Source organism: Callospermophilus lateralis, chromosome 8, assembly GCF_048772815.1.
Source record: "Callospermophilus lateralis isolate mCalLat2 chromosome 8, mCalLat2.hap1, whole genome shotgun sequence".
In the NCBI taxonomy this organism is placed as follows: Eukaryota; Metazoa; Chordata; class Mammalia; order Rodentia; family Sciuridae; genus Callospermophilus; species Callospermophilus lateralis.
In genome coordinates, this window is record NC_135312.1 from 90,708,234 (window position 1) to 90,780,322 (window position 72,089).

Genomic DNA, 72,089 nt, shown 5'->3' on the forward strand with positions numbered 1-72,089 from the left:
AGTATACTCTAATATACATATATTATTGAAATGCATTTAAAGGACCAGGCAGGGAGGTACACACCTGGAATCTCAGCAACTCTGGAGGCTGAGATATGAGGATCACAACTTGGAGACCCGCCTCAGCAACTTAGCAAGGCCCTAAGTAACTTAATGAGACCCCTTGTCTCAAAATAAAAAATAAAAACTGGGGATGTGTCTCAGTGGTTAAGCACCCATGGGTTCAATCACCCAGTGCCAAAAGAAAAAAAAAATGCACTTAAAGGCTTTCTTCTTTCACTTTCAACTCTAGAATCAGATTTACTACTTTAATCTGTCTTACCTGCTTAGTGTTTCTTGACTTGAGTACTCAAAGAGTCAAAAGGTCTCAACAAATTTCACTTCAGGTATATGACAAAAGAATTTTAGTAACCTCTATTTTCATCAGTACTTCCAAAACTAGATACTCTACTTTTTTGTTCTGTGATTTATATCAGTAATCTATAGTAATTCCTATAAAGTTATAACTAGATACTCTGTGATTTCAGATTCTATGCAGTATTTAGGTTTATGATCTTGTTGGCAGCACATAATAGTACTTTGTCTTGGGAAAATGAGAATAGATAAAAAATATTCTGGGTAGAATTTCTGCCATGTGAAAGCCAAATGACATCAAAGAATGAAAAAGGTGTCCTAATGGTTCTGGCTAAGAAAAGTGGTGGGACAATTGCCATATGGAACATAGCAATTAGTATAGATGTGACAAATTTAAAATAACTTAAATTTAGGTAGTTTGCCTGTATTTGTTTCAAGAAGCAATTTAATTTGCAAAAAATTAAAATCATATAGTACATAGATATTTTATTAGCTTACATTGTTCTATGTCTAATATGTAATAGGTAAACTTTAGTTTCACAGTTCTTTAAGAGCTAAGTGCACAGGGAATTCACACATTTACGTTTTAAGTTATTTATATTAGGATGCTATACTTTGTTATGTTATATATATGATTTTGTTATATGTATGGAGAGGAAATTCTAAAAAAAAAAAAAAATGCTTTTAGGCAAGTACTATCCAGTAACTAATTTTTCTTAGGGCAAGTATCTTAGCTCTTTTTCACAATCATATCTCTTCTGGATTATTTCATTAGTACCTTAACTGTTCTCCTTACCTCTAATCTCTACCCTTACATACAATTTTGATACATCCTTATTGCTATTATAGTTTTTTGTGAATAAAAATCTGATCAAGTCATTTTTATAAATTCAATTTCCCCATCCTTTCCATTTCAGAATAAAAGTATATAGTTGTATCTTTTAACTGTCTTTGTTCTTCTCATCTTTTCTCATGTCCTCTTTTTTAAATATTTTTTAGCTGTTGATGGACCTTTATTTTATTCATTTATTCATATGCGATGCTGAGAATCGAACCCAGTGCCTCACACATGGTAGGCAAATGCTCTATCACTAGGCCACAACCCTAGTCCTCTCCTGTCCTCTTATTTCTCTCTCTCTCTCTCTCTCACCACACACACACACACACACACGCGTACTTGTGGTTTCCCAAACTTTCCAGGTCATCTCTGAGACTTTGCATGTTGTTCCCTCTACCTAGGAGTCTTCCTTGCTTTTTCTTTTCTTTTTTTCCCCCAACTTTGCCTCAGCTTGTTTTTTTCCCACTTATTTTAATAAACTCTCTTCTTCAAGAAACTTTCCCTGATCAACCGCAGCTAAGTTAGATACAATAATATAAGACACACATTTATGTCCTTAAAAACAATCCATTGTGTTGTCAGATGCTTACTGGTCTTCCTACTTATAAGAATTTCTTATAGATGTTATCTGGGTTTTTCATCTATGTATCTTCAGTACCTAGGAGAGTGCCTAGCACATAATAGTCATTACATTTTTTTTAAATAAGTGTTTAGTGAAATGGGAGTAGTTTTTTGTTGTTGTTTTGTTTTGTTTTGTTTGTTTGTTTGGTAGTTGTAGATGGACAGCATACCTTTATGTGTTTCATTGTTTTTTATGTGGTGCTAAGGATTGAACCCAGTGCCTCACACATGCTAGACAAGTGCTGACACTGAGCTGTAGCCTCAAACCCAGAAATCTCTATTGCATTAACATTCTTTGGCTTAGACCCCCACACAACCTACTCAGACCTAAACATCACTGATTAACAATGTGAATGACAATCTCTTTATGCTACTTTACTCTACAGCAAAAGCAAGACTGGGGCTGGGGTTGTGGCTCAGTGGTAGAGCGCTCGCCTAGCATGCATGAGGCACTCGATCCTCAGCACCACATAAATGTAAAATAAAAAATATTTTATCCACCTAAACTTAAGAATAAATATTTGTAGGGCTGGGGATGTGGCTCAAGCGGTAGCGTGCTCGCATGAGTGCGGCCCAGGTTCGATCCTCAGCACCACATACAAACAAAGATGTTGTGTCCACCGAAAACTAAAAAATAAATATTAAAAAAATTCTCTCTCTCTCTCAAAAAAAAAGAATATTTCAAAAAAAGAAAGCAAGATTGTTTAAAAACATGTTATCATGTTACCATGAATAGAACAATGTTACAGTAACTAAATTTCAAGCTAGCAAGTATAGAAAGGCCAATAAAGTCACATTAAACTGAACAAATATAATGGTGTTAGCTGGAATTCTGTATGTTCTACAGGCAGGAGACCTTATAGTGATGAGGAGTGTTTTAATAAGGGTTTTCCGAGAAAACAGAAACAATGGAATTGACTCACATTGGAGGCCCTGAAGTCCCACATCTTTTATCTGCAAAATGAAGAATGAAAGTCAGGGTGTAAAAGTCCAAAGGCCTGAGAACGGGAGGGGGAGGGAGCAATGCTGCAAGTCACAGTTTGAACCCAGTGGTCAGAGTACTAGAAATGGTGATATCTGAGGGCAGATGTTCTACCTCAAACAGGAAGTAAATTCACCCTTCCTGTGCCATTTTGTTTTGTGCAGACCCTCAAGGCATTGAATAAAGCTCACTTACATTGTTGAAGATAATCTTATTTACTCTCTTAGTCCACTGACTCAAAAGCTAATCTCTCCCAGAAAAACTCATGGGTACACCCAGAAACCATATATTATTAACCATCTGGGGAATCCCTAGGCCCAATCAAGTTAACACATAAGTTAACCACAAGTCCACTTGATGTCAACTTGTTACCCATATGAATCTCCTTAAACTATACATAATCTTCAAATAAAGACAATAAGGTCTTGGGTTTCGACTCAGTAGTAGAATGCTTGCCTAGCATGCATGAGGTACTAGGTTCAATCCTCAGCACCACATAAAATGAATAAATAAAAGGTATTGTGTCTATCTATAACCACCCACCAACACACACACACACACACACATATATACAGATATATACATATATAAACACACTAACACACAATAAGGTCATAATTTTGCCTGATGTGATAAGCAACTGTCTTTCATTCTTCTGAAAATAGACTAACCCCTTCCTCAGCAGAGGATGTGAAGTGTGAGTAGTACTTAACTTTTCTTTTTTTATGTATATATTTATTTATTTTTTTAGTTTTCGGCAGACACAACATCTTTGTTTGTATGTGGTGCTGAGGATCGAACCCGGGCCGCACGCATGCGAGCGCGCTACCGCTTGAGCCACATCCCCAGCCAAGTACTTAACTTTTCTTCTGGCATTAAATACTATGATGAAAAATTAATAATACTTAAATATTGATAGAGTTAAAACATCTTGTTACATAACTGCATGAGAAAATAGATATTTGCTTAGCCTATACACATGCACACACACACACACACACACAGTACATTGGAGGGCATGGGTAGTTAAATACAGACACTATGCCATTTTATATAAGATACTTGAGCATACAAGGCTTTTGGTAAGGAATGGGTGTCCTGAAATTACTTCCCTGTGGGTACCAAGGGTGGCTATATCAAAATAAAAACCTCACTTAAATGACTCCTTTAAGTCATTTAGATATCATCTGATTCTATAGAACCACTATGTACAGCATTGCCATAATCATTCCTAAAGTTTAATAAATTTTAGATTTATCATCACTATCTTATTTAAGAATTCCCACAATTATCTAAATAATAAATCAAAGATTGGTAAGACATTGATCCCTTCTGGTTCAAAAATATATTATCTGTTTAGTTTTTTTGTATCATTATTGAAGACCTTTTTACGGTAAAATTAAGTAATTTTAATTTATATTATTGTTAAATACCCAACCCTCCAAATAGATGATTTTTCCTGATTTTTAACCTAATTTCATGTGAAATTATAAGGAACAACTTCTTCTATATTTTTTATTGGTGCATTATAATTAAATATAATAGCGAGATTCTTTACACATTCATACATGCACACAATATAACAATATAATTTGGTCAACTTTTCCCCAGTATTTCTCCTTTCCCTCCCCTACTCCATATCCCCTTGGTTCCTTTCCTCTTCTGGTCTCTCTTTGATTTTCATGAGAACCTCCCTATTTTTCTTTTTTAAGGAAACTTTTATATTTGGAGTATGCCAAAATTGAGTATATGTTTCTGGTCATAACTATGAACATTTATATCCAATGAAATACAACACTATTTAAAAGTTAATTTCACTAGGGGGTGTAGCTCAGTGGTAGAATGATTACCTGGCACCCACTAGGCTCTGGGTTTGATGCCAGTATTCATGTGCATACACAAACATAAAAATTAATTTTAGTCATTATGTTTTATTAAGGAAGTAATATTGATAAAATAGTTCCAAATTAAAGACTGTTTGACAGCAAATGCTTATTAAAATCAAATGTAAAATTACATTGTTTTACTGAGGTAAACCCTCAAGTTAATTTTTCACTTTTTCTGTGTTACAAGAATGCTGTATCTCATTTATTTCATATTATGAAATACTGAAAATATTTACTAAGCTTCCAGGTTGATTTCATATTTTGATTCTAATTTAAATTACTTTTTAAGAGAAACATCTATATTGAGATCATTCATATACATAAAATTAACTCTTTTAAAGTATAAAATTCAATGGATTTTAGTGTATACAAAGCAAAGAACCATCATTATTATCTAATTTTAGAATTTTCATCACCCTCCGGCAAATAACCTTATACTCATTGGTATTCATTCCTCATTCCCCCTGCTTCTAGTTCCTGGCAATGAAACATCCAGCTTCTGTCCTTATGGATTTGCTGCTTCTGATCATTTCATTAATCATACAATATGTCAATGTGTGGCCTTTTGTGTCTGCTTTTTTTTCTTTTTTGGTACTGGGGATTGAACTCAGAGGCACTTAATCATTGAGTCACATCCCCATATCCCCATCCCTATTTTGTATTTTATTTAGAGACAAGGTCTCCCTGAGTTACTAAGTGCCTCTACTTTGCTGAGACTGCCTTGAACTTGCAATCCTCTGGTCTTAGCCTCCCAAGCCACTGGGATTACAGGTGTGTGCCATTGTGCTCGGCTTTTGTGTCTGCTTTTTCACTCAGCAGAAAGTTTTCAAGTTTCAGGATACACATAACGTGTTGGTATTTTGTCCTTCTTATTAATACTATTCTGTCTTATATATATCACAGTTTAACCATTCATCAGCTGATGGACATTTGGGTTATTTCTACTTTTGGGATATGATAACTAGTAATACTCTGAACATTAATGAAGGTTAAGTTTTTATATGAAAAGAATGTGGTAATTTATTTTTATGACAAAGACTTGATTATCATCATTCCTTATATGCTACAAAACCTATCCATTTCGGTAAAAATGATGTTCTTAGCATGAAAGTACATTTTTCTTAAACCCCATTAATAAAAATCAGATTCTGGACTAGCAAATATAAAAATTACCTTTTTTTTTAATGCAAACAATGTGAAGTAATATTTGGTTGGGTTCCAAATACCTATTCCAAAAAAAATCTAAATGTACATTCTGAATATTAGTCTTGACCATAGCATTTTCAAATAATTAAACTGATAAAATGGGGTATATATTGTATTAGACCCAGCATCCTTGGCAAATTATAAAATTCTGTGACAGATTTTTATAAAGATACAAGTAAACATAGAACATTAGTAAGTACACACACAGTACTGATCTATATTAAATATATTTATTCAGAAGGATATTTAAATGAACTCCTCTACTCAAGTTATTATAATAACATGGTTACTGAAGAACTCACATATCAGGACACTGGCACATCTTCTATCCAGATTATTATTTGCCAAGTTCATGGGGGTAATTTTATCTTTTATATTTTTCTCATATTTTATGTCAACTCATGCAAGAAAAATCTGATCTATTATAATTAGAAAGTTTATCAGACTTCAATTTAACATTCTTAGAGAGGACTGCTTTTAAGTTGTCTTTTCAATACTTTTTAACTTCACAGATTTCTGAATATAAATGTTTCTTTCAGTATTTAAAACAGAAACTTTTAGCGTATTCCAGATTTCAAGATAAAAACAAGACTCTTTTTTTTTTCAATAGACCCATTTCTACCCTTATAATTCAAATAAATCAAATAATGAAAATATTTTTACTTGCAACTGTAAAGTAGGTTATCTACATCACTAGATATGTGAACTATTTAAAAATTTGAGCTAATCATAGCCTGCTCTATCATAAGCCATCAAAAAGCTGCTGGGAAGCAGCATTCAGTTGCACATGCCTGTAATCCCAACAACTCAGGAAGCTGAGGCAGATTCAAATTCAGCCTGGGCAACTTGGTGAGCCTGTGTCAAAATTAAAAAGGGCAGATAGGCTGAGGTTGTGGCTCTGTGGCAGAGCACTTGTCTTGCACATGTGAGGCACTGGGTTTGATCCTCAGCACCACATAAAAATGAATAAACAAAATAAAAATATTGTGTCCATGTATGACTAAAAATATTTAAAAAAAAAAAAAAAGGGTGGAGATGTAGTTCAGTGGTAAAATGCTTTCCAAGCATTTGTAAGGCCCTGGATTTAATAATCAGTACGGGGGAAAATATACACACAATGTTACTTCAGATGTATATACACATTTTACAACAGCATCATATATGTATGTTATGCAAAACATAAAAGTTTAGATTGCAAATGTGAAAGTATGTTTGGAGGACAGGAAAAGGCATGGGCAGATTTGATGTGGTTTTTTTTTTTTACTGGGGATTGAACCCAGGAGGTTCTTAACCATTGAGGCACATCCCCAGCCCTCTTTTGTATTTTATTTAAAGACGGGGTCTTTGCTGAGTTGCTTAGGGCCTCATGAAGTTGCTGATGCTGCTTTGAACTAATGATCCTCCTGCCTCAGCCTTCCAAGCCGCTGGGATTGCAGGTGTGCACCACCAGGCCCAGCAGATTTCATCATTTTAGCAAAACTCCATTACAATAAAAATTTCTGTAGAACAAAATCTATTTTCCAGCCCTAACTAGTATACTACTTATTTAATGGAAGAATTGGATATAATTAATATTAAAAAAGTAGGTTTTGGAAAATCCCTTTTAGTCACTGGGAGAATTTTACCTGCAATAGTAAGGAGAACATTAACAATTTGAGGTAGCAAGCAGGTATATTTTGCACTAAAGGGAAATTTAATATTGACTAATAACTGAAGAGCTAAAAACAAACAGCTTAGGGCTTAAGAGTGTAGGCTTTAAGGTCTGACTACTTCAGTTTAAAACCTAACTCTGCTCTTTACTAGTTGTATAGCCCTGAGTTTTCATCTGTATATCAGGGATGATGAGACAATGAATTAAATGAGCCAGCACATAATAAATACAACAATTGTTAAAACCTATTTAAAAACTTAAACATATAGTATCTGAATTTCTTTGATCCTTGATTTTCATTTTGTAATTCTTTCACACCTTATCTACAAAGGCATGTAATTAATGAATGTGAATATAATAAAACCTAAAACAACCAGAATGCTTGGAAAATGAATCATTCTGAATACTTCAATTTTCCATAGAGTACCTTCATAGTTACCCCAAAATAGAGGGAAAAATCAAAAAATGCGATGTTAAAACTGTTGCCTCAATATATTACACACTTCAATACCTTCTTAAAGTATACTGGTTGTAATTAAACTTTTCCTGATGAATTACTATAGTTAGGAATATCAATTAGAATTGTACATTAAAATTTCAGGAATATCAATTAGAATTGTACATTAAAATTTCACAAATCTGATTTCAAGACTTAACCTAAGCTTTTTAAACATGCAGTTCATGGATAAAAATGAGGGAATGAGGGCATGTGTGAGCTTGGGTGGGAAAAAAATTACACTTTTACTTATGCCTAAAAATTTTGTATTCCTTCAACAATAATATTAGCTGTACCTACTTTTGTAGTACCAATAGATAGTTCAGATACTTTATATCACATTGCAATTCTTGCAAACTCTGGAAATGTCGTTTAAGTTCATTATTATTTCAAAACTTTGGTCTTCATCAGACCCCACCACCACCACCACTAGATCTTCCTTACTGTTAATAAAGCATATGTTTACTTTAAATAAAGCACATGTTCACAAGTTTGTTTTTCCTTAATTTTTTGATAACTGTATTTCACATTTTTCTTTATATATAATACAATGAATTTCATTTTATACATGTATAAAACATTATTCTGAAAATTGTGGGTGGTTTTATCAGATTGTTAAAGTGGTTTGAGGCACAAAAAAGTTAAGAACTCTGACCTCAAATTTTTCCAGTCTATTGTGCTCCGTTAATCCACAGCAGTAATGTTCCATCATACCTTTATACTGAAGCTTGTTTAGATTAAGGTAACTCAAATTGGTTTCTCTGGGGCTTTTCTTCTTGGACCTCCTTGGATATTATGACTTCCCCTTAGGTAAATGGGAATGTTTCCTACTATTCTTGTACCCTGGCTTCTAAAAAAATGAAATAGGAGAAATAAGTTAGATTCAGATGACATTTAAAGTAGAAATATAAAACATGTTACTCTATGAAATAAATATTCTTAAATTAAACATATGAATTCAAATTCTTCTATCACTTAGGATAGAAACCTAATCTGTGCTTCAGTTTCTTCATTTGTAAAGGGGAGCTAATAAACACAATACCTGGTAAAAGTTGCATAAATTTTACCCATACCTATTATTACTATTATACATTTATTTCACAAAATGGCCAGTTAATGCCTGAATGTTTACTTCAATAACTTAACATGTATACAACACTGTGAAGTCTTCAGGGTCCTTTCACAACTTTATGACATCTAAACCACACAATAATTCCACGTGAAAGGATAGTTATTATTACATCTAGTTTAGCAGTGAAGAAATAGAAGATTAGTAACCAGAACTATATCACACATACGGAAGCAACCAGCAAGACCTTAGACCTAAGTTTCTCCCTCCACCCTCATGCCTAACCTCGTGAATTGGCTAGCTAGAGGAGAGAACAATAAAGATTACTCAAGAAGGAACAAAGGAAAGGGACAGAGGTATCCAGTAGGCCATGACTGGGGCACTTACAGAATGGTTCAAATCGGGGTAAGGGGGTGGGGAAGGAATCCGCATCACCTGGGAGTTTGTTTAAGATGCATAATCTCAGGCTCCAGCCCCTACTACTAAATCAAAATCCGCATTTTGAACAAAACTCCAGGTGACTTTTATTGACATTAGTTTGAGAAACACTCTTTAATTGCTCTAGTTCACTATATGTTCACTTGAACAGTATATTAGACAATTTATCACTAACCTGTGAAATTTTTATTACTTTCTGCAATAGTTTTTCTAAATTAAGTATATTTTAAAAACAGGTGTATTTTTCTATGTAATCCTTTTGTAAGTGGGATCATTGAGGAGTGTTAAAAAGCTTCAAGCAAAAAAAAAAAAAGCTTCAAGTAGCCAACTTTTATATATATATAATTTTGGAGGGTTCTGGGGCTCAAATTCAGAGATTCGTAACTCGCTAAGCAAGTGCTCTACACCTAAATTATATCCCCAGATAAAAAGTTAAGGTCCTACTACTTTTTGCCTGAAAGATACACTGAAAAGCAAAAATACTCGTACCTTACACCCAGCAGATTAAAATAGGCCACTGCTATCTGCACACCCCCGCCTTTCGCCGATATTTCAGTTAAGTATTTAGTTTTTCTAACCCAAAACGCTACCTGATTTCTTGCAACTTCACCACTTTCTGGCTCAAAAACTGAAACATGGCAAGAGAAGGGGGTGGCGGGGTATTTGAGCCTGTTCTCACATCTAAACCTTGCCGTGTGGTGGCGATGGACTGCAGAAATGGCCCGCCCCTAACCCTCCCCTCTCTACTCAATTCATAATTAGGATTTCGAAGCTGCTGTAACTCTGGGATTCGAGCTGGCCTGCTCTTCTCAGTATTGAGCCCCTGGGGTTAGAAATGCACTAATTTCGGCACCGGGGAAAGCTATCAGCTGTCGGCCTGGGTCTATTTTAAATTACAGTTTCTATTTTGCTAGGCGCCTCCTCTCGGTGGGTAGCCAGCCCACGAGAGCAGGGGGAGTAAATACCATTCACCTGTTCCACCGGAAACCTCAGAAACTCTGCTCAACCTTGACTAAAGGTATCCACTAGTTAATCCCTGGTACCTCCCACCGCACATTCCTGATTGGGCGCGTGAGCGAGGGATGTGTCGGCGCGCGCTCAGATCAGTCGGGGGAATTCCATTTCCTCTCCCTCCCACCCGCATAAGCATTCAGGGGCGGTGCTTCCCTGGCAGCGACCTGTCCCTGTTCGAGCCGGCGTCCCAGGGCATCTCGCGATAATTTGTGATTTGGGGGCGGGACCCAGTCAGGAAGAGCGCACAAAACTGCCCTTAAGTCATTGCAGAGCTGCAGCTCCGGTTAGCCGGCCACGAGGTTCTCGCGAGACCCACCTCCTCAATACCAAGTGAGGAAACTAGGGGACGAGGTTGGGAGGGGCGTGGGGCTCCACCGCGCAGCTGCTGCTTTCATTACCTTCCTCCCATGGTCTCCTTCCGGTTCTCGATGCTTCTCTGAGTCTGTTTCCGCCACTCGTCTCCCCCCGCCCTCAGCCCATGACCCGCCTCCGTCCCCCGCCCTCCCAGTCCAACCTCAGATCCGTTTAGTAAGAAGGGGCTGTTCCGAAAAGGACAAGGAAAAGGGGTGGTACAGATTCGCTCGGCCCCGGACGTGGGAAGTAAACCGTTCCCCTTCACCCTTAGATTCATCCTGTGCTCGCGACGGCGGCGTTGGCGGACTGATACGCGGCGGTGAAGAGGCAGGAGGAGGGGGGAGGGGCGGAGCGTGGCAGCTGGCAGTAGTTCCGTCAGAGCGGACATCTTGTGGCTGTGTCGTGCGCGTGAGCCCCGTAGGGCCGGGGAGGCACCAGCTGCCGCGCGGGGAGGAGGCCGAGGCCGCAGCTTGAGGGAGGCCCCGGCCCCTCTGTACGCGTGGGTGTGGACAGCTAGGGGAAGGGAAGGGAGGCCGGCCCACTGGCCGGCCGGGTAAGAGGGGAAATACGGGCCCTGGGTGGCTTGAGTGGCCAGCCTGTTGGGTTGGGTGGGGTAGGGCGGGGAGGCTGGAGAAACCCGGGCCTCTTCTGCTTAAAGGGGAGGGGGAATGGGCGCGTCCTCGCGCCTAAGCCGGAGCTTCAGGGGCAGCACGGGCGCGTGGCGGTGGTGGTGGCTAGGCGGGCGCGCGCGAGAGCGCGCTGGAAGGCGGAGTGTACGGTGGCGTCAGGGGCGACACTGAAAAGCTATAGCTTCGGGGAGAGGAACACACATTAAGTCTATTCCTTCATTTCCTTTTCTACCCCGGCCAAACCTTCGAGCCGAAACGGAAAGAAGCCCGGCGTCAGTCCGGAGACTCCTGTTTCCCCCTCCCCCCTTGCCTTTCTTTGCCCTAGTGACGCCGGCATAGCGCCGACTAGGCCCCGGCTCCTCCTCTGCTGGGCTCCGGACCCTGCCCCGCACCCACCCCTTTCTCCTACGCTTCCTCCTCTCCCACCCGGGTCTCTTCCTTTGGAGAGACCGGGAAGTTAAACTTGTAGCCACCCCTCCGTTCTTCCCGTCACCCTCGCCCCCACTTCGGTCCGAAGCACGGCATAGAGGCTGTTGGTGGCTTTGCCACCCCACCCACCCCGGATCGCGACCGTTTTGAGGGACCTGGAATCTTCAGGGTCTCTCCGGGGCCAGTGCAAGTGCTGATCTGCTCCGTTTTTGCAAAAAGGCGCCTGTGTCTGGCACAGCCGGTGTGAGACGAAGAGACAATCCTTCCCCGCCGCCCGGATAATCAAGAGTTTTGGCCGGACCTTTGAGCACACACCGAGATAGTGAGGAGCCAGACGAAAAGCACAGACTATGGCGCTGAAACGGATTAATAAGGTATATTGTTGGGACTGAAAGGAATGGGGTCGTGGGAGGAAAGGAAGACCTGGGCCCGGAGGAAATCGTGGGGGTGGAAGGGACATATAACTCTGAAAATACCTCTTGGGGTTACTTCTTTCACTGGGAGGTGGAAAAAGAAGATATGCTTTATGAAATGAGGTTTGAGACTGGGGAACAGAACTTGTGGCAAGCGAGGTGTTATTCTATGTTTCATTGGAATCGGTGCTGATTGTGAGCGAGAAAAAAAGAGACTTGAGGCGCTTCGATTTTCTATTCAAAGTCCGATTAAGGTGTTGGAATTGCGGAGAGACGTTCCAGCAGATGTCACGATGCTTCGTATTCTTGGTTCTTCAAAAATTTTTTAGTTCTAAGATAAAGGCTCTAGACTTTCTCGAGGGGAAAAGAAAAAGTAGTAAACTAAGAAATGAGGAGAGCTGTGAGTCCTGAACTTTACTGAGGGTCAGGGTGGAACTCTGGCCTGCTGAAGTGAATGAAACTTGGTCGACTCAGGGAAGGTTACACAAGAATGAGTAGGGTTGGGAGGAGGTGTACTGACACAGTGTTGCCACTTCCTATGTTTTGTAGTTGCAGCTTGCACCCGAAGCTAATTTTCCGAGGCACCGGGAACTGATGTAAAAGCCTCTGGAAGCTCCTTTTTTCTTTTGGCTTGGAAGGGGGGATGGCAGTAAAGGGAAACTAGGTGTACCTATTTTTTGCCTCTGCCCATTTAATAACAGCCATAAGAAGGATTGTTTCGCTGCTTGAAATGTGGTTTGATAGTAAATTATCGATCTAAGTTGAGAAAAGGCTAGGATTTCTCAAAGCTCTGGGGATGAGCGGAACCTCCACCTCCGGTGGTTTAGTCTCATTTTCTTGCTCTAACTTCTGTCCCGCATTTTAAGATGGCGGCTGCTTTAACTGGTTCAGGCCCTTTCCGGCATCTCCTTTCGTAATAATATTCTTTTTTAAGTGTTAAGTTTTATATCGGATTGGACCCTGCTTTGAGACCCACTGCTCGAAATTTACTTAAATTCATACTCTCGGACTGTATTTACCTTTTGTGTAACTTGTGTATGTGTGCTGTATTTGGTTCTTGCACAATCAAGGAGGGTGGAGTATTTACAGCTAACTTGAAAAAAATGTCATGGAATAAATTCAGCCTTACTAGAAGATAGGACACAAGGGGAGGTTTTAGGATAAAACTTTAGTTTTGATAGGATACTTTATAAAGAGAATTCTAAAGAAGGAATGGCAAGGATTTGACTTTACCAAAACAGGCTCAGTGCTGCTTAATTTGCATTTACTAAATATAACTTTGGAGTTTGATTGGCAAAACTGCTGTTTGATGAAAGTTGAAATCTTAACTCTTTAAGATAACTAATGCTGAAATTGTATTGTCACTATGGGTTGATGCAGAATACCTGTGTTTTTTGAAATAATAGCAAAGGAAAGGAAGAAGACCTTTTTAGGATTTAAAACTTTTAAAGATTATTTTTAAATAATAACCTTTATGTGACCAGAGGGCAAACTCACATAGGATCCTAGTTTTATTTTACAGCATACTTGAGAACATAATATTCAGTACAAATCAAGATTTTTTGTTTGGAATTAGTTCAGGCCACTACAGTGGAGAATAATCTCACATTTTTATCCGTGTGGAATAAAACACTTTGAAGGAAGGTCTCATTGATTTTTTTTCTTTTACAGGTGATACCCAGCTGCTGTGACACTACTTTAATGATTTAAAAACTCTAGAGAGGCAGTAACATAATGGTAGAGAGTGACCATTGAGGAGAAATGCTTCAATTAGAATTTTAGCTCTGAGCAGATTTATCCATGTGTCTTTATTGGATGGGTATCTGTTATATATTAACAATTCTTGTGTGCCTAATAGATTTCTAGGCACTGTTCTAAACACTGGGATGCCAGCAGTAAAAAGAAAGGTATTTTTGAGGACACATGGGTTACTGTGTGACTTTGAACAGGCCTCTGGCATGTCACTCTTAATAGTTACAAAAGAATACTACTGCTTTTTAATATCAGTGTATAATTCACATAAACAGGTTTGATTTTGTTTTTTAACTATGATTTCTAGTCTAGCAATTAATACCAGCTTATCTTTTGTTCAAACTATTATAAAGAATTATATAAGACTGAGTCTTGACATAAAACACTTTCCAAATTGGAGAACCAGTGTTTCTGGGACATGGTTGATCCAACCTGTAGAAAGTTTTAACTTGTTTATGGTTTGATATACCACATGTGAAGCTTTTAAAAAATATTCCCAGCTCCAAAAAGTTTTATTGAGGGGACAATTCTGAAGGGTTTTCCTTTTCTTTTAACCTTCCTCTTAAGGAATCAAGTTAACCATTGGTATCAGTATGATATTTGTTGTGCTTTCACATACTTTGAATTTATTTGTATCTGAAGTGCCCCAAGAAAGATATTATTGAGATATGTTTATATTCTTCCCAAATATATTATTGGAATACTTTGAACCTTTAATAATTTGTTTGATCAAGCCATAGAACAATTTTTTTTCCTTCAGTATGATTTTTTAGTATGGCTATTCTTAGACCAATCAAATAATCTTACCCTTTGTCTTTTGTTGTAATTTTTATCTGTACCAACCTGTATTATGGTCGTAAGTAGGTCTATTAGGCAATGAAAATCAGAAAAGTGGGAACTCCAAAATGATTGGTGTTTGGGGCCATAGGTAATTCTACCACTCCCATTAAACAAAATGACTGCAGTACATATGTTTTGAGGATATTTGTAAACTTTACCCAAAATCGAACATGAACCAAACCTAAAAGAAAACTCATGTTTTCATAATTTACAGTATGTTATAACTATTAGAAACAAAACTTGTATTAACTAATATAAAACAAGGAAGTAGGTGCACTTGTATCTCTATTTTGAAATCAGAAAATGGGCACAGACGCTAAGAGGGGAAAACGCCTAATTTCATATGTGGCAGAGTTGGGATGAAAACCCAGGTCATTTGGTTCCCTAGTGTTCTCTTAACCACTGCACTTGTAAATGATCTATTGGGTTTTGTCATTTTAAAAGGTTTACTTTGTATATACCTGCTTCTGATAAAAGCCTTTACTATAATGAACACTTTCTAACTTTGAGTATTAGCTCCATTTTATGAATGAGGTTAACAGGCACAGAGACAGGTTAAGTTACTTATCTAGTCCCATAGCTAGTAACTAAGGTTCAAATCAGATTTCCACCTGAAGTAAGCTTCTCTTACCCACTTGATATTTAAAAAATGGGGATTTCACTACTATAACTAGTTATAACTGATTGGTGTATTAAGAATATATGGGGCTGGGGATGTGGCTCAAGTGGTAGTGCACTCACCTGGCATGTGTGTGGCCTGGGTTCGATCCTCAGCACCACATACAAACAAAGATGTTGTGTCCGCCGAAAACTAAAAAAAAAAAAAAAAAATTAAATATTAAAAAATTCCCTCCCTCTCTCTCCTCTCCCCCCCCCTCAAAAACAACAAAAAAGAATATATGAAAGGAGTGAGTTTAATTTTTTAAGTGCTAGAAACTTCCACGTGCCAGTTAAGTGTTAGAGGCATCTTAAAGTGAGCAAAATACACTTTCTGTCCTCTACCAGTCTATAAGCTGGATGCACTTGAGTCTTGAGAATGTTTCTTTTATATGGTCCTAAGGTGGTTTTACAGCTGGCTTACTATGCAGGATAGGTGCTTAACTGAGTGATGTGATCATATAATAACCTCATTGTTTAATTTGAAAAATGGTGGCTGATACTATCCTTCTCTTTCATTCTTGTGGCTCATTTGCTACTAATTCTAGTTTTTGTTAATCGCGTAGATGTAAAGTTGAATACTCTTGCTAGCATTGGAAAAAACTGTATGTCAGTTCTAAGTTCAGGTGCAACTTGTTATCCAAGATAAAACTCTTGAGGATTTTCAAAAGCATTTTGCTATGATTTCTTTCTGTTGAAGAAATTAAATGTTCAAATTCTTAAATCCTAGATTGACTTTTGTACTAGTTTTAAAATAGCAGCTTCTATTAGTGTATACAAATCCGACTGTATATTGTATGTTGTACATGTGGGTTTTAACAGTTGGATTTTAATTTCAGAATGCTCAGTTTTTAAAGAATAGCTACATAGAGTTTTGAGATTAACTGAATCATTTTATCTGAAAACAGACAATTTTGAAATGTTTTCTAGGTGATGCTGAAACCCCTCTTATTCTGTATTAAGAACCCCAGTTGTAGAGGATAATAATCTAATCAATACTTAACTGGGGCTTAATGCTTAATCAGTGTTGGGCATGATAATCTAGTCCCAGGGGATGAAAAATGAGGAAGACTTGTTACCCAGGAGAATCTCTTTGGAGAAAACAAACATATAAACTTTGTACAACCTCACTTTCAACAATGTGTTAGTAATGTTTAAAAGACGTTAAGGGGAATCTTGATGTTCGTACAAGGTTTGCTTATTACTAAAGATAGGTTTATCTAAACTACTGTACTATTTTGTCATTGTTACTGTGTGGCTTTTCTTTTACAAGTACTTGATTCCCCTTGCCAAAACAAATCAGTGTTTTGAAATTGACAAAATTAAACTGTTTTTATTCTCTAACTGGAAATTTTGTCTTGATTTGGTCTTGCTGCCATAGCAATAATCTTACATCAGTATTGAATAGTATAATTATCAGTAATAAGATTTATTCTCAGAACGGTGTCTTGGCCTTGTTATATGGGGAGGGGAAAAGTTCAATGAACTGTTGTTTTTTTCTGGTACTTGGGATTGAACCCAGGGACACTTATGCACTGAGCCACATCCCCAGCCCTTTTGCATATTTTATTTAGAGACAGGGGTCTCACTGAGTTGCTGAGACTAGCTTTGAACTTGTGATCTTCCTGCTTCAGCCTTCGGAGCTGCTGAGATTTCAGTGAAGTATTTTTATGCCTTGTTCAAACATCTGAATTGTATCTTCCAGCTACACTTTCATCTTAATCTTACTTTGTATCATTCAGAGACATTGACCCAAATTTTCATGGCTGAATTTGTCCTATTTAACCTTTGGGATCTCATTGGTGATTCATAATTTCTTTGTTAACTTGTTTCAAGGTATTTATTCATGTTATCCTAACCTTTTTATAATATGGCTAATGTATAATTAGCATATTTTCTACCACTAAATTGATGATTATTTTTGGTTTTTCATGTTTATGAAGTGCTTTATTAGGTTTCAAGGAGTAAAGCTTAGAACCTAACTTTGACTTACTGTCTTGGTCCAGTCCAGATAAGACTGGTGGTTTTTTGTTGTTGTTGTTGTTTTGTTTTTGTTTTTGGAGACTATGTCTTCTCTGTTTACCCAGTCTGACCTTGAATTCCTGGGTTCACACAGTCCTCTCTTACTGGGACTGCAAATGCATTCCACCAGGCCCAGCTTGAATAAAGTGACTTACCTTCAGGGTGATCCAAGCCATTCTTGGTATCTTGGCTAATGAATAAAATTTATCTGACCTATAATTAGGACTAAGCAGGAAGTTAATGCCTCATCAGTGATGTAATGAGACATTGTGCAGAACCTGTTAATCCCTAAGATAAAAGAAACTTTCAGGATTTCTCAGAAGAAATTACAAATAACATGGATTTTAACCAGGCTAGGTGGCACATGCCTGTAATCCCAGTGGCTCAGGAGACTGAGGCAAGAGGATCACAAGTTCAAAGCCAGCCTCAGCAGAAACAAGGCACTAAGCAACTCAGAACCTTGTCTCTAAATAAAATATAAAACAGGGCTAGGGATGAGGCTCAGTGGCTGAGTACTCCTGAATTAAATCTCCAGTACCCACTCCCCCCAAAAAATTATATATTTTAAGTTGTAGGTGGACACAGTTCCTTTATTTTTATGTGGTGCTGAGGATTGAACTCAGTGCCTCACGTGTGCTAGGTGAGCGTTCTCCCACTGAGCCACAACGTCAGCCCCCCAAAAAATTTTAAAGGGGCTGAATATTGTGTTTCTAAAATCGAGAGTTCTGTGAAAATTGTTAATATCTTAAAGAGTTTTTGTTAAGTATCCTGTTGAAATAGCTGCTAGTAACCATATATTTCTGAGAAGTCCTCCTTCCTGGGTATTTTTTCCTATATATGATATACAGAAGTTTCATTAAAAGCTAATAAAAATTATGATAAATTTGATCTTTAACATGAACAGTTAAAGCTTTTGATTTTTTTTTGGGGGGGGGGTACTGGGGATTGAACCCAAAGGCACTTTACCACCAAGTTACATCCCCAGCCCTTTTTTTGTTTTGAAACAATATCTCATTAAGTTTACTTATTTGCTGAGGCTGTCCTCAAACTTGAAATTCTCTGTCTCAGCCTCCTTATTCTCTGGGATTATGGGTGTGTACCATTGCACCTGTCTGAGTTATAGCATTTATTGTCTGCTGAATGGTCAGCTGAGTATAAATTCTCAAATTTCAAAATTTCCTTGTCACAGCATGTATTCCACTTTGTTCTCATACATACCCTCATTTGATCCAGCATAAAGCTTTGAGGTAAGGGCTGTTGGTTTTGGTTTTGGTATTGGGCATTGAACTCCGGAATGCTTAACCACCAAGCCACATCCCCAGTCCTATTTTGTATTTAGAGAGAGGGTCTCAGTAGTGCTCAGCACCTCACTTTTGCTGAGGCTGGCTTTGAACTTGGCGATCCTCCTGTCTCAGCCTCCCGAGCCACTGGGATTACAGGTGTGCACCACCACACCCAGCTAAAGGCTGTTTTAGTACTGAATCAAAAAAGTGGTTTTTAAGTCAAGTCAAATGTACTTCTGAAAAAAATGACTCCTTAATACAAGAGATTAATTTTTGCTGGGTGCCGTGGTTCATATCTGTAATTCCAGTGGCTAGCGAGGCTGAGGCAGCATGACCACAAGTTCAAAACCAATCTCGGCAATATAGCGGCCCCCTAATCATTTCAGCAAGAATCTGTCTCTAAATAAAATACAAAAAAGGGCTGGGGATGTGACTCAGTGGTGGACTGCTCCTTGGGTTCATTCTCTGGTACCCAAAAAAAAAAAAAAAATTAATAAAAAATTAATTTTCAGTAATGGTAAAGTGCTGATGGGAAATCTGCATGACCTCATTCAGTCCTTTGATGAAGTGAAGTGCAAGATGGATAGCATAGAATTAGGATAACAAATGATTGTGGAGCACCCTGGAAGTAGGGGAAGAGTCCATAAACTTGGTCTTACCACTATAATTGTATCACTGAAGTTTTGATAAGCTTTGAGGAAATGATAGAACTTTGGAGAGGATATTGTTTGCAGAATTATACTTCAGTAGCAGGGTTGATGATAGAAACTTGGTTTTCATTAATGTCTTTGGGTTATGTTGATCTGATATACAAATAATGTTTGTCATTGAAAGTAAGTCTGTAAATGCTCAAGAAACTCAAATGACAGGCATTAAGTTTTAATAAAGGCTTACCTGACATGGCTGCTTTATAGCTTCATTATTCACAAATAATTCTAGTATGTCTGATTATTAAGCTCTTTGATAGGGACCCTTTTTTCCCCTCTCTTCCTTCCTTTTTTTTTTTTTTTTTAAAGTCAGAGTCCTGCTAAGTTGCCTAGGATAGACTCTAATATTTTCAGTAGCTTGGCCTGCTATTCTTATGGTCTATAGTTGGTCACATAACTACTAGTGCCACGCATCATTGAATAAGAGAAATAATAGAGTAGAGAAGCACAAAACATAGCATTATATTTAGACTTTTAGTTCAATATCTGTCATCATGTTCATATTTTACTTCCGGAAATCAAAGATCTTGCCATCCCATCATAATCACAGGAAAGCTCTTCCTCTATACTGTTTATATACATTCTCGTAGAAATCCCACCAAAGAATTGTTTTCAGGATAAAAATGTGGTGAAATCCATTACTTTTAAAAACGTATATGTCCATATGAGAAGAAGTTGTACCTGTTGGTTGCCCATTAAATAGATTTTGTTGGTGAACAAATCTGAATTCAGTCTTGATTTTTGCCAGGCTGTCCACCCGTTCTTCAGGAAATAGGCAGACAGTTGAGATTTGTGAATCTGTTGAGGTGAACTAAGAACACATGAGAACTTTGAGGATCATACCTAGATTAGAAAAAGGTAGAGTGATTTATGACTTTCTTTAGATCTTCCAGGTTTTTAAAAGGAGGTAGCATTTTTCCAAAGGGGTAAAAAGGGCTGGATTCTCACATCGGGTTGTGCTGAAAATTTTAGAAGAAGCAGTTCAGACAGAGAAAGCTGATCCTTAAATGAGAAAATTTCTCTAAAAAGAACATTGTGGGGAAAGAGTTATCTTTTTTATAAGCAGAACAGTTTCTTAGCATTGTACCCTAATTGTATTTTGTTGGTCATTTTTAGTGTTCCTTCAAGATGAGTGAAGCAATAACAACTAGAGTTGGTTAGTCTCCATACTAACTTTGTTTGAGTGGTCTTAATAGTTAGCAAAGACCTCATCTGAATAATGCTCTTCTCCTTGGGGGAGGTATGGTCAGCAGAGTATGAAAATTTTACAGGTGCCATGTGAGATCTGTTCTTTCTGGACCTAGCCACTCACCCTCTGCTGGAACAGTGAGCTGGCAATTTCAGTTCTTCAGATAATTTTGTAAATTGTTTTTGTTAGTAAGCCTGTGAAAATTTTAGACTCTAATGTCTTTAAAAATTATTTGAAAAGATGCTTCATTGGAAATTGTTCTCAACTTCTTCAAATAGTTTTCTTTTGAACAATGGAATATAAAATTGTTTTCTCAATTGGCTTTCTTTTATATATATACTTAAATATGTCTTCAATGTGGAGCCTATGGAGAATGGAGCCTTTTTGAAACTTAGTTCTATTTTCTGAGTTGTCTGGCATATATTACATGTGGTTCTACTGAAGCAATGTGTCCTACAGGCGAACTCAATTGTTCCTTTCCCATTTTCAAAGGACTGTTATGTTAAACAGAGTAAAGCAGGAGGACAGGTCTCAGATTTGAAGCCAGGCTGGGCAACTTAGACCCTGTCTCAGAAATATGAGGGGGAAAAGTGCTAGGGATGTAGTTCACTAGTAGAATGCTTGTCTGGCATTTGAAGGTTTTAATCCTCAGTACCATCACTCCCCACTCCCACCCCCAGAAATTGAGATTGTTTATTCCTGAGAAAGGGGAAGCCGATCTGAGAGGTATTTTAGAAGACCTCATTACTATCCCTCTTAAAACATAAAGGAAGTACAATAAAAGTGTTAAATTTTAGATCAAGCATCTACACAGGTGCTTTAGGACATGACTTAATTTAAAAGTTAAAAAAGAAGCACTTCTCATATTCAAACCTGATTTGTCTTTATTAGTGTCTTCCATTTGCCTTTGGAGTAGTCTTTGATATAACTTTTTTTTCATCCCTAATCAACCTTTCCTTTACTGTGTCCTGTGTCTGTGGTTTATCAAACTATAATACTTGTTCAAGCAAATTTTTAAAATCTGTACTTCCATACCCTTGATTTCAGTTTCTTAGCTTAATGCTGCTTTTGCTTTTGCTTTTTTTCTTTGACTGACTATATGCTTGTTCCTCCTGTCAACCCAACTGAAATGTCACTATTTTTAAACCAGGCAAAATTACTGGTTACCTTTTCAGAATTTAGAATGCATTTGTATATTTGTTATTTTAAGCTTGTAGCATGTATATGCATATTTTTTTTCTTTTGCTAGCTTAGTTTAGTTTATTTGAGGAGGTAAGTTGTTCATTATTTTACTTACCTTAGTATTTTCAAGCCTAACATGCTTGGCACCCAAAAGGCAATGTTCATATGAATCAATAAATGATTTCATGGCAAAATTTTAGTTCATAGGTTAATATTGCACTTTTCATTTCAGAAGTGGAATTAAATTAACCTTTAGTTTCTGTGGTAGAAAGCTGTTTATTAGCCAAGGTGCCTGACTTCTTGTTCCTCTTAATTACATTTTGAGACTTTGCTTAATTTATGTTTCTTCCACGTTTCTAGCAATACTCAAACATTACATTGTTTTAGCAAAAAAAAAAAAAAAGATCTACCTACTTGGTAAAGGGTGCCAGGTAGCACTCTTTCCTGCTCTATTTTTCCTCTTTCTTGGTATAACCGAGATTAAATAAGCGACTTATTAGAAGGAAATTTAATGGTGGTTAATGATCAAAGGAATAGCTGTAGGAACTAGTGCCTACAATTGCAGGGACTTATTGCACATCTTTATGCCAAGTCTGCTTTGTTTTCTCTGTTGCCCAGGCAGTCCCTTTTTCTTTGGCAATTGGCTTCCCCCTGTAGATCAGTGCACATGTCTGCCTGTAGCTCTGATGAGATGACATCCTTAGAGCTCCAGATTATAGAAGGAAATTTTTGTTTGGAAAATCATGGGCATAGACCAAAGACAATTTGGTCATTCTCTAGACTTTATGTACTCTCCAAACTATTCACCAAAGCCGAGGATGTAAAATTCTTTGGTTTGTCGTGTCCAAATAATTGACTGAAGTCACCCAGGATTACAGTCACATTTGGAGAAAGGGAAAAACTACAACGAAGAACATCTGTAATGATTTATTTTTCACCCCCGCTCATTCTCTGGGGATAATATTGTCATGAAAACTATTTGATATCTCCAAGGTAAGCACTGGCATATCATTGGATTATCATCGGCCACCATTTAAAAGGCAAGAGAGAAAAGTGGTAAGGTCTAAAAAAGCTGTTTTATATTTAAAAGACATTTTACTTTGAGCCTTAATACATTTTACCTAGGTTATTTTTCTATGTTGAATTTAAAGTATATTTAAATACATGTTTATTAGCTTAATTTTACATCTGTTACTTCAGAAATGACTTGAACATAGAGAATTTGGAAAATAAGGTATTTAGAAAATAATGAGCCTAAAATTATGAGAATAAATAGTTGATAATTCAGATAGCATTAACTATCTGAAATTATACTTTGCATTCTAAAGGAATGATAAGTTAGCACTCATGGTTATTCATAAATGTCAGTGTGCAAGAAAATTATTTCTTGAATAATTTTTTAGGGTTCTTAATTCAAATGTATGTATAGTATGTTCATATATTTATTTTAGTTCAGCTTTATATGACCTTTAGTATTTATAATGAATGAAATCATTTCCAGTATTTGGGCCAAACCATCATTAAATTCTTTTTATTTAAAAATTACTGGGACTGGGGTTGTGGCTCAGAGGTAGAGCGCTCACCCAGCATGTGTGAAGCACTGGGTTCCATCCTCAGCACCACATAAAGTAAAAATAAAGACATGTGTTCACTTATAACTAAAAATATATGTATATATATTTTAAAAAATAAATAAAATATATTGTATCCAACTACAACTAAAAAATAAATATAAAATATTACTAAATATATCACATGGTCCAAAGATTTAAATGAGCTATGGCTAGTATTTGTGGTCTGTGTACAAAACAGGTTTTGCTCTTGTTTAATAAAGAAGTTAATTGTGGGCTTCACCCAGGAAATCTTACCTTTTAAGATAGGCAGTGTATATAGGGTCTGCTTGTTAAATGCATTATGTGCTAGGTCAGTGCTTTAAGTCTCATTGTCTCAAAACTTCTGTAAAAATAGACATTCCTATTTTATAGATGAAGAAATAGTTGGCCTGAGTTAGTTTACAAGTGAGACTTTAGACTGATACTATGTGGTGGGAAATATACTCATGTCTTTACTTTATAATGCTGTCTTTTGAGTATTAGCAATGTTTATGTAAGATGCATTGGGATTTTAATAGTATACTTTGAAATTTGTATTTTTATCCTTTGTATGGGAAAGGGGAATAAGTTGATTTGCAGATAGCTTTTTTAAATATATTTTTAGTTGTTGATGGACCTTTATTTTATTTATTTATATGCAATGCTGAGAATCGAACCCAGTGCCTCACACATGCTAGGCAAGCCCTCTACCACTGAGCTACAACCCCAGCCCTGGAGATAACTTTTTAACCTTAAAATTAACTTTGTTTTTCATGTGCTTCGTAAATAAAGAGGGAACTAAAGTTGCCCAAGTCTTTTCAGTTTCTGATTTTGTTCCCCAATTAAACAGTACAACTTACAAGTTTTGGAACTGGGAAAATGTTCTTATCAGACTGGGCTTGATTCTAATCTATAACAAAGTATGTGATTTTGTAGATGGTATGATGTTTGTAGATGATATTAAAATAGATTGCCATTTAATAAAGGTTTGGGTGATCATAGGGTTGGCACATGAATGCTATGGGACATGATCTAGCCTATAAGAACCCATTTATTGATTAATGGATAGTTGCGGGAAAAGTTTTTCAGATGCAGGTTAAGCATTAGAAATCTGAAGTACTCTAAAATTTAGAACTTTTTAAGCACCACATGATGGCACCAAGTGGATTATTCCACACCCAATCTCATGTAATAGGTTACAGTCAAAATGCAGGTATCACTAATAATGTATAAGATTACTCATAGGTTTTATATATATATATATATATATATATATATATAAAATATATACATGAAAAGTAAATGAATTCTGTGTTCCGACTTGGGAGGGGACCCATCCCCTAAATGTGTTATGTTTAGGGAAGATGTTCAAAAATATGGAATCAAAATACTTCTAGTTCCAAACATTTCACATAGAGTTAATCTACCTGTGGTGGTTTAGCTGTTATTTACTGTTTTGTTTATCTAGTATATAATATCTTTTGAAAGTGAAAAGGATTTATTTTTTTCTTAAAAAAAAAATTTAGGGGCTGGGGATGTGGCTTAAGTGGTAGCGGGCGTGCGGCCCGGGTTCGATCCTCAGCACCACATACAAACAAAGATGTTGTGTCCGCCGAGAACTAAAAAATAAATATTAAAAATTCTCTCTCTCTCCCCCTCTCTCCCCCCCCCCCTCTCTCTCTCTTAAAAAAAAATTTAGAAGTATTTGGAATGAATTTTCTTCAAATTTTTAGTATCTTGAATATTTGAGAGTATATTTACATGTCAAGCATTAGGGGCTATTCTTCCCCATCTTAAAAAGAAAGATATTTGCTCTTCCTGTGATGTTTATTGTAGCAAAGTTGTACTTAACTTGAACTATTCATACTAGATATAGTTTGATCACTGCTTTTTAAAGTTGTTTTTTGTTTGTTTGTTTTAAGAGAGAGACATTTTTTTAGTTTTGGGTGGACACAACATCTTTGTTATGTGGCATTGAGGATTGAACCCGGGCCGCAAGCATGCCAGGCGCGCTACCGCTTGAGCTACATCCCCAGCCCTAAAGTTTGTTTTTTGTTTTTACTTTTAATTTTCAGGGTGCCAGATCCATTTCTTAATGTTGAATTAAGAATTTACTATTAGGACTTTTTCTGTAAATCCAGAACATATTCACCAATTCTAATGACTTGTAGTATTTATATAGTGATAATGTTTATTTTAAGCCTGTCCTCCCCAACCTAAAGTGTATATGTACTTTTCTAATTGACTCTTCACTTGGGTGTCTTTCAGTGTTATCTCTATTTAAGCTACACAAGAAGTTGAACATTTTACTTAGGGCTGATTTCATGCTTTCTTTGCGCAGGCCAATAAATCTTATGGGCAACATCATCCCTTACTCTTTCCCTGTCGAGTCCATCAGCAAAAATAGTTCAAGGCCAGGCATGGTGGTGCATACCTATAATTCCAATATTGTTGAATTGTATAGTTTCTTAAAATATTTTATTGATCAAATTGTTTTGCGGGGGGCAGAACTATTAAATAGGTATATTTTAAAAAATTGTTAGCTGTTTGATATCCATCTACTAATGTTATGAAGATGGCAGTTCTTTGGAGGCTAGTAAGGTTTAAATTCATATCTTCTATTGACTCCTGTCTCTAGAACCAGTTTTGCAAAAGAAAATAAGCTTAGAACATATCCTGTTAAATGGAAAATAGTCTTTTTAAGTGTAGGAATGACTATTTTAGCCCAGATGCTTTAACATTTGCATTCAGAATGCTTTTCTTTGGCAAAGATTCTTTTCTATAACAAAACCATTCTATAATTAGTCTTCATTCTTATCAATGTTTCACCCAGTTTGAATTTTATATTGTAAGTGATCTCAATTTTATTCCATACTGGTATAGAATACAAACTTAACCAGTTAAAATAGGAACTCCAACAATAGAGCTTTCCCATAAATAGAAATATTTAAAGTACAGTTATAGACTTGTATTCTCTTGGATCTTTTATTTAGTTTCTCAGTTTTGTAAGGAAAAATTTGAAACATCTTCCAGTTTTGAAGCTTTCTTCAATTATTCTAATTTGCTACATGCTTAAAAGTGGGGGTTTTTATATCAAGTTTATTGAGTGCCTATTTTAAAGATTACCAACAGATACTGAAAAAACATAAATAAAATTTAGAGGATTAATTTTATCTCCCCCTAAAGTCAGTGCCAGAATGGGTGAGGCCTTTATGTCTGTTTATATAGGAGTTCTTCAAACAGCTGAAACTGATAGGATTTGTATTCACCAGCAGATTTTCACATTTTATGGTGTACTCATTCAGTATATATTAAATTGTGAATTTTTGGCAAGCATTGCATTTCTTCTTGTTGGTATGTACCACCCCTAATCCCATGAATAATTCTTCTGAAATTTCTTAATTTAAGAGAATATCTAAATTTAAAAAAAAAATTGTTAACTTTGCATTATAATTGATTCACAATAAAATTAGGGTTTTTTGTTTTTGTTTGGTAGTAAAAAATTGAATCCTCTACCACTGGCTACATCCCCAACTCTTTAAGTTATTTGTATAGCTGTTCTACAGATGTAATCAACATAGCAGCCGTAGTTTTATATATATATGATCACAATTAAGGAATACAGAATTGTAGGGTTTCTTATTTGTTTTGTGGGGGTTTCTTTGAACTCGGCTCTCTCCAACTGAGCTACATCCCAATCCTTTTTATTTTGAGACATTGTCTAAGTTCCCTGCCTCAGCCTCCCAAATTGCTGGAATTACAGGCCTGCACCACCAAGCCTGTTTTAGAGTTACATTATTACTGGAATAATGAAATAGTTGTTATACTGAGCAAGAGCTTTGACTAGTCAGGCGGGGCTGGCTGCCCACCCTCTCATTTATTCCCATGTTTACTCATAACCCTGTCAACACTCTGTTCAGAGGCCACTACCTAGCATACCTGACTGGTATTAAACTCAAAGTAGCCAGCAGAAATAGCAGTGTTATACTTCCATTTACCAAAGGCTGGAGGAGTGGGCTGATGTCCTTTGTACGTGGGTCTACTTTGTTATCAGTGAGCCCTGTATTCTGTCCTTAAAAAGGAGGAAGTGTTTATAATCTGAAATAACCAGGAAAAGAAGTTTTCTAATCTTGCACATTTGAGCATATGTTAGAACTCTGGCTACTGAGAATCTTCTAGTGGATGAAGACAAGGCAGAATCTATAGGACTGCAAAGTGAAGATCTACTAAACTCAGTCTGGCTTATTTGAATGTAGCTAATAGCTATGTTAAAAAAGAAAATCTAGAACAAAATGTAAACCAGATGGCTTAAAGCATTAATTGATCACATGGTAAAACTTTCACAGCTGAGGGCTAGGAATCATCATTTTTTGTATGTCTAGTACGTGGGGTTATAATAAATACAGGGCTGGATGTACACGTGTTTTATCAAAGATCAGAGTTGGGAAAAAATATAACCAATATGTATATTTATTTCCATGCAGTTTGATTCCTGTCCTTAGTGAATAAATTTTTCTGATAGATTAAGTGAAAGAGAAGATTAAACATTTAAGAGCTGTGAATGTATCAATAACATTAAATTGTTGCAGTGGGCAGATTATTCTTTATCTTTTAAAATTGTGTTGTCTGTGGTGGTGTGCCACTGGAATCCCAGCTACTACTTGGGAGGCTTAGGAAGGCTTGAAGAGACTGTCTGAGCAACATTAATCCACTGCAACCCTCTTCAAAAAAAAAAAAAAATTCCTTTGGACTGAGGATATATTTAGTTCCTTACAGAATTTTGGTGTCATACAAAATTTGAAAGTACTTAAAAGTATTAATGGAAGTGCTTTCCTAGAAGATGTGAGGCCCTGGGTTCAATAACCCAGCACAAAGAAGAAAAAATTAGGAACTTGTTTTGCTTTCTAGTTCTTTAGGATTTTGTTGTCTTTTTGTTGGCTCCTGGCCTTGTCCTTTTTTTTTTTTTTTTTTTTTTTTTTCATTTGAACCACGATATCATCTTTATTTTAATGTGGTGCTGAGGATCAAACCCAGGGCCTCACACATGCTAGAGAAGTAGTTATTCTAGGGAGAATTTTAGGAATAGTTAAAAGGTTGATGTAATGAGCGTTGCATGGTGGCATATTACCTGTGATCCCATGGGGCTTGGAAAGCTGAGGCAGGAGGATCTCAAGTTCAAAGCCAGGCATTAACCAACTTGGTGAAACCCTATCTCCAAATAGAATTCAAAATAGGGCTAGGGATGTGGCTGAGTGGTTGGAATGCCCCTGAGATCCATCCCTGGTACCCTTCACCCTCAAAAAAAGGCGGGAGGGGATGAAGGTAATGAGATTCAACCTGAGGATACTTAGCCCTGTGAGGGTTGTGGAGTTTCTTCAGTTGGGTTTTTTTTCGGGGGGGGGGGGGGGTCTGGGGGAGGTTTAGATTTGAACCCAAGGTCTTGTGCATGACAAGTGCTCTTCATAAGAGTGCTCTTCACATCCTAGCCCTTAATTTATTTTCAGAAATGCAAAGTTTCCTGGACTGGCCTTGAACTTGGCAATCATCCTGCTTTAACCTCTCAAGTATTTGGGATTATGGGTTTGTACCACCAGACCTGGCTTTTGTGAGATTTTTAAAGTGGAAAATGGGGTTGGTGGATTTTGTAGATGCAAGTGTGGTTCAGGAAGAACTGTGGATTTAATACAAATAAAAGGGCCTCTGATCTGGTCTTGATGTTCAGTTCTGCTTTGTCTGGGTTCTTAAAGCTGTTAAGAGATTTTTAAGAAATCAGCTTTTGGGGCTGGGGATGTGTGGCTCAAGTGGTAGCGCACTCGCCTGGCATTGTAGGGCACTGGGTTATGTGGTTTGATTCTCAGCACCACATAAAAATAAAGATATTGTGTTCACCTAAAACAAAAAAAAAAGAAATCAGCTTTTGTTTGTATAATAAAAATTTTAGGAGCTGGGGTTGTGGCTCAGTGGTAGAGTGCTTGCCTCACATGTGTGAGGCACTGGGTTCAATTCTCAGCACCACATATAAATAAATGAGTAAAATAAAGGTCCATCAACACTAAAAATTTTTTTTTTAATTTTATATCAGTATATAATACTTTTATGAACCCTAACCAAGATGTTTCAGCATGTGTCTGTTAAATCGGGGATGGTGGCACATGCTGGTAATACCAGTGTTCTGGAGTCTGAAGCAGGAGGACTGGGAGTTCTTTGCTACTGAAGAAATTTAGGAGAACTTGTGTGAAAATAAAATTTTAAAATAAGTTGGAATTGGGGGCCTGGAATTTAACTCGGAGGTAGACCATTCCTGGATTCAGTCTCCTTAAATTAAAATTACATGACAATTTTCTGTTTTGGTGTAGGAACTTAGTGATTTGGCCCGTGATCCTCCAGCACAATGTTCTGCAGGTCCAGTTGGGGATGATAGTAAGTAATTTCTAAATTAATTTTTATTTAATATGACTAACTTCGAAAAAGCTTTGTATTTTGGGATGATGCTAAATAGTTTTTTTCTCCCCCCTTTTTCTAGTGTTTCATTGGCAAGCCACAATTATGGGACCTGTAAGTATTAAGACTTTTAAAGTTTTGCTTATAATTGAAAATTCAGCATCGGTCTGATCATAAATTTTTAGATTTAGTTCATAGGTTTATTTTATTATGTATTGTATTGTGGTTTGGTTATACCATAATTGTACTACTTTTGAAAGAAATAGAATATTGTACTTGTTACATGTACATTGTATATCCCTGTGTCAGTTTTGTAGAGTATAGCATCTCTTTGGATCTACCAAATCTCTTTGCCTTAATTTCAGTTTTCCTTCATAGCAATGTGAAGCACTGGCATTGAACTTCTTATTACTTAGACAGTTTACTGGCTCTGTTTCTATTATGAATTGTTACTCAAAGATCTTACCCTGTTTCTGTAGTTGCCAAGAATCTAGCTTACTTGTATTATTTTTATATTCAATTTCTTACAGAACTTTAGTCTCATACAAATTTGAAAATATTAGGCAGAAAGTGATATTCTGAATATAGCAAAATTCCTTTCTATCCTGATAAGAAGCTATAGGCTGGATAATTGAATATTCAGAATTATGGATACCATCTAAGAATTTCAGAATATTAAAGCGCACTAAAATATCCTGGGTTAAGATTGTATCTTCCACAAATTCTTAACATTTTTCCCCCTTAACATAGAAGGAACTTTCTAAGTTTCTTGTATATTATACTGAAAACTTTCTGCTTCCATTTCCTTTTCCTAGTTTTATTTAACGCCAGTAATATGCTAGGTGGGAAAATGGTCATAAAACATATATGTTTCTATGTAAGCAAGCACACAATTTTTTTTTATTGGTTATTCAAAACATTACAAAGATTGCAGAATCACATCGGTTACACATCCACATTTTTACATAATACCTTAATAGTAACTGTTGTATTCTGCTACCTTTCCTATCCTCTACTATTCCCCCTCCCCTCCCCTCCCATCTTCTCTCTCTACCCCATCTACTGTAATTCATTTCTCTCCTTATTTTTTTCCCATTCCCCTCACAACCTCTTATATGTAATTTTATATAACAATGAGGGTCTCCTTCCATTTCCATGCAAATTCCCTTTTCTCTCCCTTTCCCTCCCACTTCATGACTCTGTTTAATGTTAATCTTTTCCTCCTGGTCTTCCTCCCTGCTCTGTTCTTAGGTTGCGCTCATTATATCAAAGAAGACATTTGGCATTTGTTTTTTAGGGATTGGCTAGCTTCACTTAGCATAATCTGCTCTAATATCATCCATTTCCCTGCAAATTCCATGATTTTGTCATTTCTTAGTGCTGTGAAGTACTCCATTGTGTATAAATGCCACATTTTTTTTATCCATTCATCTACTGAGGGGCATCGGGGTTGGTTCCACAGTCTAGCTATTGAAGCACACAAATTTAGATGTCAGCTTTTAAACAGTTAGAATGGAATGCATCGGTGCCTGTTTTGGTTTCTGAATGCATCTTTTGACAGAGTATCACATTATAATGTAAATAATATCTTTTTTTTTTTACTACGATTACCCTATATGGTTTGTATTTGTGAACCAAAACAATAAAGCAGGCAGTGTGGTAGCATAGTAATCCACAAATTGTGGATTTGCTTGGGAGAACTAGATAGTAGCAAAATCACATTTGCTTCAGAGTACTTTTTAGGTCAGTTAAGGTAATGGTAGTATCATAGAACTAAAGATTGCTTTCTCAGTAATGTAGCATGTAATTTAAGTTTCATAAAGAATAGCTGCTGAATTTTAGTCAAGAAGTGCTCTGTATCATTAGAAGTTATATGGCAAAAATTTTTGTGTATAGGGGCTGGGGTTGTGGCTCAGCAGTAGAGCGCTCACCTAGCATGCCCAAGGCCCTGGGTTCGATCCTCAGCACCATATAAAAACAAATGAGTGGAATAAAGGTATCGTCCAACTACAGCTAAAAAAATAAATACTTTTTTTAAAATTTTAAAAAAAATTTTGTGTATAATAATAGGACATATAATTAAGAATCACAGATACCGATAAAAACTAAAATTCTTTGGAAGATTTGACAGATCCTTGCTAGTTAAGTGGTTGTTTAAATGTTTGAATTTTTTGTACTATATTAAGGGTAGTTACCAATGAGACTTCATACAAAGAGAAGAAATTAACTTCCTTTCTTACTGCTTCTAATATTTGCATGTCTAATTTTTTTCTTCAATTGGAAGTGGAGTTGGCAGAAAGTGATATGTTTGAAAGTATTTGGAGAACCACACTATCCTCCATCTAATTGTGACAGGTATAAAAGATAGAACTGTCTGAATATTAGCTTGAGTGTAACTACAAAAGCCATCTGAAGTAAAATCTGTCCATAAGAATTATTTTACTGATCCATAAAGATCAATTTTAAATGTATTATGTCACTTTCTACAAAGGTTAATTACATGTGAAATTTTCCCTTTTTTCTTTTTTTGGTAGTGGAGATTCTGCAGAGGCACTTTACCACAGCTTTGCATTCCCAGTTCTTCTTACTTTTATTGTGAGACAGTCTCAACTAAGTTGCTTAGGGCTGTGCTAGCTAAGTTGCTGAGGCTGGCCTTGAACTTGGGATCATCCTGTCTAGACCTCCCAAGTCCCTGGGGATTATAGGCATACACCACCACCCAGTTTTTACCCTACTTTAAAGATCCTATTGTAATATAGTAGAAGAGGGAATTTTAAGTATTAAGTAAGGTAGATGATTGTAATTAGTAAATAGCCAGCAAATTGGGTTAATGTATTGACTATTGGGAATAACATTTCAAATAAGGGAAAGAAATAGGAGATATAATGGAATCACTTTAACACTAGGACAGAGATAATTGGAAAGGAAAGCCAGAATAATAGCAGAAATACCAGTACTAACATCTTGAACTAAGGTAGTGGCAGTGGGCATAGGCATAAAGGAGAGGCAAATTCAAGAATGAGTCAGATAAAAGGAATAAACAACTGCGAGATCCTGGTTTATAGGTTTCTATTGTGATTTACTGTTGATAGGAAACATAGTGTTGAAGAGATTAGGAGTTTGTGTTTTGTATATGTGATGAGATACCAAGTAGATTGAATAGACATTTGAATGAATGCCAAGGAATGAATATGACACTAAGGGAAACTTCGAGAGTGTGCAAAATATATGTGGGTGGGAGTTAGAAGCAAAAAAATGATCTCTAGGAATACCAACATTTCATGATTGCCACAGAAGGAATATAAGACACCAGGGGAGCAGCAGCTAGGACTAACCGGGATAGAAGGATTCTACAGAAAAGTTAGAATATAAATTCTGTTTCTAAGATTACAATAATCAAAGTATTCCTTCTTTTAGTTCCTTTGTTTTTGTTTTGTTTGTTTTTTTTTTTATATAGTTCCTGTCTCTTTTTTTAATATGGCCTTGTCTTTAAGTCTGTTTTACTTTTTTTTCTCTTTGATGTGGTGGAATTTTAATGTAACATAACATGGAAATGCTAAGCTGCTGGGTTTTTTTTTTTTTCTTTTCCTTTCTTTTTTAAACAAGTAAAATGAAATTTGGCTTTGCCTAAATTGCATCATTGAGTTCTTTGTTCAGAAGCAGTCAGACATAACCCTTGATTGTGTGAAACTGGAAATTGAAAGTTAAACAGAGCATCTGAAATGGGGTTTTGAGAAAATTTTAGTATGTAGGACCATCACAAAATTATTAATTATTTATATAATAAAAACTTATTTTCTACATGCTATATAATGTAGCCATATTATTTAACAAAGATATGCGCATCTAATAAATTTGTTATATTTTGGGTGCCTTGCTTTGAATGTTTTTCCCCTTTTTTTACATTTTATTTGCTATTTTTAGATATACATGACAGTAGAGTGTCATTTGACATACATACATATGGAGTATTACATTCTAACTAGGATCCCATTCATGTGGTTGTACGTGATATGGCATTTTGCTGGTGATGTAGTCATATATGAACATAGAAAAGTTGTGTCTGATTCATTCTACTCTTTCCTATTTTCATCCCCCCTCCCTTCTCTTCAGTTCCCTTTGTCTAATCCAGTGAATTTCTATTCTTCTCTCCACCCTCATTTATTTTGTTTTAGTATCTGGCATATCTCACAGTACACATTTCAGCCTTTGGTTTTTGGGGATTGATTTATTTTACTTAGCATGATAGTCTCCAGTTATATCCACTTACTGGTAAAAGTCATTCTTTATTATGACTGAGTAATATTCCATTATGTATATATACACATCATATTTTCTTATCCATTCAATGTAAGTTCTTTGGGTATATATTGAATGGGATAACTGGGTCAAATAAATGGTGGTTTTGATTTTATTTCCTCTACTATTCCTGGGTGTTGCTTTGTTATTATAGGTCTTTTTAATTAAATTTTATAGGACTCAATAGTAGCTTACTCTTTTGTTACTTTCATTGGTTGTCCAATTTTCTTTCCTTTTTTTTTTTTTTTTTTTTGTGGTATTGGGTATTGAACCCAGGGGCATTCTGTCACCAAGCCATTTTTGAAACACGGTTTCACTAAGTTGCTGAGGGTGACCACAAACTTTGGATCCACCAGCCTCAGCTTGCCAAGTCACTGGAATTATAGGCATGCACCATTGTGCCCAGCGGGAGTTATACATTTCTTTGAACCCGATTCTTCACCAATAATTAACTTTTTTTTTTTTAACCCCCTGTGTATTTCATTCACATTTCATATCTATAACATTTTATTGTGTGTACTTTATGGTCTTGGTAACAGAATTTTAAGTCTGTCAAGATTTATAAAAAAAATCATTTTCTGTGATCTTTTCACATATCTAGCGTGTAGTGGGGAGTTAATAATTATTTTTCTGAGGAGTTGGAATTGATAAGCTATATTCTAAGATTGTCAGATCTATGAAAGTTTTTATTTGCCTGATAAAAGTGTGTTCCTTGGTGTGTGCCCGTAATTCCAGGGACTCAGGAGGCTGAGGTGGGAAATTTGAGGTCAGCCTGGCAACTTGATAAGACCGTGTGTCAAATTAAAAAAAAAAAAAAAATTTTTTTTTAACTTGTTTTTGCTTTTTTAACATACTTAATATTTTGCTTTCTAATTTCTGTAGTCTGACCAGTACATGATTCTGTTTGTAAGCTTTATTATTGTTAAGTGTACTTTTTCATTTATGAGAATTTGGATCTAGAACACTAGTGTTTCTGGATACCTTTTCCCAATACTCTGGAAATTTGTAAAATGGGATTTAAATAGGATTCACTATATAGTAATTTTGATTTTATATTTTTTATTACTATGAACTGAGTTTTCTTGGAATAATTTAGATTTCTTCATTTCTGTGTAAAGAATAGATAATATTATTTAATATTATTATTTAAATTTTTAATTTTAAGCATGTTTTTCTCTTCACAGAATGACAGCCCATATCAAGGTGGTGTATTCTTTTTGACAATTCATTTTCCTACAGACTACCCCTTCAAACCACCTAAGGCAAGTATTTTCCCTTAGTAAAGATTTATGCTTTGTTTTAGAGGAATCGAGTATTCATGGAAATAAAGCGTTCTGTGTGATTGAGGCTAAGCTCGAATAAGAATAATTTAAGTTGAATATAATAGATGGTGTTTAGTTTAAAAAGCTGGAGTGATTTGAACTTTATAAATGGGTATACTATTTGCTTTGTCATTAATATTGCAAGATTCAAATATACCATGTGGAAGTGTTTCCTTGATACTTGTACACTAATTTGGATTATTGATCCTATTGGCTTGTAAAAAACAGATTCAATTTTATATGTGCATATAATGCATTACAATTTCACATTACTTTGGTTTCACTATATGACTAAGAGTTGCTTGAAGATAAACAGTGGTACAATTCTGAAATATTTCTGTGATATTCAGATTTTTATTATGTACAGTGAAAATGCAAAGTTCAATATGTACATGTATCACTGATTTTAAATGAGCTATAAGTTTTGGTTATACCACAAACCTTATATTTTAAATATCTTTGTGTTCCTTTGACACTTAACAATATGGTAACATCAAAGTTAAACAGTAGGGCTCAGTGGTATGCACCTGTAATCTTAGGAGCTCAGGAATCTGAGACAGTAGGATTACAAGTTCAAAGCCTGCCACAGTAACTCAGCAAGGCCCTAAGCAATTTGACCTGTCTCAAAATAAAAGGCTGGGGATATAGTTCAGTGGCAAGCTGCCCCTAGGTTAAATCTCCAGTACTCAATAATAAATTAAAAACAGTTAATCTTCAGAACTTTTCACCATATTTTAATAATGAAATTTTTTGCCCCAAAGTTATATTTTTAATTTTAATTAAAAGAAGGAATCACTTGGGGTTCATGGTCAGAATGTAAAAAGTCAGTTTTGATAATTTTTGGTAATTTTATGTGCATAAATTAAGTTGTATTGATTCAGTTTGAAATATTTTAAGCCTTGCTTTTAAAGTTTTAAGTTTAGAATGCTTGTTTTTATTTGGATAAAATACTTAAGTTTTTTTGTTTGTTTTAGGTTGCATTTACAACAAGAATTTATCATCCAAATATTAACAGTAATGGCAGCATTTGTCTTGATATTCTAAGATCACAATGGTCTCCTGCTTTAACTATTTCTAAAGGTAAAATACTTGTAGTAGAATAAACTTGAGCTACTCTGATGTTCTAATAATTACTGGGAGTTTAATCCTTAAATCTACTTACCTGAGTATTTTTATTTCAACATTGTGATTATAAGGTTAGAAGGGATTAGACTTACATTATTTTTTACTCTTTTATCAGTGTTGGTTAAAGAGATTATGTTTGAAAAGTTGCCTAATAAGTTCCCTTTAAATAAATTTCTAGTCACATGTTATGGAACCTTGATTTAGGTGTTTCTTACCTAGGATTGTTAGTCTAAAGGTGGAATCTTGGGAAAGTCTCTGGATCAGTTTGGATCTACTTTGAGTAGGAAGTTTATTATGTGACATATCTTTAACAGGTTGTCCATACTGCAGGAATGTTACAATAGAGTGGTTTTGGTTTTAAGTTGTTTCTTTGAGTGACTCTGAAAGCATTATATCTTTTTCACCCCACAAATAAAATCACCTATGCACAAAACTTCTTAAGAGAGGGAAGAAAGTATGTCTTTTTAGTTTAGTTTCAGTTTTGGGTATTAACTTGCCATTCCTTAGGTACATAGAATTAGGTTTTTAATGTTACTAATTATGACTTAAGCATATTTTAAGATAGTCATACATCTTAACCTTTTTATGAATAAACCATAAGTTTGGGGGCTGGGGATGTGGCTCAAGTGGTAGCGCGCTCGCCTGGCATGCGTGCGGCCCGGGTTCGATTCTCAGCACCACGTACAAACAAAGATGTTGTGTCCGCCGATAACTAAAAAAATAAATATTAAAAAATTCTCTCTCTCCCCCCCTCTCTCACTCTCTTTAAAAAAAAAAAACCATAAGTTTGGTAAATGCAAAGTGAAATAGGTGTATTTGAAGGGAGGACAAAAAAAATACATGGATTTTAAGTGACAGTCGAGTCACTACTGCTGGGATGTATTCTTTTCAAGTTTTTAGTTATAATTGGACTTAATAACTTTATTTTTTTATGTGGTGCTGAGGATCAAACCCAGTGCCTTTGAACATGTGAGCCAAGCGCTCTACAACTGAGCCACAACCCTAGCCCCATCTGAGATGTATTCTGATGCTGAAAACTTTTTTTGTAAATGCAATTTGAATTGGTGGTATGGTGGTTTGTCTTTTAGTGACTTGCTTTTTTGGCATTCTTATTTGCTAAATTATTATTTTATCACATCAGTTGTAATTTAATATTGTAAGTTACTATGTAGCTGGATACTCTCTGTTGTGTAATTTTATATGCTCCCCCATGCATTTGGATTTGAAATAAATTGTATTTACTTCTGTCAACAAAAAATTTTCGTTTACATGATGGTTAATTTTTTCTCATGCTGCTGCTTTAAGCATTTTGATCTTATAGTCTCATAACAATACCTGTCTACTGACTGGCACATAACAGATACTCAAAATGAATGACATCTGTGGTCCATAGTGCCATCATCTACTAAGTTGGTATGTTAAAAGGTCAAATAATAACTAGAACTGTGAAGACTCACTTTGTCCATGAGAGCTTGGCATTATTTTACCAATACTCTTGGGAATGTGGTCTCTACCTTACAGAGAGACAAGGAGACAAAAACTTTTGAGGAAATGAAGTTTGTAGTGCAGATTCTAAAGTTCTGTTGACAATTATTCAATCTCCTGATGCTGTTATGTAACATACATTTATTTTCTTTACAGTTCTTTTATCCATTTGTTCACTGCTATGTGATCCAAACCCAGATGACCCTTTAGTGCCAGAGATTGCACGGATCTATAAAACAGACAGAGATAAGTAAGTATGCAGTAGTATCAGGAAAGCTATTAAAAGGTTCTTAATGAGACAGGCTTATATTCTGTTGTAAGTTGTGGCGCTTACAGGAAGACTTGATGCTTGTTTTCTGGTAAGATAATGGTTAAAATGTGTCCCAATCTAGTTATTAAAAATGCGTTATTTTTTAAAAACCCAGATTTCAGTATATGTGACAATGAATAACCCCTTCAGGTTTTCTTTTTCTAATATGTTACGCACTTTTGTCATTTTACTCTCAAATTTGAGGGAAGAAATCACATTTTCTTCACCCAGGTGTGGTTTTTTGTTTTATTTTAATAAAATTATATTAGTACTGTTGTAAAAATTGATTCTAAATTTCTCAGATATTTGAATTATGTTTGTGTTCAACTTAACCATTGTAACTGTTGTATGTTATAATTAATGCTAAGTGTACTTGTTCAATTAGGTACAATAGGTTAGCAAGAGAGTGGACAGAGAAATACGCTATGTTGTAGGGTAAGAGGATCTGCACTCTATGGTGCGCTTATTCATGGAACTGCCAGCACTTGAGTGCTGCATGCTTTAAGGCACTGTATTAACTAACAAAAGGTAACAGATGTGGCAGTTTTCTGAAAACTGTACATTTAACTGCTTGAGCTCTCTTTAGCGTGAAAGTATACCTCATAGTCAGTACTGTTTGAAAATATTCTTGCATGGTAAAGCAGTTACATAGCATTAGTTAAGAAGTAGAAGTTTAAGAGTATCAAACTACCATGGTGTTAAATTTTTAGCTTGAAAATGTACCAGTAGTGTATGGAATGTGGTGATTTTATTCAAATTTTGCCAGGAGGTAGGATTATAAGGAAAAACTTGAAAGCCTAAGCATCTAATCTAAATGTTCATTACTGACAAGCATGCATTAATGTCAGCTGTATTTTGTGGCTCCCTGTATGCTAAACTAAAGCCTTTGATTTAAAGTGCTAGCTTTTGAAGAGAATAGCTCTTTAGTAGCATAATGGAATTGGGTAGAAAAAACTTTTATCTGTTTAAGTTTAGAAAAATAGTTGAATTTAGTTCTTAGTTTAAATGAACCTAGTAATCTTTTAAAAATTAAATATATAAGTCTAAAAGTTCTGTGCCTTTTGATATATATTCATTTTTTAAGGTTATCACTATATTTTGATGGTAAGTAGCCTTTGGCATGATTGTTATCTGTGGAGAGATTAATAGTGTGTGTCAATATTAACAGTCTTCCTCAGCAGTAGCCCTAGTTTACAGGTGAATTATCTGGATTTTTTTTTTTTTTTAAACAAAGATGTCCAGTTTAGCAGGTCTTACTTGGGCTTAGTAGCACCAATCGCCAGAATTTTTAAAAGTAACATGTGGGTTCTGATTAGCACGACCACTTAATACCCATCCACTCTTAAATTTCTTTATCAGCCTGCCCACTATCTGTCTGTTCTGCCTACGTTTCAAAGATTTCTCTTCTGGTTATATCCATGCCCAAGTAACTTCTCAGGTCTAGGTTTCAGATAACAATTTTCTAGTGATAGTACATGTTTGGTTCTAGCTTTGGAAATTTTTGTTGATGTACAGAATATGTATTCTATGTGACAAATATCTGTGAACTAAAACAATTTCTCTGTTAAAATTTGTTGTAATGGGCTGGGGTTTTGACTCAGAGGTAGAGTGCTAGCCTAGCATGCGTGAAGCACTGGGTTTGATCCTCAGCACCACATAAAGTAAAACAAAGATATAGTGTCCACCTATAACTAAAAAATATTTTTCTAAAAAATTGTTGTAATGGATAACCAATTTTTAGAATTTCTGATAGACCATTAGCTCAGTGATGGAGAAAAAGTCTTTGGTTTTTGTTAGCCCTCCTACATTTATTAAAATAATACTGCTTTGAAAGCATTCAGTTCTCATTTCCCATATTGTTTTGGGTACCAGTGCTATTTTTCCCTTGTTGGTTTTATTCTAATCATAGCCATTACAGATGGCTTTATAATGAGTCTGTAGGTAAAATAGAAATCTTTTCCTTTTAAAAACAGTAATCTTTTCCTTTAACTTATTAAAGTAACTTTTTCTTTATTTATAGGTACAACAGAATATCTCGGGAATGGACTCAGAAGTATGCCATGTGATGCTACCTTAAAGTCAGAATAACCTGCATTATAGCTGGAATAAACTTTAAATTACTGTTCCTTTTTTGATTTTTCTTATCCGGCTGCTCCCCTATCAGACCTCATCTTTTTTAATTTTATTTTTTGTTTACCTCCCTCCATTCATTCACATGCTCATCTGAGAAGACTTAAGTTCTTCCAGCTTTGGACAATAACTGCTTTTAGAAACTGTAAAGTAGTTACAAGAGAACAGTTGCCCAAGATTCAGAATTTTTTTAAAAAATGGAGCATGTGTATTATGTGGCCAATGTCTTCACTCTAACTTGGTTATGAGACTAAACCATTCCTCACTGCTCTAACATGCTGAAGAAATCATCTGAGGGGGAGGGAGATGGATGCTCAGTTGTCACATCAAAGGAAGCAGCATTATTCTAGCAGCATCCATTTTGTTTAAACCTTCCACTGTTAGAGATTTGAGGTTACATGTTATACTTTATGCTCATAACTGATGTGGCTGGAGAATTGGTATTGAATTTATAGCATCAGCAGAACAGAAAATGTGATGTATTTTATGCATGTCAATAAAGGAATGACCTGTTCTTGTTCTACAGAGAATGGAAATTGGAAGTCAAACACCCTTTGTATTCCAAAATAGGGTCTCAAAACATTTTGTAATTTTCATTTAAATTGTTAGGAGGCTTGGAGCTATTAGTTAATCTATCTTCCAATACACTGTTTAATATAGCACTGAATAAATGATGCAAGTTGTCAATGGATGAGTGATCAACTAATAGCTCTGCTAGTAATTGATTTATTTTTCTTCAATAAAGTTGCATAAACCAATGAGTTAGCTGCCTGGATTAATCAGTATGGGAAACAATCTTTTGTAAATGCAAAGCTGTTTTTGTATATACTGTTGGGGTTTGCTTCATTGTTTGACATCAAATGATGATGTAAAGTTCAAAAAGAGTGAATATTTTGCCATGTTCAGTTAAAGTGCACAGTCTGTTACAGGTTGACACATTGCTTGACCTGATTTATGCAGAATTAAGCTATTCAATTAGTGTAGTTTTAATATGCTGCACATGATACTGGCAGCCCTGGAGTTCATAAGTGGACTTGGGACCCAGCAGTTTTGAAACGTGTATATGGAGTTTAAGAAATTTATTTTCCAGGTGCATCACCAATCTTAACAAATTTCTCTTCACCGTGTACACTTGACAGCTTAAAAAAAAAAAAAAACTAAACATGGGAGTAATAATGGGTCAAAATTTACAAAATAAAGTACTGTTTTGGTGTGGGAGTTGTCATGAGGCTGTGTTGAAGTGACTTAACTGTGGGATATTGAGTATCCATTGAAATGGATTTGTTCAGCCATTTACATTAATGAGCATTTAAATGCAACAAATATCATTTCAGGTGACTTAACATGAACGAATAAAAGTCAATGCTATTGGATTTTTTTGTTTGACAAGTGCCATCTGTGCCACTAAACTTCTTTGGTAACAAGGGCATTACCATTCTTCACCCTTCCTAATTCTGATCCTGTAGTTATGCTTCTTAGTTATTTCATTTTAACCATTGCTTTATTAAAGTCCTGTATTTCTAGCACGTGACATCTCCACTTCCACATTTTTTGCACTGCTTACACTTGTGTGCAAGTCTTATTCCTTGTCTGCACACACAGGTGGAAAGCTAGAAATAAATGTTAATGCTTAATTTTTTATAAACGGTTTAATATGTAGTTTGGACGTGATTTATTGACTTAAGGTTCTTATCTAAACTGGAAGTGAAATGCATGCCTTCTGAAGATATTCTGGCTTTGTTAATTCTGTAATAAGCATTTCATTGGGAAGTGTCAATCCAGCTATACAATTTTTTCCAATGAGTGAATTTTTTTTTATTTTAACTTTTGCTTTAAAAATTGTGGGTTCTTCAGGGTAGATGTCATGCTGTTAAAACTTTTGGATTCAAATTATGAATAAGAAACTAGTAACTGCTCCACAAGGTAAGAAATACTGCTTTTTGGCTCTGTTCTTAAAAAACAATTATTTCTGAAACTCCTGTGCTCTCAAAAATAACAGCTTTAGTAGGCATATTTATTGAAAGCCAAAACACTAATAAACTTTTGTAAGCAGTGGATCTTAAATGGGCTTTCACATTGATCTTTTTTAGCCTAGAACAACCTTAAGTATTTACAGAGATGACTTAAACCATTGATTGTAATGATAACTAGTGGATATGTCCAGTTCTCTTTATCTTTGACTTAATGCTTTATACAATATTTCGTATGTTGCTTCTAAGGGAATAAGCCATAAAGGCTTCTCCAGGTTTAAGAGAACAGTAATTTAAAGTACCTGGAAAACCAACATTTTTGAATGTAAGGACACTAGACTTGGGATCATCTACGATGGAACTTTTAAAAGAATAAAAGAATTTGGGTTTTTTCCCCCATCCAAACCAGTAATTCAACATTACTAGTGCCATGTGTAGGACTGAAATGAATATTAGCAGATTAAATACTAAATTGGACCATTTCTATGTATTTACTGTATCTTTTAATGCATAAACTTTAATTTCTTAAATTCTTAAGATTTCTCTTAAAAGTCCAGTTGACCTGTTAATGGTAAATTTACATGTTAAGTGATTCACTCTTTTCCCTGGGAAGATTTGCAATGTGATAATCAGATTTTTTTTTTTTTAATAAATGATTAGTTTGTTTTCCTTGTGTGGGTGTACTCACATTTAAAAGTATGAACCACAGTTAACATAGTGGTCTCAGGGGTAGTGAAACACTCACTTTTTTTTTTTTAATAGTTTGAAGTATACTGATCATGCTGTGTTAGTGATGGGGGGGGTGTAACTCAAACTAGCCATGTTTTGTGTTAACATAACAAAACTGTTAAATGATTGTTGATTACACTTTTAAGTGAATTTGTCTTCTATGAGGAACCCAGTGCAAGTCACTAATGTTGTCTTTAATAGTGACATCTGCATAAGACTTGTAATAGCTGAAGTTAATTGAGCTTAAAGGAATTGTTATCATTAAAATCTGTGTTTAAAGACAAGTTGGTCTTACTTGGTAATTCCAGTGAACATGAAGTCCACACTTAAACTTTAATACTGTGTGTGAGCTCAATTTTGAACATATTAAAACAGTAGTAATAGACTGGTCTATGAAGAACTAATGTGATGGTTTTTAAAGTGACTCAGAACCAATACCAGCATCATTTGTGAAATTGGGTCTTGTCCCAACAGTTGTACTTACACTGTGAGGTAGAACCCAGTAGCTTGTATTAAAAAGCTCTCCAGATGATTCCATACATGGTAAAGATTGGGAATTTATTTTTGCTACACATAATTCAACCAGTGGTTAAGTATTAAAAAGAACCAGTTCCAAAGATCATCTGCAAGATAGATTGAACCCAGATTTCATTCTGTGGCTTTAAAACTGGGCAACTTCCCCCCTCATCCCACCAATGTGAACAGTGTTTGCAGTGCTTTGAAGTTAACATTAAGTGTACCCTAAACTAGGCATTGTTAAAGCTTTTCTTGTGCTTTCCCAATGTAATAGGGGGCGGGGGAGGTAAAGGTGTTTAGAAACAGGGTTTTAAGACAACAATCCACCACCACAACAAAAATGTTAAGATCATTTATTAATTCAGATGCATAGTGTTTCATAATTTACTTGGAATGTTTTCACTAAGCTCTCATTGTCATAAATTATATCTTCCCAACCTGTATGCTGTTTCTTAGTGAGATTTTAATAATGCTCTATTTTTTTAATTAATACAAAGAATGGTTTTATGGGGAAAAAATTCACTTTCACAAATTTGACAGTCTGCTGATTTTCCGAAACTTCTGAACTCAACAGTTTCTTAGGCATGTGGCTATCTCAAAGTCATCTAGAAGTGGCCAGATTTCTTCGCAGAGATGCGCACCTACCTCCTCTTATAGAATCTGAGTGAATGTAAACAGTTGAACTGGCCCCAAATCTAGGCATCGTGGCTTTTAATTTCCTAGTCAAAATTAATAGCGGTCTTCTTGGGTTTACCCTAAAATTTTTATTTGGAATCTACTGGTTCACCATACTGCTATAACCATGGTATAAAGCGCCACCATCTCTTAATTGGGTTATTTCAGTAGCCTTCTGAGTAGTCTTTCTGCTTTCTACTTTGCAGCAATTCTACACCTAACACCCAACATGAGCATGTCTGGTTGTGTAATGGCTTTCCTCCAAACCTGAAATTCCCATCATGCAGAATAAAAGCCAAATATTAAAAGGAAATGTACAAGGCTATAAATAAAACTTTCCCACAACTGTCCCATATTTAATCATTCGTTTGCCCCACCATGACCCCAACTCCTTCAGCCTGACCTCTATTGAGACCTGGACACTGGACTTCATCCTTGTTCTTCCCTTTCCCTCAGATGGTCTTTCCCCAGATGTGGCTTCTGCCTTTCCTGTAGATCTCAAATGTCACTTCATAAAAGTGCTTTTTCTTGATAATTTATGTAATACACCACCAGCACCACCACTGTCCAGTACATAAAGGAAAATTCCGTATTATCCATCTTATATGTAATTGTTCCCCTGCAACCACACCCTAGATGACTAGATGATTCCTTGGCACTTTATAGGCTGTCAAAATATTTTTTATACAGAAATGACTGAGCTAAACGGAACTTTGCTCAAAAGTATTTTGTTCTTTAAAGAAGAGGCCGAATGCATAAAAACGAAGTGCAGTGTAGTATAGAAGTTTAACTGAAACCTCACAACTAAAATAATCACATTGAGGGAATAGACGTTTCAGTTTGTCCGTAGGTATGATGAACCTGAACAACTTGCTGGGGAAAAGAGATCAAAAAAAGTAGTATTCAGACCAAAAGAGAGACAACATAACCAGGAAGCCAGCTTTCATCCTGAGAATGCTTTTGAAGTACCTAGTAAACATGAGCATTAATTTTCATGGTCCTAACAACAAAAAGCAAAAATGGATGCACCCAAAGATAGGTGTCAAATAGAAGTTTATCTCGAGTCTTTGGGTTCTCTAGCAGAGTATTCTGCTCTACAAATTTGAAATAGTTTGAAGATTTGTAGCCCAAAATCTTTTGTAAGTGGCCCCAGAAAGCTCAAGTAAAGGACTTACATCAAGTAGAGTAACCAAAGCAAAATTTCTTCAGAAAATAATAGCTTACAGCTTAAAGAAAAAGTATAAAGGAACATAGTACTATGAGTGGGAGCCAGCCTATTTGCAAAAATTAAAAGTTGGGCTGGGGTTGTGGTTCAGCAGTAGAGCATTTGCCTAGCATGTTCAAGGTTCTGGGTTCGATCCTCAGCAACACATAAAAATAAAGGTATAAAAAAATAATTACATTTAAAAAGTCATCCAAATTCGAAAGGAAGAAATTCTATTCTCAGATGATGTTATCTTATACATGAAAAATTCTAAAAAGTCACACAAAACTTGTGGAGTTAGTAAACAACAAATTTACATGATCCCAAAGAACAGAAAAATCAGTTTTAGTATTTAAACAATAAAAATGAAATTCCATTTACACTAATATCAAAGAGAATAAAATGTTTAGGGATAAATTTATTGAAGTGTGAAACTTGTACCTTGAAAACTATAAAATATTTCTGAGATATTAGAGAAGTCCTAAATAAAATAGAAAGGCATTCTGTGCTCATGGATTAGAAGATTGATGAGATGATCTCAATACAATCTACAGCTTCGGTGCATTCTGTCAAAGTCCCAAAGATATTTCTGCAGAAATAAAAAAGGTTTAAAATTTTGTAGAGGATTGCAGAGTCAAGCAATTTTTAAAAAGAACAAAGGTGAAGGACTCATACTTTCCAAATTCAAAACAATTACAATAATAAACTGTGGCATTAGCATAAGGATAAAATTGTAGGCCCATGACAGAACTGAGAAATAATCCCATACATTTATGGTCAATTGACATTTAACAAGGGTAACAACTCAGTGGGAAAAAAAAATACTTTTTTCAACAAATGGTTCCAGGACAACTAGATAAGTATATGAAAAAGAATAAATTTGGATCTCTGCCTCAAGTCACACAAAAATTAAAATGTATGGAGGCGCCAGGGCTGAAGCTCAGTGGTAGAGCACTTGCCTGGCAAGGGTGAGGCACTGGGTTCAATCCTCAGCACCACATAAGAAAAGAAATAAAAGTTATAAAAAATATATTTAAGGGGCTGGGGTTGTGGCTCAGCGGTAGAGCGCTCGCCTAGCACGTGAGAGGTCCTGAGTTCGATCCTCAGCATCCCATAAAAACAAAATTGTGTCCAACTACAATATATATATATATATTAATGGATTCAAGTCCTAATTTTAAGAGCTAAAGTCCCAAAATTCTAAGAAGAAAATCAGTTGTTAATTTCCTTAAATACTCAGATATACCAAAAGCACAAGCAACCAAAGAAAAATTAGATTGTAAACTGGTATGTCCAAGGACATTATTATAGTAAAAAGATAGTCTATAGAATGAAAAATATTGCAGATCATGTCTGTTAAGGGCCTAATATTCAGAATATATACAAGAATTTATAAAATTCAGTATGAAGACAACCCTATTAAAAAGGAAAAGATTTGATTGCTTTTTTCCATAGAAGATATCAAAGCACATGATATCAAGCACATGAAAAGAAACCCACAGAAGCGATCACTTCATATTTATTAGGGTGGTTACAATTTTTTTAATGGAAAATAAATTTTAAGAATTTGGAGAAACTGAAACCCTTAAAGATAGAGCAGCTTCTGTAAAAGGAAATTTGGCAATTCCTCAAAAAGTTAAAACAGAGCTACAATATGATTCAACAATTCCATTCTTAAGTATGTACCCAAAACAATTGAAAACAGACATTCAAACAGATACGTGTAAATGAATGTTCACAGGAGAACTATTTACAATAACCAAAATGTGGAAACTGAACAAATTCTAATGTTTCCATACTACGACATATTCAGCCATAAAAAGAAATGTACCTTATATACAATGTGGATGTAAAAACATGCTAAGTGAAAAAAAACAAACAGAAGGGTACTATACTATATGATTTCATTTATATTAATACTCAGAGTACTGCCAGGAGCTAAGAAGAAGGGAGAATGGAGTGATTGCTTAGTGGGTAGAGGGTCTCCTTTGTGAATGACAAAAATGTCTTGGAACTCTAGAGGTTATGGTTATGTAACATTGTAAGCCCACTAAAAGACACTGAACTGTACATTCAAAATGGTTAAATTTTAAAAGGCATGTGAATTTTACCTCAATAAAAAATACATTAGGCACAAAAGACAGTAATAGCCAATATTTATGTAATACTTTTTTACATGCCAACTTCTGTTCTGAATTCTTTACATATGTTAATGCTTAATTTTATAACAAATGTATACACTTATTATTTATGTGATAAATAACTGAGGGGAAAGTAGCTAAATGGCAGAGATTGAGATTTAAATCTAGATACTCAGTTTCCAGAATCCTATCTCTAAGGATTATGGTAGATAGAAGGACAAGTTTAAAATATGAATAAAGAGCAAGAGACTAAAAAATAACTAATCAGACTGAAAAATGACCAAAAACAATACTTCCAAGAAATTTTTGAAAAGACTAATTGAAACTTAGAAGATAGATCCAATAGCCCAGTAGACAAAGCTAACTAAAGGCTTAGAGAAGTGGAAGAAAGAAATTATTCCAAATGTAGTACACTGAGATGAAAAACTAGCAGAGGTTCAAGAAACATGAAGGGAGACATGACTTGGTTTAACACATGTCTAGTTGGAACTTGAGTTCAATTTACTGCCTTAAGTCTCTAAGTGAACTTTTCACTATTTCTTCTATATAACTTAATTCCTTTAAGAATTTCTGTTGAAACAGGCAGGTGCCAGTTATCATGGCCCTGTTAATCCCAGCTGCTGGGGACTCTGAGGCAAGAGGATCACAAGTTCAAGGTTAGCCTGGACAACTTGGTGAGAATTGTCTCAAAATAAAAAAATAAAAAGGGCTGGGGGTAGAGCACCCCTGGTTTCAATCCCTAGTACTATAAAAAATAAAAATAAGATAAAATAAAGATTGAAGTGGGCATGATGTTAAACTTTCCCAGCAAATGTAGGTGGATGGATATCACAGGAGAAAGTTTATATTTCTGTACTTTTTTGGGGGGCTGTGGGTTGGCTGGCATGAGTGTGGAGGCAATAAGTAAAATTTCCCAGGCCCCAAACATAATCTGTGTTCACATGCAAGACCTTGCAGCCTTCTTGACAAGAAAACCAAACTCTCTCACTGTCTGCCACTGGCTGTGGCATTGGGATTCTTGCACCAATAGTTATTTCTTCTATAAGTCTTTGCATAGCTTGTGCACAGCTCACCTGAGGCCAGAGGTCCAAACAGTGTCCCTTTGGAAACTCCTGTGCAGCCTGAAAGCTCTGAAAGGGAACTGTGGGCCTACAGTGTCAGTTGCTGATCCACCTGCTTCTCTACTTCTAATCTAGAGGGTGACCCATTGCTGCCCCAACAAGTCCAGACTAGATTTAGCTTAGCTAAGCCAATAACATTTTTTGACTCGCAGTAGGCTGAACTACATCTTCTCCAAAAAGATCTGAACTCCTTTCAAATTTGTTTATTCTTATATATCCTCTACCAGCTTTTTAGTACCATATAGAGTTTTCTTTTTATTTCTTTTTTATTTATATACAACAGCGGAATTCATTACAGTTCTTATTACATATACAGAGCACAATTTTTCATATCTCTGGTTGTATACATATAGTTTTCTTATATAACATAGTCACTCTTTAATCATAGTAATTATTTACATTAAACATCTCTTGCTTGACCTACTGTGTAATTTCTCTCCTGACTGGATATAGACAATCACAAAGAAGAAGGAGGGAATGGAGCAGAAGCAATTTTTGAAAAAGAAATGGCTAATTTTTTTCTAAAATTGATTAAAGATCCTAAGCTGCAGATTAAGTAAACCCATTGAAGCCCTAACAAGGAAAAAAAAATCTCATAGTGCAGTTGCAGAAAATTAAAGTAAAAACATTCTTTTTAAAAAAAAAAAAAAAAAAATATATATATATATATATATATATATATATATATATATATATATATATATATATTTTCTTTTAGTTGTGGATGGACACAATATCTTTATTTATTTATTTTTATGTGGTGCTGAGGATTGATCCCAGTGCCTCACACATGTAAGGCAAGTGCTCTACCACTGAGCTACATCCCCAGCCCAAAACATTCATTTTTTTAAATTAATTTTTATTGTTGGTTGTTCAAAACATTACATAGTTCTTGATATATCATATTTCACACTTTGATTCAAGTGGGATATGAACTCCCATTTTTACCCCGTATACAGATTGCAGAATCACATCAGTTGCACAACCATTGATTTACATATTGCCATTCTGGTGTCTGTTGTATTCTGCTGCCTTTCCTATCCTCTACTATCCCCCCTCCCTCCTCCCCTCCCCTCTTCTCTCTCTACCCCCTCTACTATAATTCATTTCTCCCCCTTATATTTTTCCTCCTTTCCCCTCACTTCCTCTTGTATGTAATTTTGTATACCCTGAGGGTCTCCTTCCATTTACATGCAATTTCCCTTCTCTCTCCTTTTCCCTCCCACCTCTCATCCCTCAAAACATTCATTTTTAAAGTAAGTATAAAAGAAAATCAAGTAGATTACCTGCAAAGAAACAGTAGGGAGATGACTCGAGCAAAACTGGGAGATTTCTCTACAGCAACAATGGAAACAAAAGATAGTGGAATATTACGTTTAAAGACTGCAAGAAAATAACTATCATCCTATAATTCTATATAAAATAAAATATATTTCAGAAAAAAAGGATGAAATGACACAAATTAATTTGAAAAATATTATTCTGGTCAAAGAAAGAAAAATACATAGTATAGGGTGCTATTTGTGTAACATTGAAAAAAACGCAAAACTGAACTTAGGTGATAGTACAGTCCCTACCTGGAAGGGGAGAAAATCGATGAGAAAGAAGTCCAAGGGAGTTTACTGGGATGAAATGCTCTGTATCTCCATAGGGGTGGCGATTACACAGGATATAAATTGCCAAAAATCATTGAACTGTGCGCTAAATATCTGGATATTATACATAACTTACTGCTTTTAAAAAGAGAAGAAAGAAGAGTGAGTTTACTATTAAGTAAATAAAAACTAGCAGTTTGGACTGAGGGTATATATAGCTCAATGGTAGAGTGATTGTCTAGCATGAACAAGGTTCTGGGTTTGATCCCTAGCACTGCAAACACAAAGCAAAATTGACCATTTACCTCCAACTTTTTTTTTTTTCAGAGAAAACAAACAAGCAAAAACTTCCAAACTGTTTTTCATACCAGTGGTACTAATTTACATTCCCACCAATGATGTGTAGGAGTGTCCCTTCTCTGCATCCTTGCCAACACCGTTCTGTTTTGTTTTTGTCTTTTTTGATAGCCATTCTGAGGTAAGTTGATATTTAATTGCAGTGTTGATTTGCATTTCCCTGATGCTTAGTGATTTTGAATATATTTTTTCATATATTAATTTTTATTTATACATCTTTGAGAAATGTCTATTTAGATCATTTACCCATGTTTAAATTGAAGTAATTTTTTTTTTTTTTTTTTACTGTTGAGTTGTTTTTATGCTATATATTTTGGACATTAATCCCTTGTCAGATGAATAATTTGCATATACTTTCTGACATCCCATAAGTTGTTTGTTTATCTATCTATTTATTTATTTATTTGCTTACTTACTTATTTGCTTTGGTAGTGGTAGAGGCCCAATCCAGGACCTTTTACATGCTAGGTAAGCATACACCCCAACTCCCATCTCTTAACTCTTGTTTCCTTTGCTATGCAGAAGCTTTTTAGTTTGATGTAATCCCATTTGTCAATTTTTACTTTTGATGCCTGTGCTTTGGGGCATGCCAAAAATATTTTTGACCAAAGATCCTGAAGCATTTTTCCTATCTTTTCTTCCCATAATTTCATAGTTTGGGTCTTTCATTTAGGTCTTGGGTCTATTTTAAGTTGATTTCTATAACTAGTGGGAGTTAAGGATCAGGCTTCATTCATCTGTATGTGAATATTCAATTTTCCCAACACTATTTGTTGAAAAGACTGCCTTTTCTCCAATGTGTGTTCTTGGTGACTTTGTTGACTATAAATTGGATTTATTTCTGGTTTCTCTTTTCTCTTCCATTGGTCTATACATCTGTTTTTATGCCAGTATCATGCTGTTTCAGTTACTATAGCCTTGTAATATGTTCTGAAGTAAGAGATTGTGATGCTTCCAGCTTTTTCTTTTTGCTTAGTATTGCTTTGGCTATTTAGAGTCTTTTGTGGTTCTATATGAAGTTTAGGAGTTTAGGGGGTTTGGGGAAATGGTATCTTGATTAGGATTGTATTGAATCTGTAGGTTGACCTGGGTAGTATGGATATTTTAACACTATTAATTCATCTGATCCATAAACATGGGATTTCTTTCCATTTTGGAGGTGGAGGCTCTCTCATCAGTGTTTTATAGGGCTCATTATAGACTTCTTTTACCTTCTTGGTTAAATTTATTCCTAGACCTTTTTATTGTTGTTATTTTTGGTGGTTTTGTTTGTTTTGAGATGGAGTCTTGCTGTGTTTTCCAGGCTGGCCTTTAACTCCTAGGCTCAAGTAATCCTCCTGTTTCAGCCTCCAGAGTAGCTGGGATTGCAGATGTGTGGTATAGGACCTAGCCCTAGTGCAGTTATGTTATTGATTTCTATAACATATCCTGAAATTTTAGTGAATTTATCAGTTCTAACAGGTATTTGGTGGCATTTTTAGGCTTTTTCATGTTTTCTCAAACAAGATAGTTTAACCTCTTCCTTTCCCATTTGGATGTACTTTCTTTCTCTTGCCTAATTGTTCTGACTAGAACTTCCAGTACTATGTTGAGAGTGGTGAGAGTGGGCATCCTTAATTGTATTGGTATATAGTCCTTCTATATCTAGTTCAAAGTTTTTGTCAAAAAGGGATATCGAATTCTAAATGCTTTTTTGTCCTTCGTTCTGTTGATATGATGTGTCTTGGTTATTGATTTGTGTATGTTGAGTCATCCTTGCATTTCTAAGATAAACTCCTTTTGATCATGGTGTATAATCTTTTTTTAAAAAAAAATTTTTAGTTGTAGATGGACACAATACCTTCATTTATTTATTTATTTATTTATTGCTCCTACTTCCCATATTTTTATTCGTACATTATAATTTTACATATTGGATTAATTAATTGTTCCATATTCATACATGCACATTATATAACAATATAATATGGTCAGTATCATTCCCCAGCATTTCCCTTTCTCTTCCCTCCTCTCTCTCTTTGGTCCCTTTTTCTTGGATCTCCCTTGGATTATCATGAGATTCCCCTTCCACATCCACCAGCTTTCTTTTCCATTTTCCTCTTTAGCTTCCACATAAGAAAGAAAACTTATGAAACTTGACTCTGTTTTTGCTTGTTTTATTAAATAATATTTTCAAGTTTCATTCATTATCCCACAAATGACATAACTTCATTCTTCTTTTTGATTGAATAAAATCCATTGTGTATATGTACCATATTTTCTTTGTCTATTCATCTGTTGATGGACATAGATTGGTTATTGTGAATGTTGCTGCTGTAAACATGAACATACATGTATTGCTATAGTATGCTGACTCTAATTGCTTTTTAAATTAAATTATTTATTTATTTTAATTTGTTATTTATGATGGCAGCAATTCATTTCATATTACACATATAGAGCACAATTTTTCAAGTCTCTGGTTGTACACAAAGTATTTTCACACCACTCATATCTTCATACATGCAATTAGGGTAATAATGTCTAACTCATTCTATTGTCTTTTCTAGCCCCATGCCCCTCCCTTCCCCTGACACCCCTTTGCCCTATCTAAAGTTCCTCCACTCCTCCCATGCTCCCTGCCATGGCCATTATGAGTCAGCATCCTCATATCAAAGAAAACATTCTGCCTTTGGTTTTTTGGGATTGGCTTACTTCACTTAGCATTGTATTCTCCAACTCCATCCATTTTCTGCAGATTCCATGATTTTATTCTCTTCTAATGCTGAGTAATATTCCATTGTGTATATATACCAAAGTTTCCCTATCCATTCATCTATTGAAGGGCATCTGTGTTGGTTTCACAGTTTAGCCATTGGCGAATTGTGCTGCTATAAACATTCATGTGGCTGTGTCCCTGCACTAAGGATATAAACTGAGGAGTGGGATAGCTGGGTCAAAGTAGAGATACTACCTTGCATTCTACCAGACCACAGTAGGATGAAATTAGAAATCAATGTTAAAATAAAAAATAAAAGCTACTCCAACACCTGGAGACTAAATAATATGCTATTGAGTGAACAATGAGTTGCAAAAAATACCAAAGAGGAAATTTAAAAATTCTTAGAGGTTGTACCAATTTGCAGTCCCACCAACAACGTATGAGTGTACATTTTTCACCACATCCTTGCCAACATTTATTGTTGCCTCTATTCTTTTTTTTTTTAATATTTATTTATTTTTTGGTTTTTGGCGGACACAACGTCTTTGTTTGTATGTGGTGCTGAGGATCGAACTCGGGCCGCATGCATGCCAGGTGAGCGCGCTACCGCTTGAGCCACATCCCCAGCCCCTGTTGCCTCTATTCTTGAAGATTGCCATTCTGACAGGGGTGAGATGAAATCTTAGAATAGTTTTGATTTGCATTTCTCTAATTGCTAGAGATGTTGAACACTTTTTCATATATTTGTTGATCAATTGTATTTCTTCTTCTGCAAAGTATCTGTTTAGTTCCTTAGCCCATTTATTGATTGGGTTATTTGCTTTTTTGGTGTTAAGTTTTTTGAGTTCTTTATATATCCTAGAGATTAATGCTTTATGGAGGTGCATTTGGTGAAGATTTTCTCCCAATCTGTAGGCTCTCTCTTAATATTATTGTTTTCTTTGCTGAGAAGAAGCTTTTAAATTTGAATCCATCCCATTTATTAATTCTTGATTTTACTTCTTGTGCTTTAGGAGTCTTGTTAAGGAAGTCAGATCCTAGGCTGACATGGTGAAGATTTGGGCCTATTCTTTCTTCTATTAGGTGCAGAGTCTCCATTCTAGTGCCTGAGTCTTTGATCCACTTTGAGTTGATTTTTGTGCAGGGTGAGAGATAGAGGTTTAATTTCATTTTGTTTTATTTTGCTACATATAGATTTCCAGCTTTGCCAGAACCATTTGTTGAATAGGCTATCTTTTCTCCAATGAAAACAGTATGGAGATTCCTCAGAAAATTGGGAATGGCACCACCATTTGACTCAGCTATCCCACTCCTTGGTTTATAACCAAAGGACTTAAAATTAGCATACTATAGTGATGCAACCACATCACAATGTTTATAGCTAGACTGTGGAACCAACCTAGGTGTCCCTCAATAGATGAATGGATAAAGAAAATGTGGTATATATACTCAATGGACTATTATTCAGCTTTAAAAAAGAGTAAAATTATGGCATTTGCCAGTAAATGGTTGGAGTTGGAGAATATCATGCTAAGTGAAATAAGCCAGTCCCTAAAATCAAAGGCTGAGTGTTTTCTCTAATATGTGGATACTAATTCACAACAAGACAGGGGGCACTAGGGAAGAATAGTGTTACCTTAGATCAGGTAGAGGGAAGTGATGGGAGGGAAGGGGAGGGGATGTGGAGATAAGAGAGATGGTAGAATGAAACAGACATTATTACTGTATGTATATATGTGACTACATGACCAATATGATTCTGCAACATGTACACTAAGAAAAATGAGAAATTATATTCCATCTATATGTGATATTCAAAGTGCATAAATGCATTCTACTGTCATGTATAACTAATTAAAACAAATTTTAAATTTTTTCAAATTCTTAGAGGTAAATGAGAACACTGATACAACATATCAAAATCTCTAGGACATTATAAAGGTAGTTCTTTTTCTAATATTTGTTTTTTATTTGTACACAATACATTTATTTTGTTTATTTACTTTTATGTGGTGCTGAGGATTGAACCCATGGACTCACGTGCTAGGCAAGCACTCTACCGCTGAGCTACAACCCCAGCCCCAATGAAGGCAGTTCTAAGAAGAAAGTTCATTGCATGGAGTTCATTCCTTCAAAGAAGAAAAAGTCAACAAATAAATGACCTAACATTACATTTCAAAACCCTAGAAAAAGAAGAACAAATCATCACCAAAAGCAGCAGAAGACAGGAAATAATTAAAATCAGAGCTGAAATCAATGAAATTGAAACAAAGAAACAATTAGAAAAATTAACGAAACTTAAAGTTGGTTCTTTGAAAAAATAAATAAAATTAATAAACCATTAGCCATGCTAACAAAGAGAAGGAGAGAGAAAACTCAAATTACTAGCATATGTGATGAAAAAGGGAATATCACAACAGACACTACAGAAATACAGAAGATAATTAGAAATTATTTTGAAAACTTGTACCCCGATAAAATAGAAAATATCGAAGGCATTAACAAATTTCTAGAGGCATATGATGTGCCTCTAAAACTGAATCAGGATGATATACACAATTTAAACTGATGAATTTCAAGAAAGGAAATAGAGGACACCATCAGAAGCCTACCAACCAAGAAAAGCCCAGGACCAGATGGATACACAGCTGAGTTCTACAAGACCTTTAAAGAAGAATTAACACCAATACTTCTCAAACTATTTCGTGAAATAGAAAAAGAGGAAACACTTCCAAATACATTGTATTTGTTTATGTTTTTGTGGTGCTGGGGATCAACCCAGTACCTCACGAATGTGAGGCAGGTGCTCTACCGAACCACAACCCCGGCCCCCGTGGTGTATAATCTTGATGTGCTGTTGAATTTGGTTTGCTAGTATTTTGAGAATATTTGCATTTATGTTCATCAGGAAGATTGACTAGTAATTTTCTTTTTTATTGTGACCTTGTCTAGTTTTAGTAGGAGCATAATGCTGGCCTCATAGAATGAGTTCAGAATACCCTACTTTTCACTTTTTTTGGAATCTAACTGAGACTGTATTGATAGAATTCAGCAGTGAAGTCATTCAGTCCTGGGTTTTTCTTTGTAGAGACGTTAGCACTGATTCGATTTTGTTACTCATTATTGGTATGGTGAGGTTTTGTTTCTTCATGGTTCAATATTGGTATGATATATTTGTCCAGGAATTAATCCATTTCTGTGTTTTCCAGTTTTTTGGCACATAGCTGTCCAGAATGGTCCTCAATACTTTTTCTTTTTAAAATATTTTTTACTTTTCAATGGCCTTTATTTCTTTTATTTACATGTGGTTTTGAAAATCAAACCTAGTGCCTCACACATGCTAGACAAGCACTCCATCACAGAGCCACAACCCCAGTCCCCTCAATGCTTTTTAATATTTCATGGTATCAGTAGTAATATTTCCTTTTTTCAGTCTTTTATTTTATTATTTGGGTTTTTCTTTTCTCCTTAGTTAGAATAGATAAAGTTTTGTCAGCTTAGTTTTTAAACCCTTTATTTTCTTAAGCTTTTGCATTTTAAGCTGCTGTAAAAATATTTATATTCAGATTTTTGTGTGGACATTTTTTCATCTCTTTTGAGTAAATACCAAGGGACTTGATTATTGGATTGTATGGTATATTAGTTAAGGTTCTACAGAGAAACAGAATCAATATGATGTGTATATGAAAACGGATTTGCAAAACAGATTGATCATGGAGATGGAAAGTCTGAACGGATGATGCCTCAATTTAATCCAAAGATTGACAGGCTGCTGTAGAACCAGGAAGAGCCAATGTTTCATTAGAAAACTTTCAGGCAATAATGGCCTGTCTTAAGTCAGAGAAGGTGAGTCTTTTGCTGTATTCAGATCTTGAACTGATTGGATGAGGCCCACTCACATTATGGAGGGTAATCTGCTTTACTCAATCAAATGTTTTTTTCTGCATCTATTGATATGGGCATATGATGTTTCTTTTTTAGCTTGTTGATATGATGGTTCATATTAATTGATTTTCAGGGTTTAACTGGCCTTGCATACCTAGAATAAATTCCACTTGGTCATGATGTATAATCATTTTTATAAGTTGTTGGATTTACTTGCTAATATTTTGCTGAATATTTTTTTATATATGTTCATGAGCGTTATTGGTCTCTCTATATTGTTTTCTTACATTTGTCTGGTTTTGGTTTGGGGGCAATACTGGTTCTACAATATGAAGACTGCCCACTGCTTCTATCTTTTGGAAGAGATTGTAAACAATTGATGAAATTTCTTCCTTAAGAGTTTGTTAGGGGCTGGGGCAGGGGCTCAGAGGTAGAGAGCTCGCCTACCATGCGTGAGAAACAGGGTTCGATCCTCAACACCACATAAAAATAAAATGAAGATACTGTGTCCACGTGTAACTAAAAAATAAATATTAAAAAAAGAGTTTGTTAGAATTGTCCCATGAGCCCATTTGGCTTGGTGCTTTCTGTTATGCAAGGTTATTAATTATTGACAAATTTCAGATTATCTACTTATTCTTGTATGCATTTGGGGAAATTGTATCTTTCAAGGAACTGGTGAATTTCATCTGTGCCAAATTTGTGGGCATAGCATTGTTCATAGTATTCTTTTAATATCATTTTAATGTCCAATTTGGATCTGTAATGATGTCTTCTTTATATTGCTGATATAAACAATTCATGTTTTGTTAATTAGCCTGGGTAAAGACTTATCAATTTTATTGTCCTTTAAAAAAATCACCCTTCATTTGGTTTTGTTAATTTTTTTTCCTATTGAATTCCTCTTTTCATTGATTATACTCTAATTTTATTATTCCTTTTGTTCTCCTTACTTTGGATTTAATTTGTTCTTCTTTTCTAGCTTTATAAGGTAGAGGCTTAGATGGTAGGTATTAGATTTTATTTTTTATTTTTATTTTTTAAAAATATTTTTATGTACATTTTTTGTTGTAGATGAACACGTAGTGTCTTTATTTATTTTTATGTGGTGCTGAGGATCCAACTCAGTGTCTCACGCATGAGAGGCAAGCGCTTTACCACTGAGCTACAGCTTCAGCCCCCCAGATTTTATTATATATAAATTTTCAATGCTATAAATTTTTATCTAAGCACTGCTTTTGCTGCATCTCACAAATCTTGATAAGTTGTCTTTTTACTTATTAATTTAAAATTTGTCTTGGAATTTCATGGTTGATTTATGTGTTATTTATAAATGTGTTGCTTTATCTTCCACTATTTTGGAACTTTGTAGCTATCTATCTCTGGTAGTAATTTCTAATTTAAGAGATTATTGTGGTCTGAGAGTATACATTGTGTAATTTCTATTATTTTAAATTTGTTAAGGAGTGTTTCATGACTCAGAATATGGTCTATGTTGGTAAGCATTCCATATAAACTCAAGCAGAATGGATATTCTACTGTTGTTGAATCAAATAGATGTCAACTATATCCAACTGATTGATGATATTGTTGAGTTCAAATGTGTCCTTACAAATTTTCTGCTTGATAAATCTGTCTATAACTACAGAGGTATACTGAAGTCTCCAACTATATCAATGGATTTATCTTACTACCCTTATAATTCTATCAGTTTTTAATTTATTCATATTTGAGGCTCTGTTATAGGCTCAGACACATCAAGCATCATTATGTCCTTGGATAATTAATCAATTTATCATTATGTCAGGTATCTTTTTATCCTGATAATTTTTCTTATTGCAAATCTTTCTCTGAAATTCATAGAGCTACTCTCATTTGTTTTGATTAACATTAGCATGGGATCCCATTTTCCATTTCTTTACTTTTAATCTATATATGTCTTTATATTTAAAATGGATTTCTTATAGATAACATATAGTTGGGTCTTGTTTTTCAATATATTCTGACAATTTTTATCTTTTAATTGGAGTATTTAGACCACTTACATTTAAAATGAATATTGATATAGCTGCATTTTTATATACCAGATTTGTTGTTCTTTTTCTTTGTTCCTTTGGTTTTTTTAAAATTCTTTTTCTGTTTTTCATGTTTTAAAGTGATCATTTGTAAGGTTACATTTTCTCTATTTCTTAGCATATTAGTTATACTCTTAAAAAAAATACTTTTTCCATGGTTGCCCTGGAGTTTGCAATATACATTTAGAACTATTCCAAGTCTGCTTCCAGATAACACTGTACCACTTCATTGCCTTACATTAACAAAGCATTTTTAATTCCTGTCTCATGTTCCTTGTGTCACTGTTCTTATTTCACTTATACATAAGTTATGATCATCAAATACATAATTTTGCTTTTATTATTTTGAACAAACTATTATCTGTTAAGACAAGGAATTATAAGAAAAACAAGACTTTGATTTGACCTTCATTTAGTTCTCTAATGCTGTTCCTTTATGTAGTTCTGAGATTGTGACCTGTATCATTTTCTTTCTCTCTGAATAACTTCTTTTGACATTCTTTGAAAGGCAGGTCTGTTGGCAACAGATTTTCAAATTTTGTTTGAGAAAATCTAATTTTCCTTCATTTTTGAGGAATAATATTGCAAGTACAGAATGGTAGGTTCGTATACTTTTTTCCTCTCAACACTTTAAATGTTGCTTGCCTGGCTCCAGAGAAATTGAATATAATTTTTTTTTTGTATTGGAAATTTAACCCAAGACTCTTTACCACTGAGCTACATCCCAGCCCTTTTTGCTTTTTAACTTGAGACAGGGTCTCATTAAGATTGCTTAGAGCCTTGCTAAATAGCTGAGGCTAGCCTTGAACTTGAGATCCTCCTATCTCAGCCCCCTGAGCGACTGGGATTACAGGTGTGCACCACCATACCCAGTTAAAATACTGATCTTTGCTCCTCTATAGGTAAGACGGTTTTTTTCCTTGGCTTCTTTCATTATTTTTTATCTTTGATTTTCTACAGTTTAAATATGATTTCTCTGGGTGTAGTTTTTGTTTGTTTGTTTTAGGTATTTATCCTGCTTGATGTTCTTTGGGTCTCTTGGATCTATGATATGATGCCTGACATTAATTTGGGGTAAATTTTCAGTTATTATTATCTAAACTGTGGCTTTGTTCCTTTCTTTCTTCTCCTAGTATTCCCTATTCATGTGTGTTATAGTTTTGTAGTTGTTCCAACAGTTATTAGATATTCAATCTAATTTTTTTTTCAGCCTTATTTCTCTTAATTTTCAGTTTTGGACATTTCAACTGACATATCCTCAAGCTCAGTGATTCTTTGTCAGCCATAGTTCATCTTCTAATGAATCATCAAATATTTTTAAATTTCTGTACAGTGCTCTTGATCTGTAGCATTATTTTATTCTTAGAATTTCCATCTTCTTTTTACACTGCCCACTTGTGCCTGCATGTTGTCTGCATTTTCCATTACATCTCCTAGCATACTAATCAAGCTCCTTTAAATTACTGGCCTGATAATTCCAATATTCTTGTTACATCTGAGTCTGGTTCTGGTACTTGCTTTGTCTCTTCATGTGCTTTTTGCCGCATAATTTTCTGCTGAAAGCCATACATGATGTACCTGGCAAAAGGAACTCTAGTTAACAGGCCTTCAGTGATGTGGTGGGAAGGTATGGAAAAGGGGAGCATTTTATATTCCTATGATATTTTATTTTTTAAAATTTATTGTAATTTGTTATATATGACAGCATAATTCATTTCAATTCATATTACATATATATAGTATGATTTTTCGTATCTCTGGTTGTACACAATGTAGAGTCACACCATTCGTGTCTTCATACATGTACTTACAGTAATGCTGTCCATCTCATTCCATTCCCTTTCCTACCCCCGTAGCCCTTCCATTCCCGTTCCTCCCCTTTGCCCTATCTAGAGTTCGTTTATTTCTCCCATGCTCCTCCACCAATCCCCAAGAATGAATCAGCATCCTTATATCAGAGAAAACATTCTGCATTTGGATTTTTGGGATTGGCTAACTTCACTTAGCACTATATTCCCCAAATTTATAATTTCACCTGCAAATGCCATGATTTTATTCTCTTTTATTGCTGAGTAATATTCTATTGTGTATATATGCCAATTTTTTTTTATCCATTCATCCACTGAAGGACATATTCAGGGCTTCACAGTTTAGCTATTGTGAATTGTGCTGCTATAAACATTGATGTGGCTGTGACCCTGTAGTATGCTGTTTTTAAGTCCTTTGGGTATAGACCAAGGAGTGAGATAGCTGGGTTAAATGGTGGTTCCATTCCCAATTTTCCAAGGAATCTTCATACTGCTTTTCAGATTGGCTGCACCAATTTGCATTCCCACCAGCAATGTGTGAGTGTGCCTTTCCCCCCACATCCTTGCCAATAGTTATTGTTGTTTGAATTCTTTTTTTTAAACATGATACCTTCATTTTATTTATTTATTTATTTTTATGTGGTGCTGAGAATCGAACCTAGGGCCTCACACATGCTAGGCAAATGCTCTACCGCTGAGCCACAACCCCAGCCCTGTTGTTTGAATTCTTGATAGCTGCCATTCTGACTGGAGTGAGGTGCATTTCTCTAATTGCTAGGGATGTTGAACATTTTTTCATATATTTGTTGATTGATTGTATATCATTTTCTGAGAAGTGTCTGTTCAGTTCCTTGGCCCATTTATTGATTGGGTTTTTTTGTTTTGTTTGGTGTAAAGGTTTTTCAGTTCTTTATATATCCTGGAGATTAGTGCTCTATGTGATGTGCATGTGGTAAAAATTTGCTCCCATTCTGTAGGCACTCTATTTACCTCACTGATTGTTTCTTTTGCTGAGAAGAAGCATTTTAGTTTGAATCCATCCCATTTATTGATTCTTGATTTTATTTGTTGCATTATAGGAGTCTTATTAAGGAAGTTGGGCTTAATCAGACTTGGGCCTACTTTTTCTTCTATTAGGAGCAAGGTCTTTGCTTTAATTCCTAGGTCCTTGATTCACTTTGAGTTTAAGATAGGGGCTTAATTTCATTTTGTTGTATATGGATTTCCAGTTTTGCCAGCACCATTTGTTGAAGAGGCTATCTTTTCTCCAATATATGTTTTTGGCACCTTTGTCTAATATAAGATAACTGTAATTATATGGGTTTGTCTCTGTGTCCTCTATTCTGTACCATTGGTCTACAAGTCTATTTTGGTGCCAATACCATGCTATTTTTGTTACTATTGCTCTGTAGTATAGTTTAAGGTCTGGTATAGTGATGTCACCTGCTTCACTCTTCTTGCTAAGGATTGCTTTAGCTATTCTAGGTTTCTTATTTTTCTAGATGAATTTTATGATTGATTTTTCTATTTCTATGAGGAATGTCAATGGGAATTTGGTTGGTTCTGCATTACATCTATATAGTGCTTTTGGTAGTATGGTCATTTTGACAATATTAATTCTGCCTATCCAGGAACAAGGGAGATCTTTCCATCTTCTAAGGTCTTCTTTAATTCTTCCTTTAGTGTTCTGTAGTTTTTGTTAGAGATGTCTTTCACCACTTTTGTTGATTTCCAAGTATTTTATTTTTTTTTGAGGCTATTGTAAATGAAGTAGTTTTTCTAATTTCTCTTTCAGAGGATTTGTCATTGATGTACAGAAATGCCTTTGATTTATGGCTGTTGATTTCATATCCTGCTACTTTGATGATTCATTTATTAGTTCTAGAAGTTTTCTAGTAGAATGTTTTGGGTCTTCTAGATATATAATCATATCATCAGCAAATAGTGCTAATTTGAGTTCTTCTTTTCCTATCCATATCCCTTTAATTTCTCTCGTTGCTCTAATTGCTCTGCTAGTGTTTCAAGAACTATGTTAAATAGAAGTGGTGAAAGAGGGAACTCCTGCCTTGTTCCCATTTTTAGAGGGGTTGCTTTCAATTTTTCTCCATTTAGAATGATGTTGGCCTGGGACTTAACATAGATAGCTTTTACAATGTTGAGATATGTTCCTGTTATCCCTAGTTTTTCTAGTGTTTTGAACATGAAGAGGTGCTGTATTTTGTTGAATGTTTTTCTGCATCTATTGAGATGATCATATGGTTCCTATCTTTAAATCTATTGATGTGATGAATTACACTTATTGATTTCCATATATTGAGCCAATCTTGCACCCCTTGGAGGGTGCACTATTTTTTGATGTTTTTGTATTTGATCTGCCAGAATTTTATTGAGAATTTTTGGATCTATGTTCATTAGAGCTATTGGTCTGAGGTTTTCTTACTTTGATATGTCTTTGCCTGGTTTTGGAATCAGGGTGAGAGTTTGGAAGTGTCCCCTCTTTTTCTCTCTCACAAAATAATTTGGAGAGTATTGGTATTAGTCCTTCTTTAAAGGTCTTGTAGAACTCAACTGTGTATCCATCCGGTCCTGGGCTTTTCTTGGCTGGTAGGCTTCTGATGGTGTCTTCTATTTCGTCACTTGAAATTGATCTGTTTAAATTATGTAAATCATTCTGATTCAGTTTGGGCACATCACATGCCTACAGAAATTTGTTGATGCCTTTGATATTTTCTATTTTATTTGAGTACAAATTTTCAAAATAATTTCTAATTATCTTCTGTAGTGTCTGTTGTGATATTCCTTTTCATCACATATGTTAGTGATTTGAGTTTTCTCTCTCCTTTTTTTGTTAGCATGGCTAATGGTTTATCAATTTTATTTATTTTTTCAAAGAACTAACTTTTAGTTTTGTCAATTTTTCCAATTGTTTCTTTGTTTCAATTTCATTGATTTCAGCTCTGATATTAATTATTTCCTGTCTTCTGCTTTGGGGATTGATTTGTTCTTCTTTCTCTACAGGTTTGAGATGTAATATTAGGTCATTTATTTGTTGACTTTTTCTTCTTTGAAGGAATGAACTCCGTAATGAACTTTCCTTTTAGTGTTGCCTTCATAGTGTCTCAGAGATTTTAATATGTTTTATCAGTGTTCTCATTTACCTCTAAGAATTTTAATCTCCTCTTTGATGTCTTTTCAACCCATTGTTCATTTAATAGCATATTTTTTTAGTTTCCAGGGGTTAGAATAGCCTCTGTTTTTTATTTTATCATTGATTTCTAATTTCAGTCCATTGTGATCTGATAGAATGTAGAGTAGTATCTCTACTTTTTTTTATATTTGCTAAGAGTTGCTTTGTGGCATAATATAGGGTCTATTTTAGAGAAGGATCTATGTGCTGCTGAGAAGAAAGTGTATTCACTCATTGATGGATACAATATTCTATATATGTCAGTTAAGTTTAAGTTATTGATTATATTATTGAGTTCTGTAGTTTCTTTGTTGAGCATATGTTTGGAAGATTTATCCAGTGGTGAAAGAGGTTTGTTAAAGTCACCCAGAGTTCTTGTGTTGTGGTCTATTTGACTCTTGAACTTGAGTTTGTTTGATGAATGTAGATGCTCCATTGTTTGGGGCATATATATTTATAATTGTTATGTCTTGTTGGTGTATGTTCCCTTGAGCAGTATGAAATACCTTTTTAATGCCTTTTGATTGACTTTAGGTTGGGGTCTAATTAATTTCCCTTCATCCTTTCACCTTCAGTCTGTGGATGTCCTTTCATATGAAATGACTCTCCTGGAGGCAGTATATTGTTGGAACTTTTTTTTTTTTTTTAAATCCAATCTGCCAGTCTATGTGTTTTGATTGGTGAGTTTAGGCCATTAACATTCAGGGTTATTATTGAGACATGATTTGTATTTCCAGACTATACAACACAACTGTAATATACTATTCAGATATCCCAGTTCTCAGTATCCTAATTCATGCAAAGTATTTGGTTTCACATATGTTGGGGATGTGAGGGTGAGAGAATAGAGAGGGAGACAAAATAAAAACTTTGAATGAAGAAACAAGGTTTGTTTTCATTGGAGATCAGTATCTTTCTGCTTCCCTTCTCATCCAATAGGTAGGGCTGTCTGTTGCTTGCTGAAATCTCCACCCTCAGAATGGTGGCAGTTACCAAGGTGGGAGGATTGGTCTTGGATGCAGGGCACGTGGAAGCAGGGTATGGCATCCACTCTTCCCCTATGGGAGACTACATCCCAAGGACCTCCTTTGGGACCCACTCGTGTGATGTGGGCACCTGGTCTTATCTCCTTACATCACCTGTAGACCTCACTGTTCCTGGTCTGTAAATTAGTCTCTAAACTGTATCTCACTTAACCTCCCCCTTTCTACTTCCTAATCTGGGACATTTCTCTCCAGGCATATTGTGGGTTGTGCTCAGGGGGCTGCATACCTGTCTTGGAGAGTTGTTTTGTATTGGACAGTCACTGTGCCAAGTTAGGAGCTGCCAGAAAGAGGGTGGAGTTGGGGGTTTTATGTACATGCCCAGTCTGTATTCCAAATTGGGAGTTGCCCCAAATAAAGGTGTTCCAAGGTGAAGGTGGAGGATTTCAGTAATGAGGAGTCAGATCTGGTTGGGGGGTTGGGAGATAGTGTTGGGCGATGTGTTCAGAGATGTAGCTCTCTGGGGTGCAGTGTTGTGGCTCTTGGCTGTCTTTAGAGCCTGTGCGATGTCTCCAGGTGTAGGCAGGCTACAGCATGCAGAGGACTATGGCAGTGGTGGCAGTGTCCCAAGATGGAGACTGGGGAAGCCCCATGCTGGCAGATGGGGGTCCACACAGGAGTGGCAGCTACAGTTCTTGTGCATGGAGAGTGGCCCGGTGTCCTACGTGGGAGTGGTGTCTGGGATTCCTCCGCAGATGGATGGCCAGGAGTCCTGCACAGGTGCTGATGCACGTGGTCCTGCTCTGGCACCTGGGAGCCCTGCATGGGAGAGTAGTCTGGGGTCCTGCTCTGACACTGAGCCCTGGAGCCCTGTGTGGGCACAGCGGCTGTGACTTCTGCGTGGGAGCAGGTGTGTGGGGGATCCTTTATCACTCCCAGCAGTATTCCCACTTCTTGAATCATAGGTCACAGAGCGACACAGAATGCTGCCTCCTTCTAGCCCGCCATCTTGCATCTCTGTCAGGTCTCAGTCTCCTAATGAGCTCATGTACTTGGGCTGAGACCTTCATAGCGCCTTCAGGTGTCCCCCCCCAACACACATACACACACTCCTTTAGGTGGGATAGCATATCCAGGTGGCTGGAGATGAGTATGTTTCTTTCTCCAAGTTGGTTAGGCTCTGATAAAACCCCCAAAGTTTTAGTTCTGGTAAAGTAGTGAGGGTAGGTCTTGTGAAGAACAGAAGCACTGACACATTCACAATGGATTCTTTTCCTCTCTCTTCAGGATATAGGAGGAGATTTTTTTTTTCCAGGTTTCATTGGAAGAATTTAGTAAAACTCATAAATTCGCAGACCAATAGCTGACCCCCCGAGACTGGGCCTTTGGAGTTTTTAACTCTCAGATTTATCCACACAGATCCTCCAGGAATTTGTCAATTTTAGTTCAGTTTTCCCTTTTCCATCTTGGTTCCTGTAGAGCTCTCAGCTGGGAAGTAAGTCGGGAGTCTTTTCGGGAAAGTTGTGATTGCATGTATTTACTTGTTTAACTATTCAATTTTGGGGGGCAGTGATTTGTCCTATAACCTCACTCCTCTGACAGTCCTAAGAATAATTGTCAATTTTCAGTTGTGGCATTTTACTTGTTTTTCATAGAGTGATGACTTTCAAGGTCCTTACAGTCCATCTCAGAAACTGAAAGTCTATTGTTTATTTGACCCACGGGTTTTTTATAAACGTGTTTTTAACATTTCAAGTAAATGGGATTATGTTTGTTTATACTTTTTCTTACATATTTCTAAATTTAGAGAATGTTGCTTTTCCATGTTGTCAACTCTTCGGAATTTGTTAGTAGTTTCTCTGTGGCTTGGTATATGGTCATTGTTTTTCAATGTTGCATGTGACCTTAAAAGGACTGTCAGGTACAATGAGCTCTTTATGTCTACCAGATAATAAGGGTGTTAATCATATTGATCATAATTCAAGCTCTGTGGCCCACAACCTGATCACTGCTTCTCTCTCTCACCCTAGGTGACCCAAGAACATTGATAGTGACAATGTTATAATAAAATTTTTCTCTTCCTATCTGAGTCACTAAGACTCTCATCTCTTATGGTACCAGAAATGTTACAGTGTAGCAAACAGGCAAAGCTCTCATGAAAGAAATATAAATACTGCAGGATTCCTGATGATTTTATAACCAGTTTATTATAACTAGTGCCTTCATCTACTGCCTTCAATAATAGATGTGTTTGATCTCTATTCTGTCTGTTGATGATTATTTCAGTTAGATCTTACATTTTTTTCCTTGTCTTTAGGAATTAAAAAAAAGTCCAGTTTAATTCAATTAAAATTTTTTAGTCTCACACCCAACTCAAACATTTCTGTCTTTTACCCATCCAGCTCAAGATTAACCTGTGGCTTAGGGACTACAATGGAAGAGGGGGTGGGGGTCTTTTTTTGTACCCTGCCTTGCTTTTGCACAACTTCCTTTGCTCTAATGCTTCTGGGTGCCCCCTCCTTCCCAGGTGGGTTGTAACACTTGATGAGAGGTGGTGAAGTCTACTGTTTGCTGACATTGGCCATGTGTCCTCTGGCTGACTTCTTGGACTCTCTTGGATAGGGTCTCCCATTAGACTGGCTCAAGCCTGGTTACTCTCTCTACACTATCCCCTTTTTGGCTTATAGGAAAGTCACACATCCTTGACACATCACATTCTAGTGGTAAACACAGACCCTAATACCTTCTCTCCTTGCTCTACTACTTAAGGCTTCAAAATCTAAGGTACTGTGTCAAGTTTTCCTAAACACTCTCTTGCAGGCTGGGTTTTTTTTTTTTTTTTTTTTTTTTTTTTGCCACTCTTGCTGAGTTTGGGAATTTCCAGTGTTGCAGCATTTGACAGGGAGTGAGGTACAACTCCTCCTCTCATAAGCCTCCTAATCTCCATGAAGAGTTCTATTGGATCTCTTCTCTTCTACAGACTTCATCTTCTGATTATTTAGGGTTCCATGGCTTGGTGAGAGCTAGAGCCAATGGACTATTTGGCAACCCTTTTAGTAAAACCTTTCTTCTTTTTCTCCTCCTCCTCCTCCTCTACATTCTGCTTCTTCTCCTTCTTCAGAATTGAGCCCAAGTGGACTTTACTACTGAGCCACATCCGTAGATCTTTTAATTTTTTTTTTATTTTGAGACTCTTATTAAGTTGTTGAAGGCCTTGCTAAGTTGCCAAGTTGGCCTAGAACTTGCAATCTTCCTGCCTCAGCCTCCCTAGATGCTGGGATTATAGGCATGCGTCAGCATGCCTGTCTTTGACCCCAGTTTTGAGATTAAACAAACCCTGAATCTAACAGAAAATACACATTCAACATGCCATTATACTTTCATTTTCTTCATCTTATAACTTGTGTAATTTATCTCATGGGGTTGGAGCATCCTTGGCTTTGGTATACCATAGTATTCTAATAAGTTTACCAACTTTATATATTTAGAGATGAAGGAAGTATTGTCACATGATAAAAGGCCAAAAAGCTCCTATTGATCTTCTGTGGCAGGACATTGATCCTACAAATCATTTAACCTCTGAAGGACTTGTTTGTCTTTTTAAATCAGGGAACTATCATTTGTCCTAAGTAATTCAAATCTTGGAAAGCATCAAAAGACATGATAAAAAATGGAGTCCATTTTCACCATGTAAGTTCGTAAATACTCATATGACTATTTTAAAAATTGTATTTGGTAACATCACTTTAAACTGCTGAGAAGCTTTGTGATTCCTCTAAATAAAGTTCTTTCTTCAAGGAAATTATGGGCAAAAACTTACCCTATAACAAAATAAATGCTTCATCATGTCATCTGTACCAATCCCAATTTTAGGAAGAGCCCTTTTTAGGACTTTTGATTTTTCTTGGAAACACTCAGTTCTCTAAGTGCAAATAACCTAAACAATGCCATGTTTGGACCCTGGAATCAAAGGTGGAATAATGTCTCTGTTTTTTGTTTTCCTAGAAAATGATTTCTCTTAAACATTTCTTAATAGAAAACAGAATTTATCCACATGTTGGCTTGGATGAATTTGTCTTTGATTTAGCTTCATGGAATCTCTAGGATTTTTGGCACTCTTGTTGATATAAGCCTTGTTATCAGCATTGCACAGACCATGGTTGACCATTTAATGCTATGAACTATGGCATAGAGTTCTGTTCCTATCAAAAGTAAAAATGTTCTTGAAGGAAGGAAGGCTTTGAGTCAGCTACTGCCTTTCATCTGTAATACCAACTGGCTTTACTGAAAGAAGTGTAGGAGGCAGGAGAGGAAGGTTCTGATCCTGTCTGTGGGTGGCTGTATGACATAAAAGTCAACTGACCTCTTTGGACTCAGATCTCCCAGCCTTAAAGTCAGGGTCTGGTAAATCCATAATAACCCTAAGCCAAGGTGCCAGGCTTGTAAAAATACTCACCCTGTAAAAGTAAAGTATCTTCTGTGCCTATAATTCAGGGAATTTCAAAGCCATTAGAAGGCAGAACAAAGTCCAGATTTGATGAGGGTAGAACTTGCAGATAACATCAACACAGGACTAAGCATTTTACACAATGTGAAATTTCCTCTGAACTTCCTAGGATTACTGTAATAACACATCCTTTGCAAAAATTGGACTCAGGTAGATCATGTAACTGCAAGACCTGAACCAGCGTGTTATTTTTTGGATACCTTGGCATTGTTATGGTTTGCCGATATGGTAACTCATTTTAGGCTGATTACCTGAAAAAGGAGTACCTGTCTATATTTTCTACTTCAAGAAATGGAGAGTTTGAAATCTTCCCAAATTCCACAGGTAGTGAGGGCAAGGAAATTTAAACTCACCTACACGTCTTTCCGGAAGCCTCCTTGGTGGGGCTTTATGAAACATAGAACATAGGCCACTAATATCAATACCCAACATGCTGTGTTTTCTCTGCATCAGGCCCTGTGCTATGTGCAACAGACACATTTTCTCGAGTCCTCAAAAACTACCTTGCAAATGATATACTGTTAGCACTTGTTCACTCTTTAAATTAGAGTGGGGGTCTATGAGACCCAAGGGACAAGCTGCAGGAGGTGGGATTGTCTACTGCCAGACAATCCCCTGAAGCGTGGACAAAGGTCTGGGCACATTATGGGGAAAGGAAGTGGTGGGAAGTCTCCTTTTTCTGTCCTTTGTAGCTGTGAGACTCCTCTCTACAAGCGGTCTCCACATATTGTCCATCCCTGATCTCCCACAGACTTGGCGCCACTCTGTTCCCAGGGATGTGTGTGTCTCAATTATCGTACAACATTCTTGCCTTCCGCCACACATACCGGGGAAGCGGGAAGAAACTCTAAAGGAGGACGCAAGCCGCAGGGATCCCCCAGTTTGGAACCGTTAACTAAGGCCGAAGTTCCCGCTCCTGCGAAGCCCGGGTTTCCGCTCAGAGGCCAGGCCACTGCGTCCCAGGCCTGAGGCAGAGAGCGCCCCGCTGACCTGGGGCGGGGCCGGCTCCTGGGGGCGGGGCCTGGGGCCCTGGGGGCGGGGCCGGGGCCCCGGGGTGGGACAGCTAAAGCCTGGGTATTTCAGTAAGACTTGACGGGTGGCTTCGCCGCGGCTTCCCTGAAGCTCAGAATCCGACCTTGGTGGTCCCGGGGCTCCAGCAGCCGAGATGCGCCTCCACCTGCTCCTGCTGCTCGCGCTGTGCGGGGCGGGCTCTACTTCCGGGGCGCTCAGCTACAGCTTAGGAGGAAGCTGGAGGATCCGCAACGGGAATGGCTCGCTGGATCTGTTGGGGACGGTCCCCGGCTGCGTGCACAGCACCTTGTTCCAGCAGGGCTTTATCCAGGTACAGTGTGCGGAACCTGCGCCCGACTTCCCCGAGTGGTTCGAGGGGCCCAGGGACCGCCTGCAGCCCCCGAGCCGGGCCGTTCTCGTCGGTTTGGCACATAACTTCCTCTTTGCATCTTGTGGTCTGGGAGGCGGCACGGGGGTCGGGGATACCCGGGCAGTGGGGTACAGTCTAGATGGCGACTGACCGACCCCAAGCTGGGAGATCAGTAACTCAGGAAAGATGAAGTTTAGATTGAGAAAACAATATTTCTATTCGAGGTTTACTTATTGCCGTAGTCTCGACAGAAGCGCTATACAAAGGACATGTCACTGACAAGCTTATGGTGGGAGATGACTATTCAAACTACCTGGGTGCTGCAGGGGACAATAGCCTTTAGTTAACTAAGAGTTTATCAAGTAATGTCTCAGGTTTTCATTTTTGCTTTTAGGCTACAGAAAGTCAGATTTGGGATTGATAACAGCGCATAGGTTGAGGAGAATGAGACCTACAAAAATAAAACTGGGTTTGTCAGTGTTAGTGTAAATTCTAAATATTTTGGATGGGGGCTGGTGATACTGGAGCCCTTGCACAT

At 36.1% G+C, this 72,089-nt stretch overlaps 2 protein-coding genes and 1 non-coding gene across 10 annotated transcripts in view; all 3 read left to right on the forward strand.

Annotated features, from left to right (window-relative positions):
• Positions 1 to 10,784: 10,784 nt before the first annotated feature.
• Ube2d3 (ubiquitin conjugating enzyme E2 D3) lies at positions 10,785 to 41,474 on the forward strand. 5 transcript variants are annotated; one of them, XM_076865006.1, is made up of 9 exons: positions 10,785 to 10,885; positions 12,187 to 12,341; positions 29,961 to 30,024; positions 30,128 to 30,159; positions 35,529 to 35,606; positions 36,641 to 36,746; positions 38,433 to 38,526; positions 38,972 to 39,021; positions 40,607 to 41,474. In XM_076865006.1, exons 2-8 carry the CDS (start codon positions 12,318 to 12,320, stop codon positions 39,018 to 39,020), a joined length of 447 nt encoding a protein of 148 aa, XP_076721121.1. In that variant the 5' UTR covers positions 10,785 to 10,885; positions 12,187 to 12,317; the 3' UTR covers position 39,021; positions 40,607 to 41,474. The 5 variants fall into 5 exon arrangements, with proteins under 5 accessions (XP_076721121.1, XP_076721120.1, XP_076721122.1 ...); XM_076865005.1 differs by lacking the exon at positions 10,785 to 10,885 and adding an exon at positions 11,026 to 11,236; XM_076865007.1 differs by lacking the exon at positions 10,785 to 10,885 and adding an exon at positions 11,230 to 11,317.
• Positions 41,475 to 46,852: 5,378 nt separating this feature from the next.
• On the forward strand, positions 46,853 to 46,925 carry Trnaa-agc (transfer RNA alanine (anticodon AGC)). Its single transcript has one exon. It is a non-coding gene; the product is annotated as a tRNA-Ala (tRNA).
• A 24,308-nt stretch (positions 46,926 to 71,233) lies between these two features.
• The window catches only part of Manba (mannosidase beta), a 105,333-nt gene continuing 104,477 nt past the window's right edge, over positions 71,234 to 72,089 (forward strand). For all 4 annotated transcript variants that reach the window (XR_013155567.1, XR_013155568.1, XM_076864810.2 and 1 more), the window contains exon 1: positions 71,234 to 71,512. Coding sequence is in view for 2 of the 4 variants with exons in the window: in XM_076864810.2 (XP_076720925.2) it covers positions 71,336 to 71,512 (177 nt within the window). In the remaining 2 variants the exon portion in view is untranslated. The remainder of the gene's footprint in view (positions 71,513 to 72,089) is intronic.

Coding starts and splice junctions, on each gene's coding strand:
- Ube2d3 (XM_076865006.1), top strand. CDS start 12,318: ATGGCGCTGAAACGGATTAATAAG. Junction 30,160..35,528: donor AAGCCACAATTATGGGACCT/GTAAGTATTAAG, acceptor TTCTCTTCACAG/AATGACAGCCCATATCAAGG. Junction 38,527..38,971: donor TATAAAACAGACAGAGATAA/GTAAGTATGCAG, acceptor TTGTTCAATTAG/GTACAATAGGTTAGCAAGAG.